This window comes from Nicotiana sylvestris, chromosome 10 (genome assembly GCF_000393655.2).
Source record: "Nicotiana sylvestris chromosome 10, ASM39365v2, whole genome shotgun sequence".
NCBI classification, from domain to species: domain Eukaryota; kingdom Viridiplantae; phylum Streptophyta; class Magnoliopsida; order Solanales; family Solanaceae; genus Nicotiana; species Nicotiana sylvestris.
This window is the reverse complement of record NC_091066.1, coordinates 131,445,315-131,517,403: the sequence shown is the minus strand read 5'-3', so window position 1 is coordinate 131,517,403 and position 72,089 is coordinate 131,445,315. Positions and strand designations below refer to the sequence as shown.

The 72,089-nt window shown below is 40.1% G+C and overlaps 3 protein-coding genes across 3 annotated transcripts; 1 reads left to right on the top strand and 2 right to left on the bottom strand.

Moving 5' to 3' along the window:
* The first annotated feature begins 27,578 nt into the window (after positions 1-27,578).
* On the top strand, positions 27,579-33,233 carry LOC104225402 (uncharacterized). Its single transcript, XM_009777181.2, has 2 exons — positions 27,579-27,742; positions 32,702-33,233. Exons 1-2 carry the CDS (start codon positions 27,579-27,581, stop codon positions 33,231-33,233), a joined length of 696 nt encoding a protein of 231 aa, XP_009775483.2.
* Positions 33,234-41,997: 8,764 nt separating this feature from the next.
* Positions 41,998-42,564, bottom strand: LOC138879965 (uncharacterized). Its single transcript, XM_070159615.1, has one exon. The coding sequence runs from the start codon at positions 42,562-42,564 to the stop codon at positions 41,998-42,000; it is 567 nt and encodes a 188-aa protein (XP_070015716.1).
* LOC138879964 (uncharacterized) lies at positions 42,565-56,239 on the bottom strand. The gene is made up of 4 exons (XM_070159614.1): positions 55,975-56,239; positions 43,534-43,754; positions 42,950-43,440; positions 42,565-42,634 (listed from the first exon to the last, which is right to left on the bottom strand). Exons 1-4 carry the CDS (start codon positions 56,237-56,239, stop codon positions 42,565-42,567), a joined length of 1,047 nt encoding a protein of 348 aa, XP_070015715.1.
* Positions 56,240-72,089: the final 15,850 nt, after the last annotated feature.

Here is a 72,089-nt window from a genome sequence, read left to right as displayed (position 1 = left end):
TGAAGATCAAAGAAGAGGTCACCAAGAAGTTCTATGCAAATGTCATTCGGGTCACTCGGTATCCCACTTGGTTAGCCAATGTAGTACATGTGCCAAAGAAGGATGGCAAGACCAGGGTGTGTGTTGATTACCGTGATCTCAACAAGACGAGCCCCAAGGACAACTTTCCACTGCCAAATATCCATATTCTGATTGACAATTGCGCCAAATATGAGATTGGGTCCTTTGTGGATTGCTATGCGGGCTATCATCAAATCCTAATGGATGAGGAAGATGTAGAGAAGACAACATTCATCATGCCATGGGGAACATACTGCTACAGGGTCATGCCTTTCGGTTTGAAAAATGCGGGGGCAACTTACATGAGGGCAATGAAAACCATATTCCATGACGTGATACACAAGGAGATCGAGGTTTATGTGGATGATGTGATCATAAAGTCTAGAAAGCAGTCTGACCATGTCAAGGATTTGAGAAAGTTCTTCCAAAGGCTTCGCAGGTACAATCTTAAGCTCAATCCTGCAAAATGCGCATTCGGTGTGCCATATGGAAAATTGTTGGGATTCATAGTCAGACCGCCGAGGTATTGAATTGGACCCGTCAAAGATTAAAGCTATCCAAGAATTGCCACCTCCAAGGAACAAGACTGAAGTGATGAGTCTATTAGGGAGGTTGAATTACATCAGCAGGTTTATTGCTCAGCTTACGACAACTTGTGAGCCTATCTTCAAACTATTGAAGAAAGATGTTGCGGTCAAGTGGACAGATGAGTGTCAAGAAGCATTTGATAAGAAAAAGGGGTATTTGTCAAACCCACCTATGTTGGTGCCACCAGAACCGGGGAGACCTTTGATTCTGTATTTGATGGTTTTGGATAATTCGTTTGGTTGCGTGTTGGGTCAGCATGATATCACTGGCAGGAAAGAGCAGGCCATTTATTATCTCAGCAAGAAGTTCACATCTTACGAGGTTAAGTACACTCACCTGGAACAGATATGTTATGCCCTAACTTGGGTGGCATAGAAGCTGAAGCATTATTTGTCATCTTACACTACTTACCTCATCTCTCGTTTGGATCCATTAAAGTATATTTTTCAGAAGCCTATGCCCACAGGGAGGCTCGCAAAGTGGTAGATTTTGCTCATAGAATTTGACATCGTCTATGTGACCCGAACTACAATGAAAGCCCAGGCATTGGCCGACCATTTGGCTGAGAACCCAGTGGATGAGGAATATGAGCCTTTGAAGACTTACTTCCTTGATGAAGAGGTAATGCACCTTGATGAGTTGGAACAAGTTGGAGAGCCAGGTTGGAAACTTTTCTTTGATGGAGCTGCTAACATGAAAGGCGTTGGGATAAGAGCTGTATTGATTTCTTAAACAGGAAATCACTACCCTATTACGGCTCAACTTCGTTTCTACTGTACTAACATCATGGCTGACTACGAGGCATGCATTTTAGGCTTGAGGTTAGCTACAGACATGGGTGTCCAGGAAGTTTTGGTCTTGGGGGACTCGGACCTTCTGGTGCACCAGATTCAAGGGGAATGGGAAACACAAGATTTGAAACTCATACTGTACCAGCAATGTTTGCATGATCTTTGTCAATGGTTTCGATCAGTAGAGTTCAGGCATATTCCAAGGATCCATAACAAAGTTTCTGATGCTTTGGCTATCTTGGCGTCAATGTTACATCATTCGGATAAGGTTTATGTTGACCCGTTGCATATTCAGGTCCATGATCAACATACTTACTGTAATGTGGTAGAAGAAGAACTTGATGGAGAGCCTTGGTTTCATGATATCAAGGAATATATCAGGATGGGGGTGTATCTGGTACAAGCCACATGTGATCAAAAGAGAACAATTCGGCGGTTGGCGAGCGAATTTTTCTTCAGCGGAGGGGTTTTGTACAAAAGGACTCCGGAACTTGGATTGTTGAGATGCATAGATGCTAGACAGGCCATAGCTATCATGACCGAAGTACATTCTGGAGTCTGTGGACCGCATATGAGTGGGTGCGTGTTGGCAAAGAAGATCCTCCGAGCAGGCTATTATTGGCTCACTATGGAGCGAGATTGTATCCGTTTCGTGCGCAAGTGTCATCAGTGCCAAGTGCACGGAGATTTGATTCATTCTCCACCATCTGAATTGCACACAATGTCTGCACCATGGCCTTTTGTTGCGGGGGCATGGATGTCATTGGGCCAATTGAGCCATTAGCATCAAATAGGCACAGGTTCATTCTAGTGGCCATCGACTATTTCACCAAGTGGGTAGAGGCTAAAACATTCAAATCTATAACTAAGAAAGCGGTGGTTGATTTTGTGCACTTAAATATCATTTGTCGGTTTAGGATACCAAAGGTGATCATTATAGACAATGGGGCTAATCTCAATAGTCATCTGATGAAAGAGCTATGTCAGCAGTTCAAGATTACACATCGCAATTCCACCCCTTACCGCCCCAAGGCAAACAGAGCAGTTGAGGCGGCCAACAAGAATATAAAGAAGATACTTCGGAAAATGGTGGAAGGTTCCAGGCAATGGCACGAGAAGCTGCCTTTTGCATTGTTGGGTTATCACACTACTGTTCATACTTTAGTAGGGGCAACTCCTTATTTGTTAGTATATGGCACTGAAGTAGTAATACCCGCAGAAGTTGAAATCCCGTCCTTTCGGATTGTCACTGAGGCCGGAATTGATGATGATGAATGGGTCAAAACCCGCATGGAGCAACTAAGTTTGATTGATGAGAAAAGATTAGCAGTAGTATATCATGGCCAGTTGTATCAACAGAGAATGGCAAGAGCATATAATAAGAAGGCGCGTCCACGAAAGTTTGAAGTGGGTCAGTTAGTATTGAAACGCATCCTTCCTCATCAGGCTGAACCAAAAGGCAAGTTCGCCCCAAATTGGCAGGGGCCGTTCATCGTAACTAGAGTGTTGTCCAATGGTGCTTTGTATTTAACAGACATAGAAGGCAAGTGTGTAGAAATGGCCATCAATTCCGATGCGGTCAAGAGATATTATGTATGATTTTCTTTGGATTAAATTGTATTTGTTTGTACTTGGCATGTTTTGAAGGTTGGAATGATGAAGGCATTTTGTTCTGCTATCTAAACACTTTATCATTTGTTACCCTTTTGAGCCTTATTTATTTCTTTTCATACCCCTCTTTTGGAATCAATAGTAAAGTTCAGAAACGCAAGCGCGAAAGATAAGTAAAGGAAAAAGAGAGGAAAAAAAGAAGAGAATATATAAAAAGAAAAAGAAGAAGAGAAAAAAGAAAAAAAACAAAACAAACAAAACAACAAAAAGAGAAAAAGGAAGAAGAAAAGAAGAGAAAGAAAAGAACGAGAAAAGAGAAAATCATAACAACAAAGTAATTTTTATGTCATGAACTACGTTCGACCTGATTCCTTTTAAGGATACGTAGGCAGCCTCACGGTTCAGTCCTATCAAAACAAAAATCCAAAAGTCCCTAAGCAAAGAAACTGGGGCAGAAGTTGTGGTTGTTGTAGGAAATCTGATTCCGAAAGTTGTAATCTTGAACCCATTTGAATTGTTTTGAGCCTTTTGATACCCTTTCTTTCTAACCCTATCCAAAAGCCCATATTATAGTCCAAAGAAAGACCTTCCGATCAGTATTCGAGAGATGCCAAGTCAAGCAAGTAAAGGTGAATCATATCAGGGGCAACACTCCGATCCAAACAAGGAAAATGTTGAAAATGAGAGAGTCTTTTTGGTGAAAACCCTCACGGCCACCATAAGGTGACGGGGGCTGAGAGAAATAAAAAATGAGAGAGTCTTATTGGTGAAAACCCTCATAGGCACCGTAAGACGAATGTAAGTTAAGAGATGAACAAATGAGAGAGGCTTGTTGGTGAAAACCCTTCAGGGCACCGCAGGTCGAACAAGGTCAAGGTTTTGGCGAAGAAGTCAGGTTATAGAAACTCCGGGGCAACACAGTATGGAAACCAAAAGTTGGTTGGTTGGACAGACTGGGCCGATTAATCTGAAATACATGTCATGGTCATTGGTGTCAATTGCTCCACTCAGATAAGTATTTTTTCTTTTTCCCCTTCAGATAGTCTTCCAATTTTGGATTTTTCTTATCCTTAACTCTGAAAGTCATTACATTTCATTTCTTTTGGGTTTATTTCTCTAAGATGTTCCCAATGTCAGTTCTGTTTAAGCAAATAAGAAGGAATTTCAAAGCTTACTCCCAACTTTAGAGGAAGTTCCATCGTTGAAATGGTTTGGTTATTTCGTGGGAAATGCAGAGGTTCAAACAGATGGGGCAGAGATGTAACACAACGATTTGGGTATAGAACACTCGGGTCATCCAATGTCATAGGGTTTGAAAGTCAGTCGGGAAGTCAAGCGATTCTTGGCCAGTTCAGAAGAAGTCAGTCAAAACAAAGCATGACAGTGGGGAGGTCATTTTCAGCAAGAATGCCACAAACTAACCACCACATTTTAAACTAATAAGATTTTTCTTTGATTGGAACAGGGGCAGGAAGTTTTTGATTGTTCGGGGAAACCCTCTGTAAGGAAAAGCAAGCACAGATAGGTTTGATGTTGATTTTCAGGACCCTCCTGAAAAATGGGACCTAGTTTAAAATTCAAAACAATCATGAGTAGCAAAATCTAGCATAAATGTAGCCTAAGAAATATAAGATGGTTTTAAAGTACGCATGTTGGAGATATGATTCAATTAGGAGTTGTCAGGACCCTCTTGAATAATGGGACCTAGCTTTAAAATTTCCATTGGATAACAAAATTTAGCGTAAGTTCTGGTGTAGGGTAATATAATTTAGCCGTAAAATAGTCACTCTTAAGATAAAACTTGACTTTTGATTTTCAGGAGCCTCCTGGATAATGAGATGTAGCTTTAATACTTTCTTACCTTCAGAAGATATAACTTAGATTTAAAACTATCGTTTAATTAAGAGTTGTCAGGACCCTCCTGGATAATGGTGTGTAGTTTTAAGATCGGCTTAGATAACAAGATGTGGCAAAAGTAATACCTTTAGGAGATATAATTTAGATTTAAAATTGTCGTTTAACTAGGAGCTGTCAGGACCCTCCTGGATAACGGGATCTAGCTTTCAAATTCTTAGTAATATTTGGTAACATGATTCAGTTTAACACTCATGGATGTGCCCAGCTACCAAACTGGGGCAGAAATTTTCTTTTTTTTCTCTATTTTTGTTTAAATCAGGCACCCACTTAGAGAACATGGAGAAGCAATTCAAGTTCAGCAGTCAGGCGCCCACCTGGAGAGCACGGGAATACATTTCAAGTTCAACAATCAGGCACCCACCTGGAGAGCACGGGAATACAATTCAAGTTCAGCAGTCAGGCGCCCACCTGGAGAGCACAGGAATACAATTCAAGTTCAGCAGAGCACGGGAATACAATTCGAGTTCAGCAGTCAGGCGCCCACCTGGAGAGCACGGGAATATAATTCAAGTTCAGCAGTCAGGCATCCACCTAGAGAAAGGGAAAACATCTCAGATTACAATTCAAGTCGGCAACAAAGGGACTTCATATAGAAAATACAAGTCAACAAGGCAGCAGGAATTACAAAATCGAGTTTGAGGACATAGATAGGATTTTTGTAATGTATAGATTATAGTTTGGTCTAGCTTCTTTTATTTTGTCATAGTGTAATAAGGAGTTCGGTAAGAAGTAGCAGCAACAGTGAAATCACAGCTTCATGGTAGTCCCATCTACCAAAACTTCCCGAACTACACTGACCTGATTCCTTTATAGCCAAGGATATGTAGGCAACCTCGGAAGCAAGGTGCGGTCAAATCTTTCAAAAATGCTTCCCACGGAGTATTCAAACGGGCAAAAATTGCTCGTATGCGCTCAATTTATCTTTGCACGAAAACTCTTCGTGTTTCCGAGCAAAGAGGGGCAGTTGTGAGCACGTGATTTTTGCCCTATATGAATTACTCCCACAAATTCAAAACAAAATAATTTTTTCAATTATTTGCAATTTTGTAGATTTTGTCGCATTTTTCGTTAATTGTTTGCATTTGTCTGCGCATGTTAACTTTGTCTAATTAATGAAAAATACAAAAATATGATGCATTTGCATTTAGGATTTAATTTTACATTTGTTAGACTAATTAGCAAATTAGTTGTTTTATAAAATGAAAAATCACAAAAATAGTTTATTTTTGCACTTTTTAATTTTAGTTTTGGAACTTAGGTAGTTTTTTCTAAATTTGGTTTTTAATTAATTGTGGTAATTATTAGTTAGAGTTTTTTAATTCAATATGGTAGGATAATTTGTATTATGATTTAATTTAGGTTTTAATTCCTAATTTTGGAAAAAAGAAAAGTATTAAAAAATAAATTTTTTTTTTGGAAAAGAAGGGAAAAGAAGGAAATTGAATATGAAGCTTGGTTTGGGCCATTTTTGGCTTAAATTTTATAGGCCCAAACGCCCGTTCAAACTGAGCCCCAAGTCCACTCTTTAACCCGGTCCAAGCCCCACTATAACCAAACATCGCCGTTTCCTTTCTTTCCATCACAGCCGTTGATCTCATGTGATCCAACGGTTGTGAACTAGGCACCAGTAAATATATTAGTGTCCGAAATGGACCCCCCAGAACCCCCTTAGTCTCTTCGTCTCCAACCAAACCCTAGAGACGCCGCCCTAGTTTCCACCGCTGGTTATCGGCGGCGCCGTTCCCAAACCGCCCCATCTTTACACCACATAACCACCACGACCCCCTTGTTCCAAATCCCCACTCTGTTTCCCTCGAATCTTGCTAGAACATCTCGAATTTTATATCCGAGTTCGAGCCCTAAAAGTTCAAAACCAATTCCTGTCGAATCTGGTGGCATGCATCGACTCAAGCCTTTGTTTTTCATGACTAAAAGGTTGATTCACTACAAAACCGTTGTTGTTCGTTTGTTCTTTATAGATAAAAAGTAATTAGCATCAGTTTCGTATGAATCAGGGCATCAAGTGTAACTTCGAGTTCGATTGGTGAGTTTCTATCTATCTTTATGTCCATTCGTGGTTTTTATTCACTTTTCATCCCTCTTCTTTTCTTCTCCTTTTCTCTGGTTTAAAATTTACTAATGTTTTCTTGTCGAGTTTTTATCAATATTATAGTTATGTTTCTGAGTATCTCCCTTTTTATGTTAGCCTCGTTAGTATAATTAGGATATTCTGATTTAATAATTTAGCTGATTCCTTGCCTGTTTGTGTTAGTTAATCAGTCAGTTAGTTTAGGTTTTGGAAATCATTTGTGTTTTCTTTTGTTACTAATTGGGTTGAGTTTATTTAGCTGTTTGGGCTCTAGGTCTGACCCATTTGCTAAAGAAGCGCAGCCCGTTAACCTAGTTAAACCGTTAGGTTAACTTGACCCATAACCCATTTGAGTTACTAGGGGGGAGGGGGTAATTAACAGAGTTTTGAGGGGTAGTTTAGGAAATTCGAGAAAGGAATCTATGAGTAACAGAATTGGGAATATTCTAGGAAGCTAGGGAGGGGGACTACCTAATAAACTGAAATTTGAACTAGGGGTAGTTAAACAAAAAGGAAAATTGGATAAGGGCTCCTAAGCTAAAATGAGAATTGGAAAAGGTTTTAGGTGCAAAATTGAATAATTACGGCTGCCCTAAATGCCTTGCCTATAAAGGCACTCTATATTGATATTCAAGGCAGACTGGAGGAGAGATGAGATCTGGATAATAAGCAACGGCTGAAAATTCCAATACAATCACTGTTCCATTGAATTTCATCTGTGATTTTTAAGGTCTTCAATTTCTGAACAAATTCTAATTCAATGGGGATTGAAGATGGTTTAATTTGGTTGTTAAAAGCTGATTTCGAGCTAAATTTGTGTTTGGGGTACTATTTTAATTTGAGTTTGAGGTTTAGAAACTAGGTTCGAATCTGCTTGGAATTGGTTTGAAGCTAGGATTGGTCTCAGCTTATTAATACTGTTGCATTGCTGCTGATTTCTGCTATTCGCTACTGATGATCCCTCATTTCTTCTTTTCCTTTCATTTCCAGGTATCTTCTAGAACTACAAAACACATGTAAAGATGTGAATCTGCACTTCAAACAGAAAATACTTTGGATACAAGTTGCTCTTTCAGTTTATTTCTTCTGTTTCTTCTGTTTTTTTTTGTATTATGATGCATGTAAATCTTAGATTATGCATGTTAGTCTCCTTGACTTGATTCTATTAGGGAATGAGCCTGAGGTTGAACATATGCATGCCAGGAGATTCTTGTGATAGAAGTAAAGTTTAAGCCACTGTTTATTGTGGTTGTTGGGATTTGCTACTGATTAAACATTAGATGTAAAATCTTGAAGAACCACTGTTAAGCATGTTGGTTGATATAGCTATTATTGCATGTATTAGCAGTCAACGCTCTACTATATTTCTTAAATTGTGAAAATGGCAGTGTTGTCTCTTTTCTTCTGCATAAATGCCTTTTAAAACCATGCTTCAGATTAGTTACTTAATTAGCATAAGCCGATTTGTTCTAATTCAACATTCATATAAGGATCTGTTGGTGTGAGGTCTTGGGTATTTCTTGATTGAGAGTTTCAAAGTCAGTCAATGCATTGTCGCTTAAATCGTCATTTAAATTTCCACCCCCTGTTAATGTGATGCTCCTTTCTCCATAAAGACAATCTGAACAAGTTGTTAATAGCTAATGGTCCAAGGTTGAATTCTCATGACAATATGTTTTCCTGCAAAGATTAACGCTAAAGTAACGAATTGGGCTATAGTACGGGCCTAGTGGTGCCGATTTTTCCCGCTGGGAATATTTCAGTTTGGACTTCATTTGAGAGCCCATTTGTGTCCTTTTGCCTAATAGCAGAATGGCTGGTTGGACGATGGGCCATTACCTGCCTGTGCTCTTCTAATATGTTCAGCTTAATGTCGTGTTCTGCTAGCATATGATTTTTAATATTGAGTTTGAAACTCTCACATTAGGATTAGAAGCTCTTTACATAGTTTAATTTAGTTATTTACCTCTTTAAAAATTAGAATCGAGGTGTGCCGTGACAAACAATATTTCAAATGCATGACCCTCAGTTAATTGATATGTTTGCTATTTAGAAATCGAGGTGCGCCATTTAGCGAATTTTCCATGGCCCTCGCAAAGTTAAAAATGCGTAGTCGCTTTAGGCGCATTATTTTAATAATTAATTTCCTTAAACTCGGGTGTGCATTTCATGTGACCCAAATCCAAATTGTAACAACGTTAAATAAAATATGTCGCGGATCGCGGGTGCATTTCATGTGGCGTGGTTCAAGGACATGTTTTAGATGACGTTGAAATCTTCCTTAAAATAATTAAAAGCGGTTTTAAAGTTAAAATGCACATAGGTTTAAAAGTGTTTTAAAAATCAGATAAATAGGCCAATAATAATAGTTGAGTGATCGTGCTAGAACCACGGAACTCAGGAATGCCTAACACCTTCTCCCGAGTTAACAGAATTTTTTACCTGGATTTCTGTGTTCGTGGACTGTAAAACAGAGTCAATCTTTCCTCGATTCGGGATTTGAAACTTTTGACTTGGGACACCCTAAATTATCCCATGTGGCAATTTTGAATCTTTAATTAAATAAATTCTTTTTCGATTGTCACTTTAATTTGGAAAAAAACTCCCTTAATACCCTTCCGGGGGTGTAGGTAAAAAGGAGGTGTGACAAGAAGTTCAAAGGCTTGCATACATCTCTCATCGAACACAAACTTGACATCTTTTTCCAATAACTTGCATAAGGGATTAACTACCTTCGAAAAGTCTTTGATAAATCTCCGATAGAACCCCGCATGCCCAAGAAAAATTCTAACTCCCTTGACAGAGGTAGGGGAGGGAGGCTTGAAATCACATTAATTTTTGCTTTGTCCACCTCGATACCATGCTTTGAAATTTTATGCCCAAGAACTATGCCCTCTTCCACCATGAAGTGGCATTTCTCCCAATTAAGAACAAGATTAGTTTTTTCACAACAAGTCAACACTCTATCAAGGTTTTTCAAACACTCATCAAATGAGTCACCCACAACACTAAAGTTGTCAATGAACACCTCCAAAATATCTTCCACCATATCGGTGAAAATGGCTATTATACACCACTGAAATGTAGCCGATGCATTATACAACCCAAAAGACATCCGAGAAAAGGAAAAGGTGTCATATGGACAAGTGAATGTGGTCTTCTCATGATCTTCCAGAGTAATCAAGATTTGGTTGTATCCAGAATACCCATCCAAGAAACAGTAGAAGGCACGCCCAGTAAGTCGGTCTAACATCTAATCAAGAAAAGGTAAGGGAAAGTGATCCTTGCGGGTCACTTTATTCAACTTGCCGTAGTCCATGCATACCCTCCAACCGGTGACGGTTCTGGTAGGAATCAACTCATTATGCGAATTTGCAACCACGGTCATGCCACCCTTCTTCGGTACACATTGCACCGGCTAAGTCCAAGAGCTTTCAGAGATGGGGTACACAACCCCGACATCCAACCACTTGATCACCTCCTTTTTCACAACTTCTTGCATTGCCTCGTTCAACCTCCTTTAATGTTCCAAGAAGGGCTTTCCATCATCTTCCAGAATAATCTTGTGCATACAGAATGCGGGGCTTATCCCCCTAATATCAACTAAAGTCCATCCAATTGCCTTTTTCTGCTTTTGAAGCACCGCCAAGATGACATCAACCTGCATGTTAGTAAGACCAGAGGAAAGAATAACTGGCAAAGTAGAACTAGGGCCTAAGAACTCATACCTGAGGTGTGGAGGCAACAACTTCAACTCCAACACCAGAGGTTCCTTAATTTAAGGCTTTGTTAGTGGAGTCTTCCTATTCTTAGTTTCCTAGGCTCATAAGAGTAAGATCCCATACCATGTAAAGCATTCACACACTCCACTCGGCCTTCATCTTCATTAACATCAAGATTCAATAATACGGCCTCTAGAGGGTCCTCCACATTGATCATTGCACTTGTATAATCAACTATCACTGTTGTGACAAGGTCCACAAAAGAGCACACCTCAGAACTGTTGGGCTGCTTCATTGACTTGCACACATGAAAGACCACTTTCTCATCACCCACCTGGAAGGTGAGTTCCCCTGCTTCCACACCAACTAAGGCCTTCCCAGTAGCAAGGAAAGATCTCCCCAATATGATTGGAGCTTCATAATCTACCTCACTATCCAAGATCGCAAAATCAGTTGTCAAGATAAATTTGTCCACCCCAACAAGGACATCATCAATAATACCCAATGGTCTCTTCATCGTTCTATCTGCTATTTGCAATCTCATGGAAGTCGGCCTCGGTTGCCCAATACCCAAAGTCTTGAAAACTGAGTAGGGCATCATGTTGATACTTTCCCCCAAATCACATAGAGCCTTAGCAAAGTTCGCACTCCCAATGGTGCAAAGAATGGTGAAAACACCAGGATCTTCAAGCTTCGAGGCCATTGAATGCACTATTGCACTAACTTGGTGGGTCATCTTTATAATTTCACAATCCATGGATTGTTTCTTTGTTACCAAGTCCTTCATGAATTTAGCATAGCACGACATTTGTTTAAGAGCCTCCACCAAAGGCACATTAATGGATAAGCTCTTCATCATGTCAATGAACTTTTTAAACCGATTCTCGTTTTTCTACTTCGCGAGCCTTTGAGAATAAGGTGGAGGTGACATTGGCAAAGGAGCCTTCGCTTTAGGCACAACTGACTCTGGCATATCTATTACGTGTTCCCTAGATGGGTTCACGTCATTTTGAATTTCCACCTCGGCATCTTGAATATCAATCCTCACTTCTTCATTCACATTCTCATCAATCACATTTTCAACCACCAAAGGAACTTCATCTTCTTGCAACTCAACTTCATCACTCAGAATTTGCTTTTGTTTGGAGGCATTCACATCACCGTCTCGTCCACTCCTTGTAGTTACCACAATAACATGATTGTTCCTACCCTTCGGGTTTACTACCGTATCACTTTCCAGAGCCCCCTTAGGGGGAGTATTCAAGGACTGTGAGATTTGGCCTAATTGCACCTCCAAATTTCTAATTGAAGTATTGTGGGAAGAAAACTGAGCATTGGAATCCGCATTATTTTTCATCATCTGTTCAAACATCATTTCAATTCTCCCCATATCATTATTGGAAGAACAGGACCTTGGGATGGAAATGGGGGTGGATTGTTCGGTTGTTGGTATATTGGGGGCCTTTGAAAGCCTTGTCCCCGTTTTCCTTGATTGCCATTTTTACAACCACCCTGATTATTGTTACCACCCCAGTTGTTGTTATTGCCATTCCAATTACCCTGATTGTTTTGATTATTATTCTGATTGCTCCAATTGGAATTTTGGTTGTTGTTCCCCTAATTACCATTGCCTTATTGTTGTTGATTTCCCCAATTGCCTTGGGGTCTCCATTGTTGTTAGTTAGAAGAATTGCCCATTTGGACTTGATAGTTGTTCACGTATTACACCTTTTCATTTTGCCCATCATAACCATCATCTTGGAATCCACCATAATCATTGTCAAATTGCTCTGAATTCCCTTGGTTCTGTTGACCTCTTTGTCTTCTTTTGTTGACTAGAATGTTGACACTCTCCATGGCATTCACTTGGTAAGGATTTTGAACTTGTTGCAACTGTGACTTTGCTAGTTGGTTCATTGTAGTTGTCAGCTCAGCTATAGCATGTCCATGATCATGTAACCCTTTGTGCAAATGAGTGACCGTGGGGTCACCCTGGGGCACATTGGCTCTACTTTGCCAAGCGGAGAAAGTGTCATCCATCTCGTCAAGAATGTCACAAGCCTCATCATAAGTCAGCTTCATGAAGTTGCCCCCAACAAGTTGGTTCACTATGTACTGGTTTGTTGTGTTAATGCCTCGGTAGAAAGTCTGTTGGATCATTGCCTCAGTCATATCATTGTTAGGGCATTCCTTTACCATTGTTCTATAGCGCTCCCAAATCTCATGTAATGGTTCGGTGGGCTCCTGCTTGAAAGCTAAGATCTCATCTTTCAATGTTTCCATATGCCCCGGTGAGAAGAACTTTGCAATGAACTTATCCGCCAACTCATCCCAAGTAGTGACAGAATGGTTGGGAAGTCGCTCAAGCCAATCCAATGCCTTCCCTCTAAGTGAAAATAGGAAGAGTCTCAACCGAAGTGCATCCTCGGACACATTAGTTTGCTTGCTCCCCCAATAGGTATCCACGAAACCCTTGAGATGTTTGTAAGCATTTTGATTGGAAGCGCCCATGAAATACCTACGCTGCTCCAGCAATGTCAGCATCACATTGGTAATTTGAAAATTGCCCGCCCGGATCCGGGGTGGGATAATTGCACTTGCATAGCCTTGGTTGGGAAGCACTCGAGGAGCTACTCTTGGAGGTGGCAGGGGAGGGTCTTGAATATTATCATTGTCCTGGTGGCCTCTCCTTTGTCCTTGAGGCACATTAGGGACCTCATCATCAACATTGTCATCTACCTCCTCCCCCGGCGGAAGATCTCCAAGAGGTGCGTTGTTTAAGTTTGCTGCCATTTTGTACCTGAAGTTGTACAAATTATTAACATAGAAGGAAAAAAGAACAATACACAAAACAATATAGATAGATAGTCAAAACCGTTAGCTCCTCGGAAACGGAGCCAAAAAGTGATTGAAGCTAACCCTGTACTAATACAAAGTAGTAATAGTGGTCGAAACAGCTTTTACCCGAGAAGGTCGGGATCGATTTCCACAAGGAGCTAGAGATTGAAGTTGCGTTTCTATCTAAATTGGAGTTGTGTAATTGTTCCTAATTGCACTTCTATTCATAATTGGTTTTGATATCACTTCTAATTTAATACTACTAAGATGCTAAATTAGGCTAAGTGAAGCTAAGAGTAAACTATTGAAGGTTGTCTAAATAGGTAAAAGGCACTAGGGAAGTGACTTTCTCCTAGGTGGCTAATTGATGGATTCTCGAGTCTAAGGCTAGATTGTCATATTTGGGGATTACGATATAACCATTGCACGATTCTACTCACTCTATGCCTCTCGGTAGTTTGAGTGATTTTGCCCTAATTGACTTTCTCAAGACCAATTGGGTATGATAATTTGTGCAAGCAATTGAGGTTTAAGTCAGATATTACTATCTCTAGATTTAACCCTTTAATTGGGGCTTCAATCTCTTGAATATGCCCCAATTCCTTATTGGACCAATTTCATAGACTTAGGCTCTCTTTCTCAAGAAGAACCAAAGTTAACTAGGCATAAACTAGTGTTTGCAACCACTAATTCAACATTAAAACCCTAAATTAGTCCAAATATCAAACACTCATAGACAATCAAGTCTTAAAACACAAGACCTATCAATTACTCACACTAGGGTTGAGCCACAACCCTAGCTAATGGGTCTAGCTACTCATGATTATAGAAGAAAACAAAGAAATAGATAAAGAAAAACCCATAAAATTTAATTACAAGATAAAACTTGAAGATTCAATGATGAAACTAAGCTAAAATTACTCAAAATAGAAAATAAATACTGTTCACGAGCGAAGCTAACCGTTAAAATACAACTGATGACCTAAAAATGGAAAAAGAAACTATTTATACTAGGCCAAAAAATCTGGACAAAAATACCCCGGCGAGGCTAGTGCGGAACGCACAAAATCGAGTGTGTCCGCACTAAGGCTCTTGGCTGAAATAATCTACTCTCTGAAGTTGGCCACCGCGGGCTATACAAAATGCACCGCAGCCGCGGTGGCTTCTATTGCAGTCCGCACAAAATGGACCGTGGACCGCACTGGACATATTCCTCCAACTTGGAAACTCTCTGATCTTGGGCTTTGTGAACCGCACAAAGTCGAGTGCGGCCATAATAAAGTTAATACGGTCCGCACAAAATACTTTGTGACCTCATTGCTTGGCTACCTGAAATGAACACTCTGTGAACCTCTTCTTTGCGGACTGCACAAAATGGTGTGCGGCCGCACTAGTCCTGTTATACTGAGCTTGGCCTTGTTCTTGGTACTTGTGCATGTTTCACTCCTTTTTGAGCTGGTTTTGACGAATTGTCACCTTGTTGACCAAACCCTGCAATCAAGTACAACATGTGAGCCTTTGGGACTATTTTGTATACATTTCTAATCAAAACTTAAGCAAGAAGGAGTGTAAAATGCATCATAATCCCTAGTTATCACTCATCTGGTCCAATACCACAGACGAGGATTTTCTTTACTCGAATGTTCTTTTCTATAGCCTTGTGGTCATCATCGTTATATTTCTTTCTTGTTTTAGGAACTGTCACTGCGGGGTCTCCAATGGTCTTCATAGGAACGAAGGGTCTATCGCAGATGATATATGATAAGTAGGGATTTTAACGAGTTTCATGCTCCTTCTTTCCTATGCTTTGATTATAAATTGTTACAAAGTAGTCCCAAAAGGCTCATAAGTTGTGCTTGATTGCAGGTTTGATCGACAAAGTGACGAAATGTCAAAGATCAGCTCAAAAGGAGTGAAACCTGCTCAAGAATCAAAGACAAAGTAAACTGAGGGCAAACAAGCCTAGTGCGGACCGCACAAAGTCGAATGCAGCCGCACTAGGTGATTTAGAGAGATGGCAAAACCAGGCTTCAGGCAACGCGGCCGCAGTATGCATTGCACGGTCCGCGGTGAAGGTTCCGCGGCCGCACTACCTTTTTGTGAGGTCCGCGGAAGATAAATTCAGAGAGATGGAAAATGCCAAAGTTCAAGCCAAGCGGTCCGCGATCATGATTGTGCAGACCGCGCCAGCTGCCTCTGCGGCCGCAGTCCATTCTTGTCGGTCTGCGGAGCCCAAGTTCAGATAACCCAGAATTGAAGTCCAAGAGCCTAGCATGGTCGCAGTCCATTTTATGCGGCCCGCGCTGAACCCGCAGGGGTATTTTTGTCCAATTTTTCTAGCCTGGTATAAATAGAACATTTTACCATTTTTAGGTCATTTGATATATCTAGAACTGAGCTGCGCTCATGAGAACCTCATCTGTAGCCATTTTTGGCATCTTAGCTTCAAATTAACGATAGATTCTTGTATTTTAATTTAGCTTTTAATTAATATGCCTTGTTCTTCATCTATTTCTCTATTTTCTCCTTCAAGCTTGAGTAGCTAAACCCATTAGCTAGGGTTGTGGCTCAACCCTAGTGTTGGTAATTGATGGGTGTTGCCATCTATTGTTAGATTGACTATGAGTGTTTGTTATTTGGGTCAATTTTATGGTTTAATCTATGAATTGGTGGTTGCAAACACTGGTTTCTGCTAAATTGACTTGGCTCTTCTTGAGAAAGAGAGCCTAAGTCTCCAAAATTGACCCAACAAGGAACTGGGATGGACTCAAGAGAATTGATAGTCCCAATTAAAGGGTTAAACCTCGAGAGAGTAATTACCCAACTTAAACCCTAGTTGCTTGAGCTAATTTGCCTACCCATTTGGTCTCGAGAGAGTCAATTGGGCAAAATCACTCTTTCTACCTAGAGGTGTGAGAGTGGGTAAAATTGTGCAAAAGTTATAGCATAAGCCCCAATTATGTCAATCGAACCTTAGTAATATCTACCCGTCAATTAGCCACCTAGGTAATGTCACGACCCTAGTGCCCTTCTTCCCATTAGATACAACTTAGCAATTATCTCGTAGCATAATCTAGTTTCAATTAATAGTTTGATAATAGTAGTTTATAATCAAAAACCCAAAAATGTATGGAAGTGACATTTGGAACAATTACACAACTCTAGTCTAGATAGATACTCGACTCCATTTCTAGCTCCCTGTGGAAATTGATCCCGACCCTCATATCGGGTAAAAGCTATTGCGACCCTCTCTTTTTAATTTTTAGTAGTGTGGAGTTGGCAGCGATCACTTTTTGGTGCCGTTGCCGGAGAGCTAACGGTTTTGGCTATCTATTTAGTTATTTTCATGTATTGTTCTTCTTTACTTCTTTGTTAATTACTTGTTTGTGTCATTACTCAGGTACCAATATGGCTTTAAACAACGCTAATGATCCTCTTAGAAACGTGATAGCGGGGGAAGAGGTAGATGATCTTGAGCAAGATAAGGTGCCTCTTGCACCTTAAGGTCAACAAAGAGGCCGGAATGCCAATGCTAATCCAAATGACAATATTCGAGAGCCTCCCCCGGTTCCTCCAAGAGTGGCTCCTAGAGTATTACCAAACCAGGGCTACGCAAGTGCTATTGTCCCACCCCGAATTCGGGCGGGCAACTTTCAGATAACCAATGTGATGTTGACCTTACTTGAGCAGCGTGGGTACTTCACGGGCGCTGCAAATCAAAATGCCTACAAATATCTCAAGGGGTTCGTAGATACATGCTGGGGGAGCAAACAGACAAATGTGTCCGAGGATGTGTTAAGATTGAGACTTTTACCGTTCTCACTTCAGGGAAAGGCATTGGATTGGCTCGAGAGACTCCCCAACCATTCCATCACAACTTGGGATGAGTTGGCGGATAATTTTATTGCCAAATTCTTCTCTCCTAGTCATATGGCGGCACTTCGAGATGAAATATTAGCCTTAAAGCAAGAGCCAACGGAACCTTTGCATGAGATTTGGGAGCGGTATAGAACGATGGTGAAGGAATGCCCAAATAATGATATGACTGAGGCCATGATCCAACAAACCTTCTATCGGGGCATAAATACTACAAATCAATGCATTGTTAACCAATTGGCCGAGGGTAATTTTATGAAGCTTTCTTATGAGGAGGAATGTGATGTACTTGATGAAATGGCGGACACTTCTTCAGCATGGCAGAATAGAGCAAATGTGCCTCAAGGTGACCCTACAGTTATCCATTTGCATAAGGAATTACATGATCACGGGCAAGCGATAGCTGAGCTTACAACTACTATGAACCAATTAGCTAAGGCGCAGTTGCAACAAGTTTAGAATCCTCGCCAAGTGAATGCCATGAAGGGTGTTAGTATGCTTGTCAACAAGAGAAGGAAAATGAGGCAACAAAATCAAGGAAATTCTAAGCAATTTGTTGATGAATATGATGGGTGTCAAATGATGGTTATGATGACCAAAGTGAGGAGGTACAATATGTCAACAACTATCAAGGCAATAGAGGCAACTCTTCAAACCAACAATGGCGACCCCTAGGAAATTGGGGCAATCAACAACAAGGTGGTGGTAATTGGAACAACAACAACCAAAACAACAATTAGGGTAATCAAAACAACAACCAAGGCAATTGGAATGGAAATAACAACAACTGGGGAAACAACAACAATCAAGGCGGGTGGAACAACAATGGAAACCAAGGCATCCGGGGGCAAAGCTTTCAAAGGCCCCCAATGTACCAACAACCGAACAATCCACTCACTTTCCCTTCTCAAGGTCCTAGTTCTTCTGGTAATGATATGAGCAAAATTGAAATGATGTTCGAGCAGATGATGAGGAGGAATGCCGATTTGGATGCACAGTTAGCTTCTCACAACACCTCTATCCGAAACTTGGAGGTGCAATTAGGCCAAATCTCTCAGTAATTGAATACTCTCCAGAAGGGTGCTCTACCAAGTGATACGGTAGTGAACCCAAAGGGTGGGAACAATCATGTTATGGCAGTCACAACAAGAAGTGGGAGAGGCGGTGATGTAAATGCCTCTAAGCAAAAGCAAGTCGTGGATGATGATGTTGAGTTGTAAGAGGACGAAGTCCCTTTGGTAGTTGAAGATGTGGTTGATGAAAATGTGAACAATGAAGTGAGGATTGATATTCAATAGGTCGAGGTGGAAAACCCAAAATGATGTGAACCCGTCTAGGGAATACATAATTGACATGCCGGAGCCGGTTGTGCCAAAAGCCAAGGCTCCTTTGCCAAGACCACCTCCACCTTATCCTCAAAGGCTCGCGAAGCAGTAGAATGATAATCAGTTTAAAAAGTTCATTGACATGATAAAGAGCTTATATATTAATATGCCTCTGGTGGAGGCACTTGAAAAAATGCCAGGTTATGCAAAATTCATGAAAGACTTGGTTACAAAGAAGCGTTCTATGGACTGTGAAACGATAAAGATGACTCACCAAGTTAGTGCTATAGTGCATTCAATGGCCCCGAAGCTTGAAGATCCCGGTGCTTTCACCATTCCTTGCACCATTGGAAGTGCGGATTTTGCCAAAGCTCTTTGTGACTTGGGAGCTAGTATCAATTTGATGCCCTACTCAGTTTTCAAAACTTTGGGTATCGGGCAACCTAGGCCAACTTCAATGAGACTTCAAATGGCGGATCGATCGATGAAGCGACCTTTGGGCATTATTGATGATGTGCTTGTCCGGGTGGACAAATTCATATTGCCGGCTGACTTTGTGATTTTGGATTGTGAGGTAGACTATGAGGTTCCTATTATCTTGGGCAGACCTTTCCTTGCAACGGGGAAGACATCGGTTGATGTTGAAACGGGTGAGCTCACTTTCCGAGTGGGAGATGAAAAGGTCATTTTCCACATTTGCAAATCTATGAAGCAACCCAATAGCACCGAGGTATGCTCATTTGTAAACCTTGTCACAGCTGTGATCGTGGATGATACCAGTGTTGTGATCAATGTAGAGGATCTCTTGAAGCAGTGCTTTTAAACATGGATGTCAATGATGATGCTAGTAGAGTGGAGTGCGTGAATGCCCTACATGGGATGGGCTCTTATTCTTATGAGTCGAGGAAATTATCTTTGGATCTTAAAAATAGGAAAACTCCACCAACAAAGCCATCAATTGAGGAGCCACCGATGTTGGAGTTGAAACCACTTCCTCCACATCTCAGGTATGAATTCTTAGGCTCAAATTTTACTTTACCAGTTATTCTTTCTTCTTGCCTTACTAACATACAAGTTGAGGCCACTTTGGTGGTGCTTCAAAAGTGGAAAAGGGCAATTGGATGGACTCTAGCTGACATTCGGGGAATAAGCCCCGCATTTTGCATGCACAAAATTATCTTGGAGGAGGATGCAAAGCCTTCCTTGTAGCATCAAAGAAGATTGAACGAGGCTATGCAAGAAGTTGTGAAAAAGGAGGTGATCAAATGGTTAGACGTCGGTGTGGTTTATCTTATTTCTGACAGTTCTTGGACTTCTCCGGTGCAATGTGTGCCGAAGAAGGGTGGTATGACTGTGGTGACCAATGACAACAATGAACTTATTCCTACTCGGATAGTCACATGTTGGAGAGTTTGCATGGACTACCGCAAGCTAAACAAGGTGACCCAAAAAGATCATTTCCCATTGCCATTCCTTAACCAAATGCTAGATCGTCTTGCGGGGCGTGCTTTCTATTACTTTTTTGGATGGTTACCCGGGGTACAATCAAATTTTAATTGCCCCGGAGGACCAAGAGAAGGCAAATTTTACATGTCCTTATGGCACATTCGCTTTCTCTCGAATGCCGTTCGGATTGTGTAATGCTCCGGCGATCTTCCAACGTTGCATGATGGATATTTTCACCGACATGGTGGAAGATATATTGGAGGTCTTCATGGATGATTTCAGCGTAGTTGGTGATTCCTTTGAAGAGAGTTTGGATAATTTGGATAGAGTGTTGGCCCGGTGTGAAGACACAAACCTCGTACTCAATTGGAAAAAATGCCATTTCATGGTTGAAGAGGGTATAGTGTTGGGTCACAAAATCTCAAAGCATGGAATTGAAGTTGACAAAGCCAAGATAGAGGTGATTTCAAGGCTTCCTCCCCCTATTTATGTCAAAGGGGTGAGGAGTTTTCTTGGGCACGCGGGTTTTTACCGGAGGTTCATAAAAGATTTTTCCAAAGTGGTACACCCTTTGTGCAAGTTGCTAGAGAAAGATGCAAAGTTTTTGTTCGATGAGAGTTGTATGCAAGCATTCGAGCTTCTCAAGCTCAAGTTGACTTCTACTCCCATCATTACCGTACCAAATTGGAGCTTGCCTTTTGAGCTCATGTGCGATGCTAGTGACGTTGCGGTTGGGGCTGTTTTGGGCCAAAGAATCAACAAGATGTTTCATCTAGTGTACTACACAAGCAAGACCATGAATGAGGCTTAAAGGAACTACACAGTCACCGAGAAAGAGTTGTTGGCTATTGTATTTTCCATGGAAAAATTCCGACCTTACCTTATGGGGGCCAAAGTTATAGTGCACACCGATCAGGCCGCCCTTAGGTATTTAATGACCAAGAAAGACTCCAAGGAGAGATTGATGAGATGGGTGTTACTTCTTCAAGAGTTTGATCTAGAAATTGTTGATCGGAAAGGTAGTGAGAATCAAGTGGCGGACCACTTGTCCCATTTGGAGGAGGAGGGGAGGACTTATGACAGCCTTGAGATAAATGATTCATTTCCCAACAAGCAACTCCTTGCGGTTTCAATGAGTGTAATGCCATGGTTTGCCGATGTTGCCAATTATCTCGTTACTGGAATAATCCCGTATGAGCTCTCTTCTAACCAAAGGAAAAAGCTCAAGCGGGATAGTTTGGATTTCTATTAGGATGAGCCATACATGTTCAAGATTTGCACGGATGGTGTGATTCGTAGATGTGTCCCGGAGGAAGAACAATTGAGTATCTTAGAGGCTTGCCATTCTTCACCCTATAGTGGCCATCATGGTGGGGTGAGGACCGCCTCGAAAGTTCTTAGTTGTGGATTCTATTGGCCCACCGAGTTCAAAGATGCGGGTGATTTGGTGAAGAAGTGTGATGAGTGCCAAAGAGCGGGCGAAATTTCAAAAAGGGATGAGATGCCTCTCAATACGATTCTAGAAGTGGATATCTTTGATGTTTGGGGCATCGATTTCATGGGTCCATTTATTAGCTCTTGTGGGAACACTTACATTTTTATGGCGGTTGATTATGTCTCGAAAAGGGTTGAAGCCGTGGCTTTTCCTAACAATGAAGCTCGGAGTGTTGTGGCATTTCATAAAAAAGAGCAGCTTCACAAGGTTTGGCACTCCTCGTGCGATTATCAGTGATGGGGGGTCTCTCTTTTGCAACAAGGCTTTTGACACGTTGCTTTCCATGTCAATCATAAGGTTTCTACCCCCTATTATCCTCAAGCTAGTGGTCAAGTGGAAGTCTCCAACAGAGAAATTAAGAGCATCTTGTCAAAAACTGTCAATGCTAATAGGATCGATTGGTCGAAAAAGTTAGATGACGCTCTATGGGCTTATCGGACGGCTTACAAAACTCCAATTGGGATGTCTCCATATCAGTTGGTGTTTGGAAAAGGTTGTCATCTTCTGGTTGAGTTAGAGCACAAGGGCATGTGGGCTTTGAGGAAATTGAATTTGGAATGGGATGTTGCTGCAAATCTTCGTGTTGAGCAACTCAATGAGATCGATGAGTTTAGATTCCATGCCTACTCAAGTTCATCCTTTTATAAGGACAAAATGAAGTACCTTCATGACAAATATGCTCGGGGTAAGGAGTTCAAGGTTAGAGATATGGTTCTCTTGTTCAATTCCCGGTTACGTCTATTTCCGGGTAAGCTCAAATCAAAGTGGAGTGGGCTATTTGAAGTTGTGTTTGTGACCCCATTCGGTGCTCTTGATCTAAGGAACAAAAATGGTGAAGTTTTCAGAGATAATGGGCACTGGGTCAAGCATTATCTTAGAAAATTTGATGACAGCCACGTGGTGGCACTTATTCATCTAAAGTGATGTGATGGTAACATGCGTCGTGCCGCGACGTTAAATCAGGCGCTTCTTGGGAGGCAACCCATGTCTTTTTCTTCTTGTTTTCTTTGTAGTTTAGGCTTGATTTTAGGACTAATTGGTTGTGAGATGTTGCAGTGATTGTGTTGATGCAGTGCAAAACATGAGGAAAAAATTGAACAGTCTATGAAGTTGCCAGTGCGGCCGCATTGCACTTTGTGCGGTCCACAGTAGTGAAGGCCAAGTGAGGTACTCTCTGAAGTTTGCCACCGCGGCCGCATTCCATTTAGTGCGGACCGCGATGGACCTCCGCGGCCACGATTTGTTTTGTACGGACCGCGGAGGTTGCCTTCTCAGACTTCTTCTGAACAAACCCAGTGCGGTCCGCGGTCTATTTTGTACGGCCGCGTTGGTAGGTAAGACTGGGTCCTGCATGTTTTTCTATAAACAGACCACAGGGGTCACCGATTACTCTTTTCGAAAAATTGACTCTCAAAGACCTAAAAGTTATTGTTCATCTTCCCTATTGACTGTGATTCTTGTTTAGAGTGATTATTTGCATTTCGTATCCACATCTGGTAACATTTCAACCATTTCTTTGTGCTTAATTTTATAATTTCGTTTTTATTTCACTGCCATTATCCTGTAACTTATTCTTTTTCCCGTATTTCTCTATTTATTAGCGTAGGTTAGCTTAAATGTAGTTTTTTTTTGTATGCCTGAGAGGTATAATGAACTGGGTAAACTGAGTAGGGACCCTAACTAGGTTTGAATTGAACTAAAATGCAAGACCAAGAACCCTAACTCAGTGCCTTGACCAAGAACCCACCGTGGACCGCAGTCATTTTTGTGCGGTCCGCGGTGCTTTGACGCGTTCCGTGGTACCACTTTGTGCGGACCGCGATGAGGATTTTTCAGGAAACTAACTTGTTGCCCAGCGCGGCCGCACTACATCTTGTGCGGTCCGCGCTAGCCCACCGCAGCCGCGATACCACTTTGTGCGGGCCGCGGTGGCTAGATTCAGAGAAGTGGTTTTATGGACCTTGCCCCAATGCGGACCGTGGTGGCTTTTATGTGGGCCGCGGTGACTCCAGTGCGGCCGCACTCCTTTTTGTACGTCCCGCGCTGCACTATTTCTGCAACTTTTGGCTTCTGTTCTGCAATTCATTTCCACATTTGTTTCACTGTCTATGCTGATACTAACAAAGCTAGATGTTTGTGCTTGCAGATAATGGTCAAACATAGAGGCAAAGGCTCGAAACAACCCGACCGAGGTGATTCCTCCCGGGGAGGGAAGCAAAGGATGGTAAAACTCACTCCCCAGGCTAGAAAAAACATAACATGAGTGTCACACCTCCTATTTACCTACACCCCTGTAAGGGAGTATAAGGGAAGTTTTTTTCAACTTTAAGTGACAATCGAAATGAGATTATTTAATTATTAAACTCAGAGTCGCCACTTGGGATAATTTATGGTGTCCCAAGTTACCGGTTCAAATCCCGAATCGAGGAAAAGATTGACTCTGTATTATAGTCTGCGAACACAGAAATCCGGGTAAGGAATTCTGTTAACTCGGGAGAAGGTGTTAGGCATTCCCGAGTTCTGTGGTTCTAGCACGGTCGCTCAACTGTTATAATTGGCCTATTATCTAATTTTAATACATGTTTTAGCCTATGGTTCAATTTTAACTTTATAACCGCTTTTATTTAATTATTTTTTAGGAGAAAGATTCAACGTCATCTAAAACACGTCTTGAACCACGTCACATAAATGCACCCGCCGTCCACGACACATTTTATCTAACATTGTTGGGATTCAGATTTGGATTACATAAATGCACACCCGAATTTGGGAATTAGGTATCATGACCATGCCACTGGAACTGTACCCATAGTCACGATATTTATTATTAATCGCGCCTAAAGCACTCTAACGGTGTTCATTATTCTCCTTAAACTTTGAGATTATTGTAAGATCATGATTATGGAACGGGCATTGTGGAAGAAATGTCACTTCTAAATAATCTATCAAGGTAATTAGTTTTTTATATAGTTACTAGAAACCTTGAAGCATTGGAATCAGTATTCGAAATTGTTCTAAAAGATCAGGTAGTAGTTTACATAGTATCGAACTTCTCAATTTTCATTGTCAAATTAATAAGATTGTTAAAAATTTGGATCTTCAAGAGAAGATTATTTCTCCTTAAAATTTCTTAACAGCTTAAGCTGTTCAACTTAGAAAGTAATACTTCTCCTTATTAAGTCACTGATTAAGAAAATTCGTCTCTTTAGCTATAGATACCAAAATAGTGAAACACAGGTCTAATTTTATTAACAATACAAATAAATTGTTGAACAAGTCAACATAAATAAATAAGTCACTCAATAAATTATACAGATACCACTAATAAATAAGTTACAAACAATAAATTTATCCATAAAGTCACTCAATTTAAACCGTGTAACAGTATAATTAAGCTCATACCGAAGAAGATTTCAACTCTTAATTTCACAAATGAACTTTTTGTTTTGATTTAACAAACAATCAGCGAAAATGAATATCACTAGAAATGAGTTAAATAGATCGGAAACTTCAACGGACCTCTCTGAAGGGAACTTCACCGAAAATCTCGTAACTCCGCGAATTCCTCAGGTCGACTTCAACGTATCTTTGGACGGAAAATTAGTGAATTTTTGTGACTTATATGATGTTTGGAAATTGGGTTTAAAGGGTATTTGAAGGTGGGATTTCTAATGGATTTTTGGGGGTAATCGTTGGTTGGTTTAAGGTGAGGTCTTGGAGATGGAGAAGGGAGATGGTTGCCCGCCATTTTTATTCTTTCTTTAGGTCTTAGGTCTTGAAAACTTAAGGGTAGGGTTTCTATAATTGGGTATTTTATATGGAAGTGGGAAGGGATGATGGCCATTGGATTAGAAGGAAATAGATGGCTAGGATTAAATCTTGCACTTAAATGGGCTAATAGATTGGAAAGAATGAGCCCTTATGACTAGTTTTTATTAAAATCGGCTTAATTAACTAAAAATCTATACATATGAAAATATTACCAAAAATATTAATTAGCCCTACTTAAGTAAAAGTAATTATCGAAATAAGACTAGCCGTTAAATTTTTTTTTTTGTATTTTTCAAGATTAAAATGACTACAAAACATTAATGAAACTATTTTTTTTTGTAATTTTCATTTTGTTGTAATAAAATAAAGTAAAAGAGTCAAAATTAGTTGAAATAACGATATTAGGCCTAAATTAAATATTTACATGCTAAAATATAAAAGATCTTGGGGAGGGTCAAAAATCACATGTCTACAATGAGGAAAGCAATCAAAGCGGCTGACAAAGCCATTGACAACTCGGGGAGTGAGTACGAGCCCTCCCAGGAGATCTCTTCGGATTCAGTCCCACTATACATCCTGTATCTGGAGAGAGCCATACATAGAGACACTCCTCCCTCTTCCCCCGATGTTCAAGCTTCAGTCAACATTTCTTCTAGGTCGTCTGAGGGCTCAGCAGCAGGTAGTGGGGATGAATACTCTACCTCTCCTACAGCTTCAATATCTGGAGAGGGTGCTAGAGGTGATGAGGGAGATGAGGAGGTAGCTGGGGGTGGTGTGCCTTAGGTTGGGGGTGTTGACTGGACTAGAAATACCGTAGTCTGGGAGGATAGATTTGTCAGCCAGGTGGCATTCCACAAGTTTAGGGAATGGTGGCCACTACGGAAGTTGATTCTTGAGAGGATTTTTATTGACAGAGACCTACTGCCCCTACACCCTAATGTGCATAGACAGTTTTGAGCTCAAGTGGGTTGGGAGCATTTTCGGGATGATTGTGTGAAGGCGAATGAGCACATGGTCAAGGAGTTCTATAGCAATGTGGCCCACATCTTGAAGGGTACTAAAGTGACCAAAGTGCGAAACAAAAATATGGTATTTACTGGGAAGGCACTAAATGTATACCTGAGGTTCAATGAAGAAGATGAGTCCCTTTACAATAAAACGTTGGCAATGGGCGAGGAGGTTCGTCCGTGGTTAGCTTCATACCTGGCAATCCTGGGTACTGTTCCAGAGTGGTTGCAAGTAGGGGCCAAAATACTTCGGAGGACCTTTAACTTTGAGGCTAGGGGGTGGTTGACTTTTGTGTGCAGTCAGCTTGACCCTACTACCCATGATCAGACTATTCCACTTGTCCGGGCTGTTCTTGTTGCATCTATTATGGCGGGATACCCTATCAATGTGGGCAATGTGATGTCCCGCATCATTTCTGTAGTGGGGGTTGAGCATGACCGGAACAACCCTTTTCCCAACACCCTCACTATGTATTTCTGGGACCTGGAGGTGGAGAAGAGACCTTTTGACATCAAGGTCACACTTGTGGTTCCGTTTTCGTGGTATAGTTTGAAGGGGTCAGACAACCCCAAGGACAAGAATTACAAGTCACCTGCTTCTGCCCCAACTGGCCAGTTTGAAGAGCCGGTTGCAATAGAGCCCTCCACTGAGCCTGCCTCCACAGTTGCTGACATGCCTCCCGGACCTTCCACTACTGCTGTTCCCTCTACTTCAGCTGGCCTGGGGATTCCATCTTCCCGGGCCCATCCTATCACTGTCCACCAGCTAAGCCAGACACTTCATATCTTGAATAACTAGATGGCGACTACTTCGTCCAAGTTGTCTACATTGACATCCACCATTGCGCCTCAGTCGGCACCACAACCAATGCAAGTGCCCCAGTCTATCGAGGATTCACTTAAGGAGATTCTTGCCAACCAGCAGAAGATCCTTGATTCTCAGGCTGCCTTAGCTAAGGCAGTGGATTCACATGGCAAGGCGTTGAAGGAGCTTGCCAGGGAGCACAAGAAGCTGCGCAAAACATGAGCTTCCAAGGAGTCTATGAAGGAGCTTAGAGAGGATGTGGACAAACTGAAGGCATACCAGCCGCCTTTAGACTTGCTATTTGAGGATCCAGCTCCAGAAGCTGTACCAGCAGTAGAGCCACGCAGGAGTAGACACAGAGGCTTCCAAAGAAGAAGAGGAAGCTCCCTAGTGCAGATGAGGTGATCATCCAGTTGGCGGAACCACCGGAGGCTTCCTCCAGTCAGCCACAGGATGTTCCTGATATTTAGCCCATCCAGGTCCAGGCCCCAGTCCCAGCAGCTGAGCAGCAAGAGACCGGGAACCAGTCTGAGGTTCCCGCGCATACAGAGGTCCTGGGGACCACTGATCATCCTATGCAGACGGACATGGCTTAGGGAGTCCTCATATTCTTCCTTTATACTTTTTTGGTGCTTATTTGTTTAGTTGGCATTGGGGACAATGCCAGCTTTTATTTGAGGGGGTGCGCCCTACATTTTTGGATGACTGTATATATTGTTACATTTTATGTCTTTTTGATTTTCTATTGGTCTGTATATAACCTTACAATTAGCTACTTTTATCGCATTTTTTTATCTTTCCTTTGGTCTGTATATAAAGTTACATTATTTTATATATTCATCCCCCGTTGTAGATTCAAATCCCCTATTATACATATTCATTCTATTTTTTTTTTTTGTAAAGAAATTTCGTTTTTAGCTTCTTAGATAAGCTCGTAGCTTTTTGTTTCGTTTTTGGCGCTTTCAATAAGCCTTTGGTTTCTTAATGCCACGGTTCTTCCAATGGTGTAGTATTGTGTGAACCGGGTGGCTTTTCCAATGGTTCTTAAGGGGTTGAGTTTGTTTTTGTTTTTATTTTTGGTAGCTTGTAGTTAAGGGTACCTCAAGCAAAGCTTCACTTGGGCCTAACACATTTGCCTTTGATCCCATGATCAAAAATAAGTTGTTGTATTTAGGATGATGAAAGTCGTGACCTTGAGACTCTTGTGTTGACCAAACAATCATCATGTGGTCTTTTAGGACTATTGTGTGCTCAATCGTGTCTAAGGTTGTTGTGGGCCCCCGACTCTATGTCTTTAGCAATCCTTGAGTTTGTGTGGTGAGAAATCGAATTGTGAGTCCAAGTCCTAAGCCAATGGTCTAGAACTTGCCCTGAATGTCTGTTAAGGCGAAATCATGAGTGAAATTTGGCTTGAGAAGTGATTATAAGCTCTCTTTGATTCAAATGATAGTTAAACAATTACATAGCCCACCAATGATATAATCCCTAGTTAAACCCTTTTGAGCCTTAAACCTTTTTCTTTCAAGAACCAATACTATAAGCCTATTCCCGTTCTAAAATATACCCTCTCTTGGCACCTGATCTTTCCTTGAGCAATGGAAAAAGTTAAGTTTGGGGGAAGAGACGAGAAAGGGAACAAAGTGGTAAAAAGTATAAAAAAAGAGAAGGCAATGAAAAAGAAAAGAAGACAAAAAGAAAGCCCAATGTGAAAAAGAATAAAAAGGGATTCAAGAAAAACAAAAGAGAAAAAGGTGTGGAAAAAGTTGAAAAAGGAGAAACGCTTTGAAGTGCATAAGAAAGAGTGACATTATGTCTCTCTAACCCCTTAAAAAGAAGTGAGATACTCAAAGAGTCAAGAGAATTGTGCCAAATGAACCAAAAGAAGTGCTTAAGGGAAGATAGAACCCAGTTAGACCAAAAACTTTTCCTACCCTGAACCAAAAGCCTTCACATTGACTCCTCAAAAGCCCTATATGATCTTGAGTTGAATGACGCTTACATTAGTGGATACTTACATGAGGGGCAAGCATATGGTACTTAGAGCCAGACTTGTGGCCTTTCCTTGAGAGAGATGTGTGAATTCTCATTAACCTCGGTTTGTGTGCTAATATTCTAAAAGATGAGGTTTGCTTAGGGAGAGTTGAAGATATGTGAGTTTGGGTTCCACAATGACCAAAGTAATTGAGAGAGTTCTTTGATGTAATGAGTCAACTCTTGATGCTCTTGTGTCACACTTGATCCATAGTTTTTCAAAGTTTAAATGTTGTTAATGATTCATTTGTATTGAGGGCAATCGTTAGTCCCAATTGATGCTTGTTGAGGTTACTTTACGATTATTGGAAATACTTGGATTTTCCCTTAAGGGGTGGGTCTTATTTTGTTTGCTTGAGGACAAGCAAAGGCTTAAGTTTGGGGGAGTTGATAAGTAGGGATTTTAACAAGTTTCATGCTCCTTCTTTCCTATGCTTTGATTATAAATTGTTACAAAATAGTCCCAAAAGGCTCATAAGTTGTGCTTGATTGCAGGTTTAATTGATAAATTGACGAAATGTCAAAGATCGGCTCAAAAGGAGTGAAACCTGGTCAAGAATCAAAGACAAAGTAAACCGAGGACAAACAAGCATACTGCGGACCGCACAAAGTCAAATGCGGCCGCACTAAGTGATTCAAAGAGATGGCAAAACCAGGCTTCAAGCAACGCGGCCGCAGTACGCATTGCGCGGTCCGCGGTGAAGGTTCCGCGGCTGCACTACCTTTTTGTGAGGTCCGTGGAAGATAGATTCAGAGAGATGGAAAATGCCAAAGTTCAAGCCATGCGGTCCGCGTCATGATCGTGCGGACCGCGCCAGCTGCCTCTGCGGCCGCGGTCTGCAGAACCCAAGTTCAGAGAGCTCAGAATTGAAGTCCAAGAGCCTAGCGCGGCCGCAGTCCATTTTATGCGGCCGCGCTGAACCCACAAGGGTATTTTTGTCCAGTTTTTCCAACCTGGTATAAATAGAACATTTTACCATTTTTAGGTCATCTGATATATCTAGAACTGAGTTGCGCTCATGGGAACCTCATCTGTAGCCATTTTGGCATCTTAGTTTCAAATTAACGATATATTCTTGTATTTTAATTTAGATTTTAATTAATATGCCTTGTTCTTCATCTATTTCTCTATTTTCTCCTTCAAGCATGAGTAGCTAAACCCATTAGCTAGGGTTGTGGCTCAACCCTAGTGTGGGTAATTGATGGGTGTTGCCATCTATTGTTAGATTGACTATGGGTGTTTGTTATTTGGGTCAATTTTATGGTTTAATCTATGAATTGGTGGTTGCAAACACTGGTTTCTGCTAAGTTGACTTGGCTCTTCTTGAGAAAGAGAGCCTAAGTCTCCAAAATTGACCCAACAAGGAATTGAGATGGACTCAAGAGAATTGATAGTCCCAATTAAAGGGTTAAACCTCGAGAGAGTAATTACCCAACTTGAACCCTAGTTGCTTGAGCTAATTTGCCTACCTATTTGGTCTCGAGAGAGTCAATTGGGCAAAATCACTCTCTCTGCCGAGAGGTGTGAGAGTGGGTAAAATTGTGCAACGGTTATATCATAAGCCCCAATTATGTCAATCAAACCTTAGTAACATATACCCGTCAATTAGCCACTTAGGTAATGTCACGGCCCTAGTGCCCTTCTTCCCATTAGATACAACTTAGCAACTATCTCATAGCATGATCTAGTTTCAATTAATAGTTTGATAATAGTAGTTTATAATCAAAAACCCAAAAATGTATGGAAGTGACATTTGGAACAATTACACAACTCTAGTCTAGATAGATACTCGACTCCATTCCTAGCTCCATGTGGAAATCGATCCCGACCCTCATATCGGGTAAAAGTTATTGCGACCCTCTCTTCCTACTTTTTAGTAGTGTGGAGTTGGCAGCGATTAATATCCCATAGCTTTGAGTCTTCAGCCATGATAAAGTCGTACATCCTTTTCTTCCACCATCCATAGTATTGGCCATTGAATCTTGGTGGTTTGTTGGTAGATTGACCTTCTTCGAAGTTTGTCAGAGCAACCAAGAGGATCCTTTCTAGGTGTTAGCCTGATAGAAAGAACCTGCTTTGATACCAATTGATAGAAGCTAAGGGTCCACCCAACTATAAAGAGAACCAGGTTCTCTATTAGTTCCCACAGAACACACGCACACTGCAGTAAGTAAATGACACAATGGAGTTTTACGTGAAAAACTCCCAACTCACGGGATTAAAAACCACGACCTACCCTTGTAGGATTTCAACTTCACTACTGAGCAAACTTTAGATTACAACCTATTGTAACCTAGGAATTAACCGCTCAATCCCTCACTAACTTGTAACAACCCTATTACAAGCCAGTTTGTAATAACTCAATTACAAAGGTTTACAACTCGACTAACGCTAGTCAAGACACAAATACAAAGGTTTATGATTTACAAAGGTTTCCTGCACAATGCTTCTAACTAAGCTAAGTAGGAATTACAAGTAAAGTACTTTAACAAAGGTGCAACACAACTAAGGACATGTAATAACTCGATACAAGGAACTGATCTGTTGTTATGTTGTTCTTTGTTCTTGATGCCCTTGAGAATCACTTGCCAAATTGATTGATCACTTGAGAAAATGCTTGATTGATTCTTGAATGTGCAAGTGTTTTGTTTTACCTTTGCTTGATGTTAATAATTCATTTGTGACATCACTTGAATGATGCAAGCAAGTTAGGTAAAGGGCATTCCCCATAGAGTTGACTACTGCAATGTTTTTGCACTTTTGCATATGCAGGCAACAACTTTATAGCTGTGGGGAGTTGACTTGTACAGTCACTATGGGAACTGGTAGCTATTTGTTCCCTCTATTGTTCCTTTGACTCTAAAGAGTTTAACCGCATCCCCGACTGGAGACTTGTTCATTTTAAGTACTTGAGGATGTGTAACAGGTTCCTTATCTGGTTCGTAACAATAAGTTTGTTAGATAATTAAAACATAATCGGGAAAGACATATAACCTATCAGGTTCACATTTGTACTCGGTTAATGGATGGGTACATATCTACCCTTGTTATAAAAGTGAGTTAGATTTGCTATTACTGATTAACAGTAAAAGCCTTTCAATAGGGATCATTTCTTAGTGGAGTTGGGATTGCATCAGGGATCGACTCTTAGACCATTTTTGTTTGCTTTAATGTTAAATGTGCTGACGCAACACATACAAGGAGAGGCGCCACGGTGTATGTTATTTGCTGATGATATAGATCTGGTTGATGAGACACGGGGCGGAATTAATGCTAAGTTGGAAGTTTGAAGACAAACGCTGGAGTCTAAAGGTTTCAAATTGAGTAGGTCAAAAACTGAGTACTTGGAGTGCAAGTCCAGTGATAAGATGCATGAAGAAGAAGTGGAAGTGAAGATTGGTACTCAAGTCATCCCTAAAAGAGATAGTTTTAAGTATCTGGGGTCTATTATTCAAGGCAACTGGGAGATTGACAAGGATGTTACTCATCCTATTGGAGTGGGGTGGATGAGATGGAGGCTCGCCTCGGGGGTTTTGTGTGATAAGAATATGCCACCTAGACTTAAGGGCAAGTTCTATAGAGTGGTGGTTAGACCGACTATGTTGTATGAAGCTGAGTGTTGGCTCGTCAAGAAGTCCCATGTCCAGAAGATAAAAGTAGGTGAAATGAGGATGTTGAGATGGATGTGTGGGCATATCAGGAAAGACAAGATTAGGAATGAAGTTATTAGGGACAAGGTAGGAGTGGCATATGTAGAGGACAAGTTGTGGGAATCGAGGCTGAGATGGTTCGGACATATGAAGAGAAGAGACATAGATGGTTCGGTGAGGAGGTGTGAGAGGTTGCCAAGGTGGGTCTGAAGAAGGGAAGGAGTAGGCCTAAGAAGTATTGGGGAGAGGTAATTAGGCAGGACATGTCATTGCTTTAGCTTGCCGAGGATATGACCCACGATAGGAAGTTGTGGAGTGTCGCGCCCCCTTTTTCCTCGCGGAGTCCGGGTTTCGACATTCATGGGGGAACAACTTGTTTCCTTTTGGGAATTAGGTATTTGAATTTGAAGAGTCACCACCAAACGGGTTAAGGTGAATTAGGGCACCTAGAGCAATTAACTCGTGTAACTAGTTTGCATTATCAGAGATTAGGGTAAGGGCTCGAAATAACCTTGAGGGGAAGGTGTTAGGCACCCCCCGCAATCCATAACGGTGGGTCCCCGCCGAACTTAAACTATGTGAATTAGTCATTTTAACAAGTAAACAGTCTTAAATATTTGCAAATAAAGGTAGTATTCACAGTTTAAATACATATATGATCAAGGAAATTTAGATAATGAAGGTAAAAGAGGTTTGGACAGCTTAAACACGCATATATGTAAAGAAAAAGGAAATTTAGATAATTTAAACACATATAGAAATTGGGAAAGGGAAGTCCTAAGTTGATTAGCCTACATGATCAATCTGTGCAATGCCCGGTAATCTTCCTCAACTAGAGAGGCTACACGTGACATTAGCGCGAAGGTCATCATATCCTTTTACTACCCATCACCCTCCCCTTGATGGTTATATAAGCGAGTTTGATTAACCACCTCTAAGCGTGCTGCTACCTGTCCCTTCCTTGTGGTCCTGGAGGAGCTTAGGACCTCTAAATTTGGGTAGTTCTAGAAAAACCTAAGGTATTTAAAAGGCAAAAATCTAGGCGATCAAACAAATAACATGTAGGACAAGCAAATATGGAAAAAGCAGTTAAAATGCTCATGTTTACCTCCGCAGGTATATAGGCAAATAAACAGCACATCTAAAACACAGATTCAGGTAATTTCTAGAAAGAATCCTAGGACATGATATCTAGGTGAATATTAACACACAGATCTTGCAACGATATTTCAAAACTCAATAGTAGGGTCCAAATTAGTTTGCCTACTGATTTTAAATTTGTAAGACTTAAGCAGTTTTTACACAATTGAAATGCGGTTTCTAGTTTTATATAAGGTCGTTAATCACCTAAGGCTTGCCTAGGCGCGGGGACTATACATAATAACAATTACAGGAACTGTTTGAGATTGTTCAACCTATGAGCATGCTGATCTAGGTAATACAGGTTATAATAGGTGCTTTATGTCAATTTGTGTTTAGAGACATGATGTCTATGTATGGGGAAGTTGTTTAAACCTTTTGTAGACAGTGATCGGAATATACATGATTCAAATAGATGCAAATAGAGTTCCTAGAAAACATGGTATCTAATGCATACAGGAGATGACTATTTTTATTAAGGCAGGATTATTAACCTAATAGCAGGATCTCTAAGTGAAAGTACTTATGCAAAATCAAAGATGGAATAGCAATATATGACATGTAGTATGTTGAATCTATAAACATGAATACCCTAAGAATAGGATGTCTAGTGCGCAAGTTTAATATGGTTTGAATTCAAATAGACACACCAGTCCTAGAACATGATTTCTAGTGCAGACTTGCATAATGTAAAGCCTAAAACATGATTTCTACCCAGCATTACCCCACAGTACCATACAGCTACCTTCTCTTTCACTAGTTATCCCAATACTTGTTTAAATAATTATTACAGACCAATGATTGAATAATTTACATAAATGAAATGTAAACTAAGCTATAGGGAGCCTGAAGCAGGCCCAAAGCAAACCTGAGAATGCCAGGCCTTCAGTAGTCTCAAATACCAAGGATTCCATAGCCAAATTCATGTCCAGGTGTGTCAGAGTTCTCTAAGGACCTCAAGGATCCAGAGAAGTGCTCACACCCAAACTTATCAATAAGGATTGAGTATGTGCAGTATGGAATGGCCAGCCCTAGTGTTCTAGAGTTCAAAGGAATCTCAAAAGGATCCCAAGGCAGTACACACACTGGAGGGGCAAAACCTATTGACTTAAGAGTAAAGTGAGAGTGATTGACATAGTTTTGAAAAGGTTTTGGTAAAACTGTATAAAGAGTACTCTTAGGAGTGAAAAGGTTTTGTGAAAATAAGATCTAGTTTGGTGGTAAAACAGTTTGAGAAAAGTATGAAAACACTTTTGAAATCAGAACACAAATCACAAAACAACCAGATTCAGAAACACTTGGCAAACAGATTTCACATAAGGAGAGAGGGGTTGGGGACACATAGAATACACCTCAGTATATAGTGGAGCACATAAGCAACGAGATGCACAGAATTCTTAAGAGTTTGTAGAATTAATAAGTTAGTTACAAGGGTAGGTGATTGATACATGGAGCAAAGATTATAGTAAAGACATGTTGAAAATACATAAACCCTGGACATGACGAAACACACAACTAGAGTTGCCTTGAGAGACTAGATGACCTAGCATAATCTCATCAGTAAAGCAAAGTAGGCAAGGACTTAACTGAATAGACTAGGCAAACACCTCACAAGCACTCATAGTTTAGACATGATAATCACATATAGAACAAAACAGGTTGAGGCATCCTAGATAAAGTAGTAGACAGGTCATTATAGATTAGACATACAAATCACAGATTGAACAGAACAAGGTTCAGACATGCTAGGTGAAACAGTAAACAGGCAATGTAGTTTAGACATGCTAATTTTTTTTCCGAATCCACTAGGCACTGTGCCTAGGGTTAATTTTTATATATATAACATAAAGTACAATAATGGAGGGGGACATAAACCTAACCTCCAACAAAAGGGTAAAAGGATATCTGATTGTCCAAACATGACAACCAGATGGATCCTGTACAATATGAAGGGTTAGACCTATAATGATGTTCCAATTACCTATCCACAAATGATAGGTAACTAGATTTACAAAAACAAGCTGAAATAACCTAGGTCAACTATACAACAAGGCACAAATGATCCTAAATCTACCAAAATAGTGAGTTGGAAGTTCATCATCCATTTACATTCAATTCTACATCTAGTGGAAGTGTAGAAGTTCCCTAGGGAATATGACAAAAAACATGTAGTATTGTGAGGGATTATCTTTAGCCTTGTTTTGACATTGAGTACAAAGAAAGCTAAGTTGAAGATATCTATCAAAAAGGTCCCATGACTTGAACTGGAGATTTGCTGATTCTTATTGTTGACAGAAGGGAGTGAGCATTGGTTTGCTTCATTTGTACAAGCAATCCTTTAATGATCAGTTGTCTTCTGATTATTGCCAAGGATGAGTTGTTATTGTTGGGAACTGGTGTAGTTATTAGGCATGGGGGATAGGTCTGAATCCCTAGGTATTTCCTGCTTTGCAACTGTTTGGATGGCATGTTATTGGAGATGTAGTTGTTGCTCTGAATCACGAGGGTGGAGGGTTTCCTGAAGGATTGTTTATTGCTGATGGACTACATATGTGTTGGCCTGCTATGGTTGAAACTGATGCAGGAAGACTGAACTGGGGGGGGGTTGCCTGCTTATGGGCCATCAGGTGAAGTGTTGTAATTGTAGAGTATGCCCAAAGATTGGGTGGCTGCAATATGTGTGTGGGGAATATGTGATAGACTCTGGTGAATTAATGTATTTTCAGTGGAATGAGCATCTTAGATGTTAATACCACACACTGAAAAGACATCAATTGGCCAAATCTATTCACTGTATATGCAAAAAGGAACAAAACTGTTAGCAATAAATGAGCCTTGGGGCTCCTTATTCTAAGAGATGTACTCTGTATCCAGGTTCTTGTGAATTCTGGATTTAGAGTGTGGGCAGTAGCTGTAGTTTGGTATGATGTGGGGGTGGTTTCTAGGTGATGATGGCATCTTGAAATGTTGCTTGGCAATTACTCTTAGGTTCTTGTATGTTCTGAGATGAATTGTCAGGATGTAACCATATTGTATTGTGGTGTCAGAGATGTTGAATTGATTGGCTATGTACATGGGACTACCTCCTAAATTTGCATGAAATTCTACATTTTCTATAACTGCTGCTGTTGTACTTTCCTTGGCACCTGATGGCAGGTTCTTGTGTGGACTGCTGAGGTTATTTCTGTGTGCCAAATATTTTAGAACACAATTGTAGGAGGATGGTGCCCGAAATTGCTGTAAGCCATTGTTAACTTCAGGTGGTCCTGAAGACATGATGGCCTGTTGCATTTGGATTTGTTGGGCATGTAGGCATTCTGTATGACCTACCCAAGGAAGTTGGTGCAACTAGAGAAGGTTGAACATCTGTGATGCTAATACCACTCCTACCAGTTGCCTCCAAGTTCTGTGACTAGGTTCTATACCTTCAAAAAGAAGCAAACATGTTAGGAGAAATGGTTTTGTCCTCATGCTCTTGTGTTTTATAAGGGCATATGGGGTTTTTGGATTATGGAATTACATATCGACCAAACAAGATTGAGACATGCTATGACATGCAATTATCACATATTGAACAAAATAGGATTAGGCATGTTAAGAAAAGCAGTAAACAAGAATAAGAATGGAAGTCACAATTGATGAACTAGGGCACATAAGGTGTAGATTTCAAAAATTAATCAGGGACATACCAGTTAGGAAGAAGAACACAGAATGTAGAGCAAAGTTTGTGTGATGGTTAGCCTTGGCTTTCAGTTGGCTAGGCCAATGAATGTCACTAGTAGCAGAGAGGAACATAGAGCTTTTAGAGTGTAAGTGTAGTGGTGAACTAATGTTCGTGTCTCAGAAGTGAGAATAGAGAAGAGTATATATACTAGTTAAGAGCAGAAATAATAAGGTAAAGGAGATCAATCACTCAGCAATTAAGGATATCACTAAATCAATTCACACGCCAAATCAGTGTAGTCTTTCCTTAATTAAATGTAATTACCCAATTGTAAACGACAAGACACTTTTATGGAAAGAAAATCAAGTGAGCAATTAGGGGTAAATAGACAGGAGTTTAATTAAGGAAACAATTAGTGAAGAATCAGTAAATATCACAGTTAATCAAATAAGGTAAGAAAACTAAATAAGGTCGCAAATAAAGGAAATAATCAAGAATCAGAACATAGGTTTTAACAGAGCAAATCAGTGAATCAAAAATTCAAAACAGTACTGATTTAAGGGAGAAAAATATAGGTTTCCACAAATAGACAAATAGGCTAAAATACAATTTCATAAACACACAGAAATCAGTCGAACCAGAAACCCTATAAAGATGAACTAGGGTGAAATATTACAAGAAATTAAATAAAACAATGTAACAAGTAATACGAACAAGCTCAGAGTTAAAGCAAACTATAAGAAACTTAGGGCTTTAGCGTAAATCAAATAGGGTCCAAACAATCTAAACACGAATCAATCAGTAACACTTAGGAACAACGATTAAACACTCAAAAATCAGAAAAGCTTTGAGAAGGTGAGTTAAGTAAACCCTAGTTTTAGAAAAAAAAACATATGAAAAACCATAAGACTTTCGTGAAGACATGTGAAATAGGTTTGATTCATCTCAGATCTGAGAAGGTCAAAGGATAAAAATTAGGGTTTTTTAAAAAGGCAACAGAGACAAGCATAGACTTAGGAATCCATGGATTTAAGATGAAAATAAGAAGTTCTTACTCAAAAATCGAGCCAAATGGCCTGAAACAGGCGAGAAAACCCCAGAGGTGTAAACAGACTAGCACTGGTTCCTCGAGAATCTCCTCAAGGACCCTGGAGATGGAGGTACCAAGCATAAGAGATGCCATTAGAGGCCTGAGGTGGTGAAGAACCACCATGAACGGCAATAGATGAGTGATGGCGGGGGAAATTAGGGTTAGAGTTAGAGAGCGTTTGAGAAACGGAGAGAAGAGTGACGACGGGGGAAGGGTGAGAATGGTTAGGGTTAGAGGGGGTATATGGTTTAATTAAGGTAAGGGGATCCTGGGTTGTTGATCAAAAATGATCAACGGCTAGGATTAGCCAAAGGGTTGGGTCGGGCAGGTAAGTTATTGGGCCTGGGTCTATTGGGCTCGTAGATTTAGGCTAAAATTGAAATTAAAAAGGTTGTTTATCAAATACCCCAAATAATTGGTTAACAATAATTTATAAAATAATTACTAATTATAAAAAATCATTTTTCCTGCATGAAAATGTTTTAAAAATAATTATTTAGTATTTAAAAATACAATGGGCTAATTTTGATTGAAATGATGCAAAAATGTATGCATGGGCTATAATTGTAAAGTTATTGCAATTATAGCCAAAATGTGTCAGTTTTGCTATTTATGAAATAATTTGGACTTAATAGGACCATAAATAGTAATATTAAATCAAGAAATATTTTAAAATCATTCGTGATGCAATTTTATAATTATTTATTAGAAATAAAATACTAGGCAAATTAATTAAAGATGTAAAAATTGTGAAAAAATACCAGTTGATGCTAACGCATGATTTTAAAGAAATATATGCATTTTAAAGCTATGTTGGGAAAATATTGGGCATCAACAGCTGCCCTTCTTCATCAGGAAAGGATGAAAGAGTTGTCGGGTAAAGATATGATGGCCAATTTTGACCGAATGAGACAATTTAAAAGATTTAGGCTGCACTCTGGCTTCTGAGATGCCTACATATCCCTGGTTTTACAGGAATCGGGCCGTGTGTAGTTTTGGGTTCATCGGCGATATATACCGATGAAGTCATCGCAAGAACGGACACAATGTTTCGGGATAGGTGAAATAACAGTTATGGTGAGAGGTCAGGTTTGAGATAATTGAAGGAACTGGAGCAAGGTTGCTACTGCTGTGATAGCGATTGCTTACTGGTCACCTGCAGATAAAGAGATGCTACAAACATGTATTTGTGCAAAAATTTAAACATGCTGTAGATTCCCTTCGTACCATGAAAGTTGTCTTCGGACGGCTGAGGATGACGTCCTTAGACCATGATGTCCTGGGCCATGAATTGTTCAGTGAGGGATTCGCAGTCCATGAAATGATGTTCTCGGGTCATGAAAATGGTGCCTCCGAATCATGACGCCTTTAAATAATGATATGAAAATTTGAGAGATCCTCAAGCCATGGCATGGTGTCTTTCGGCTATGAGGATGATGCCTTTAGACTAGGATGCCTTTGGACAGATTGGTAATATTTCAGCCCATGAGATGCAATAACATTATGTTAGCAAGACAAGGCTTAGTCTTGTGAAATGGAGGGCAGAGCTTAGCCCGCTAGAAGAGCAAATAGATAGTATCGGGATAGAGCAACATTTATGCAAGGAGGGACAATGCTTAGTCCCGTGAGAAGGCAGTGCTTAGCCTCATGCAAAATTAGAGGCAGGGCTTACCTCATGCAAGGTTAAGGACAGGGCCTAGTCCCATACAAATGGAAGGCAGTGCTTAGCCTTATGCAAATATGGAGGTAGGACTTAGCCTCATGCAAGGTTCGGGACAGGGCTTAGTCCCATGCAAATGGAAGGTAGTGCTTAGCCTTATGCTAATATGGAGGTAGGGCTTAGCCTCATGCAAGGTTCGGGGCAGGGCTTAGTCCCATGTAAATGGAAGGCAGTGCTTAGCCTTATGCGAATATGGAGGCAGGGCTTAGCCTCATGCAAGGTTCGGGACAGGGCTTAGTCCCATGAAAATGGAAGGCAGTGCTTAGCCTTATGCAAATATGGAGGCAGGACTTAGCTTTATGCAAATATGGAGGCAGCGCTTAGCCTCATGCAAGATGTGGAACATGGCTTAGTCCCATGCAAATGGAAGCCAGTGCTTAGCCTTATGCGAATATGGAGGCAGGGCTTAGCCTCATGCAGGGTTCGGGATAAGGCTTAGTCCCATGCAAATGGAAGGCAGTGCCTAGCCTTATGCAAATATGGAGGCATGGCTTAGCCTCATGCAGGGTTTGGGACAGGGCTTAGTCCCATGCAAATGGAAGACAATGCTTAGCCTTATGAAAATATGGAGACAAGGCTTAGCCTCATACAAGATGCGGGACAGGGCTTAGTCCCATGCAAAGAATGAGTAGCAAATAAGAGTAGAATATTTCTTAACTGGGGATATATTCGGTGTTCAGTAGCCTGATTGATAGTGATTTTGCTTCGTGTATATATATTGAGAATGTTATTGCTACGTCAGATGTGGCTGCGCTCAAAGAAAAATTGTAAGTTCCGTAAGGGGAGGTTGATTCGTGCCTTCGTCCCCTGGCCTTGCTCTGCTTTGTTCTGGAGGCCTTGTTTGAGTTTCCCTGGGTAATACCTGACTGTTACGGAAATAGAGATTTCAAAAATATGAAATTATTGATAAAATAGAGTTATTTTAGAAACTTAGTGAAATATCAAGTAATTTTAGATGAACTAGTGGCTGTAACACATTTCAGAGACATTGCAGCTTTCTCGTGTTAGAATTTTGAGGGTCCTCCTCAAAATTCTGCCCCAGTTTGGTAGATGATCCTTCGGCCATTTGCAAGTAACGAAACTTGTTGAACCTTCTTCGGAATTTTGAGAATCCTTCTCAAAATTCTACCCTAGTTTCTTAACTAATTTTTGATTGTCTGGCATATGCTGGCGTCGGTTGGACTTGCTCCGGAATTTTATGGGTCCTCCTCAAAACTCTGCCCCAGTTTCTGATCTTGGGGTGGAATGGAAATTTTATTGTGATATGACTGAACCCACATGGCTGCCTACGTATCCCTTCTTAAATGGGAATTAGGGTCAAGCATAGTTCAATTACATTAGATGAAGAAATGTAAGTAGTCTACATATAGTATCTCTTGAGTGCATCTGAATTGATTGGTTTTGGCCAGACTTCTCCGTCCATCTCTGCAACTATGAGTGCTCCTCCTGTTAGCACCTTGTGAACCATGTAAGGACCTTGCCAATTGGAAGAGAATTTCCCTTTGGCTTCATCTTGATGTGGGAAGATCTTCTTCAGCATTAGCTGTCCTGGTGCAAACTGTATTGGCATGACTCTTTTGTTGAAAGATATGGACATTCTAGTCTGATAAAGTTGACCATGACATACAACGTTCATCCTTCTTCCATCTATAGGGGCTAATTGTTCATAGTGGCACTTTATCCATTCTGCATCACTGAGTTCGGCTTCTTGTATGATCCTTAAAGAAGTAATTTCTACCTCGGCTGGGATGACAACTTCGGTACTATAAACCATCATGTAGGGAGTTGCCCCATTTGATGTGCGAACTATAGTGCGGTATCCCAACAAAGCAAAGGGTAACTTCTCGTGCCATTGTTTGTGGTTTTCTACTATCTTCCTTTGTATCTTCTTGATGTTTATGTTGGCGGCTTCTATGGCTCCATTCATCTAAGGTCTATAGGCTATGGAATTCTTGTGCTTGATTTTGAAAGCTTTGCAAATGGCTTTCATCAGATCACTATTGATATTGGTAGAATTATCAGTGACAATAGACTCGGGAACTCCGAATCGACAAACAATACGATCCTTGACAAAGTCTGCGATGTCTTTCTTGGTTACAGCTTTGTAGGATGCGGCCTCTACCCATTTTATGAAGTAGTCAATGGCTACCAGAACGAACCTATGCCCGTTTGAAGTGGTGGGCTCGATCGGACCAATGACATTCATTCCCCAGGCAGCGAACGACCAAGGTGAGCTTGTTGCATTGAGCTCATTCGGCGACACTTTTATCATATCGGCATGCACTTGACATTGGTAGCATTTGCGAACATACTGGACACAATCTGTCTCCACAGTCATACAAAAGTAACCGGCCTTAAGTATCTTCCTGGCCAAGACAAAACCATTCATATGCGGGTTGCATGTCCCAGTATGTATTTCCTCAAGTAGCTTAGAAGCCTCTTTTGCGTCGACACATCTTAGCAATCCCAAATCAAGAGTTCTTCTGTACAAGTTTCCTCCGCTATAGAAAAAGTGATTCGACAATCTCCGAAGTGTGTGTATCTGAGTATGGTTCGTATGCTCTGGATATTCTCCTTTTGCCAAATACTCTATGATATCGTGGAACCAAGGCTTTCCATCCGTATCTTCCTTGACATGAGCATAGTAAGCCGGTTGATTATGGATTCTCACTGGGATGGGATCAATGAAATTCTTATTTGGATGTTGTATCATGGATGACAAGGTGGACAAAGCATCGACAAACCCGTTCTGAATTCTGGGAATATGCCAAAACTCTATCTTCGTGAACCTTTTTCTCAATTCCTGCACATGGTGCAAATATGGCAATATCTTGGAATTCTTAGTGGCCCACTCTCCTTGTACCTGGTGCACGAGTAAATCTGAATCACCAATTACCAGTAACCCCTGAATATTCATGTCGATTGCTATGTTGAGCCCCAGTATGCAGGCTTCATACTCTGCCATATTGTTGGTACAGGGAAATCTGAGCTTAGAAGATACCGGATAATGTTGACATGTTTCTAATACCAAAACCACTCCAATGCCCAGTCCTTTAAAATTTGCAGCTCCATCAAAGAACAACCTCCAGCCGTCGTATACTTTAGTAATGTCTTCTCCTACGAATGACAATTCTTCATTAGGAAAATACGTTTTTAAGGGTTCATATTCTCCTCCCACTGGATTTTAAGCAAGATGATCTGCCAATGCTTATATTTTGACTGCCTTTTGAGTTACATAGACGATATCGAACTCACTTAATAGTATCTGCCATTTGGCTAACTTCCCAGTTGGCATGAGTTTCTGAAATATGTACTTCAGAGAGTCCATCCTGGATATGAGGTATGTGGTATAGGTATAGAAGTAATGCCTCAATTTTTCGGCCATCCAGGTCAAAGCATAGCAAGTGCGTTCCAGCAGAGAGTATCGTGCTTCATAATGTGTGAATTTCTTACTTAGGTAGTATATGGCTTGCTCCTTTCTCCATGTCTCATCGTGTTATCCCAGAACACATCCAAAGGCTCCGTCCAATACAGATAGATAGAGTAGCAAAGGCTGTCCGGTGGTGTGGACAAGTACTCCTTGATTTTGTCGAAAGCTTTCTAACAATCCTCGGTTCAACTTGTTTCGACATCTTTCCTCAGCATCTTGAAGATAGGCACACACATAACTGTGGACTGTGCTATGAAGCGATTGATATAGTTGAGACGTCATAGGAAGCTTATCACGTCCTTTTTGCTCTTGGGTGGCGGTAATTCCTGAATAGCCTTAACCTTGGATGGGTCTAGCTCGATCCCTCGATGACTGATAATGAATCCTAGTAACTTTCCAGAGGGAACCCCGAATGCACACTTTGTGGGATTCAGTTTTAAGTTGTACCTCCTTAACCTATCAAAGAACTTTCTTAAGTCCGCTATGTGATCCGCGGCCCTCTCGGATTTGATAATGACATCGTCCACATATACCTCTATTTCTTTGTGTATCATATCATGGAAGATGGTTGTCTTGGATCTCATGTAAGTAGCCTCAGCATTCTTTAGACCGAATGGCATAATCTTGTAGCAGTATACCCCCTATGGTGCAATAAAAGCTATTTCTCTTCATCTTTTTCATCCATCCAGATCTGGTGATAACCCGCGAAGCAATCTACAAAGGATTGGAGTTCGTGCTAGGTGCAATTGTTGATCAGGATGTGTATATTTGGCAGTGGAAAGTCGTTCTTGGGACTTGCTCTATTTAAGTTTTGATAGTCAACACATACTCTGACTTTACCGTCTTTCTTCGGAAGTGGTACCATGTTGGCTAACTAGGTTGGGTACTCAACCACTCTAAGGACTTTGGCTTAGTAACTTCCTCCTTGATTTTTAGGCTCATATCTGGTTTGAATTTTCTGAGTTTCTGCTTCGCTGGCGGACACATAGGATTAGTAGGTAACTTGTGAGCCACTATGGACGTGCTCAGACCGGTCATGTCATCATATGACCATGCGAAGATGTCCACATATTCCTTTAAGAAACGAATGTACTATTCTTTCTCTATTGGTGATAAGTGAATGCTGATACGAGTCTCCTTAAATGTCTCGGCGTCCCCCAAATTTACTGTTTCTGTTTCGTCCAGGTTGGACTTGTCGCGCCCCCTTTTTCCTTCTTTGCATCAAAAAATCGGGTTTATGACATTTTGGGTATAGAACAACTCATTCCTTTTGGGAACTATGTTTGCATTTGAAAAGTCGTCACCTAATGATTTAAGGTGCATTAGGACACCTATAAGGTTCATTTCTAAGTTTGTTTGATAACCAGAGATAGGGTAAGGGCTTGAAATTATCCTAAGAAAAGGTGTTAGGCACCCCTCAGGATCCACTAGTGTGGTTCCTGGCCAGACATTTTTTTGTGAATTTTGTACAATTAGCAGATAGACAAATATAGGCTCAAATAGTAGGGGATTTAAGTTTGAACACATAAGAGTTTGAAAAACAATTATTAAAAGGCAAATTTTGAAAAGGAATTACAGTTCTACAAATACTTGAGAATATAAAAAGGAGGGGGTCCTAGGTTTATTTATAATATGGATCGCATCAATGTGATACCCGGTATGACACTCCTTAGAAGAGGGGATACATGTGGTATTGGCGCACCAGTCATCATATCCATATCTAGCCTTCCCATCCCGTTAAGGTATTAAAGCGCGGATTGATCTCAACCTCTACTGCATTCTAATACCCGTCCCATTCCTATCAGTCCCGGAGGGATTTAGTACTACTATTCCTATAAGAGGGAGGATTTTAGGCTGACTCTTGGTTATTAAAGGTAAAACTAAAGCGACATACAAAACATGTAGGACTGCATATTAGGTGGAAACATATAAACAACTAAGAGGCTCATATATACCTCCTCAAATAAAGCACATAAATAGCATGACTTAAACACATTTAGGGTCAGAATCTAAAATACTAATGCCGGGTGTTTCAATCGTTGCAGACCAATTTATTACATAACTCAGATAACAAGTCCGAATCAGGCCTGCCTGCTGGTTGTAGTAATTACTAATTAAACAAAGGCGAGTTCAGTTTTATCAAGCAATTACCTAAGGCTTGCCTAAGTGTGTATTGGTAGTGTCCTATAAGCACGATATTTATTACTGATAAAGAAGAAAGCAGAACAGTGGTTGATTTTTTTTTAAACGGGCGATATGGATCATATAGGCATGCTTTCTAAACCGTATTGATAAAAGGAGTAGGTTGCTTAAACTGATTCATGACAGGCATGAGTCGAACTGATTTTTACTAGACTGATTTAGATCCTATACGCATGATTTCTATGAATTTTAATCCTAGGGGCATGATCTCTATTTGTGAGAAAGTAAAGCATGCAGAACTTGAATTAAAATAGAGTTGATCCATAGGCATGTTCCCTATTTGCTTGAAAGTAAAGCATGCAGAACTTGAATTAAAACAGAACATATCCTATAGGCATGTTCTCTACCCTTCTAATAGCTAAAACATACATAATTACCACATCTTTTTTCACTAGCCAACCCCAATATTTGTGACAAATTATTACAGGCCAAATACTGAATTACATCAAAAAGGTGTAAAACAAGAATGTACAACTATAGGAAGCCTATTTCTGACTTCCTCTATGAGTTATGGAATAAATCACCTCAAATGCCACTTGTTTCAAAGCCTTTCTCAGACCTGGATGTGTCAAAGTTCCCTAAGGGTCTCAAGGAACCTCAGGCAGTGCTTACACCCAGGTTTGCATGACCAGATAGAGATGGGTGCAGTGTGGAAGGGTCAGCCCTTATATGTCCAAGTTCAGAAGGAGTTCAAGGGTCCCAAGACAAGGCTCACACAAGAGGGGCAGAACCTAGGTTCTAAGAATATAGTGGAAGTGCAGAACACAGAGATTTATTTAAAACTGGATTGAGAATAGTAAGTGGTAAGGGTGATTTGAAAACAGTAGTAATAAAACTCAAACTACACAGAATCAACAGTTACACAAAGGGGTCAGGGGTTTTGGGATTACATTGCACGAAGCATATGACCCCAGAAAGAGTCGGGTTTGGTCATGTACAACAATAGATGATGCTGGCATGCCCACAAACCAGCAAGAGAACACAAACACATAGGGAAATATGTGGGTTTGGGATTCATAAGTCAGCAAATCACACAACAAGTGACTGACAGAGTGCATACATGAGGGAAAACATTAATTTAGAAGGGGAGGGAGCAGATTACAGCATGCTTAGTAATGTAACTTGATTGCATAAACATAAGCAGAAGCAGGCAAGGGTGAAGGAAACTGAAACAGCTAAAGACACATGTTGTTGTTGATGCTTGAAGATTAACTAGGACATACCAGAAGAGAAGCTAAGTGCAGAAAGGAAAAGTAGGCAAAATTTCCACAGTCTAGCCTTGGCTTTCAGCCGGCTAGACAAAGTAGTAGCACAAGTAGTAATAGAGAAAAGAGAGAAAATTTTGAGTGTAAGTTTTTGTTCTTGAACTCAATTGTTCGTGTCTTTAAAAGAAAATAGGGTGGGTATTTATAGTTTTGGAAACAGGTGAAGAATAAGGTAACAAGTAAAGTCTTAACACAAACATGGAAATAGTCATAATCAGAATCAATTAACACAAGTAATTCCCTTTAATTAAGGGATCACAGTTTAACGGGTAGTAGCAGGCTCAATTAAGGAAAGAAATCAGTTTGGTTACAGATTGATTATTGCCATATAAAGGGCAGTAAAAGCATGAAGCAAACAATTAAGTCTAAGTACAAAAATATGCTTATTTTGGGAAAAGATTCAGCAAGGTAAAACAGAGTAAAGGAAAAGAAATCAATTAATTTTAAATAGGCAAGTGAAATTAGGGGTCATAAAATAAAATCTTTTGCAATCAGCTACAAGACTAAGATCAATCAAGGAAGAAACATGATTCTACACTTCAGTATATAAATAGAGTGAACAGAAGCATCAGACATGCAAGGCCAAGCACATTGGCAAAAGAAAAAACATACAATAGTAGCAGAAATAAGCATAGGATTCAGTAATGAACAAAGTTAGATAGTCAGGGCTCACACGTATAGCCAAAGTGAAGAAGAGAGTCAAAAAAAAGTAAAGATCTCATAGTAACAGGTGAGGAAACATTTTGAGAAGTTAGGGTTTCAACAATAGTCGAGTTAAAAAGATAGTAACACTCAGAATTAAATAAGTCACATAAAGAAAAGAGAGTCTAAAACAAGGAACCTTTAATAGAGTCAAGTATACATTCAAACAAGCAGCCTCAGACCAAAGGACCTAGGGTTTTCCACAATAATCAAGTTTAAAATATGGCAAAACTCAAAATCAAATAAGTCAAACAAGAACGAAGAACTTAATCGAACAAGTACATATTTAAACAAACAGTTTCAGAACTCGGATGCGACCAAAAAAGGAATTAGGGTTTTCAATATGCTGACTCAGATAGAAGAACAATATGAGAAAAATATAGCAAAATCACAAACAACATTAAAATCAGAGAAGAGATCTTTTGAAAAACTTAAAGGAAAACCCTAATGAAGAGTCGCTTGAAAAGAAAAGTTGAAGAACTTTCGAGAAAACACTTAAGGCATTCATAGTAAGCACAGATCTATGGTAGATCTGAAAGGAAAATCAAAAGATCTTAAATATTAGGGTTTCAAAAACCCAGAAAAGGTGAGAAAAACCTTGAAAGTTACCGATCTAACCAGGAAAGTCAAGGATCTGCCTTGAAAGGCCGGAGAAAGGTCATGGATGGCCGGAGAAAGGCCATGAACAAAAGTCGAGCAAGGACTGGACCAGATCCCTTTGAGGACTGGACATGAAACCACAAAAAAAAACACCCAAGAGCCATAGGAGGCTGATACACATCTCCAATGGCCATGAGAGGCCATGGATTAGGCAGGGGTTAAGGTGGATTAGGGTGAAATTAGATGGCGGCGGCTAGGGTTCATGAGGGATTGTAGAGAGAGTTGGGAGGGAAGGGATCCAAAGGTAGTGATTGGTGAAAAATGAGGTAGGTTTAGGGGTCTTTTGGGTTTAATTATGGAAGGGCGAACGGTGGTCGTTGATCTGAATGATCAACGGCCTGGATTCAAAAGGGTAGGTAGGGAATTCGGGTTGGGTCATTTAATTGGGTTAAGGGTCAGGTTTGAAATGGAATTGGGCCGGGGAAATTGGGTTTAATTTCGGGTTAGATTTAGGCTAAAATTGAAATGTAATTGGGCTATTATTTAAATAGCCAATTTCCCCTTTTAAAATTATAAAATAGTAAATTAATTTTTGGAAATAAATTGAAAGCACTAAAATGATTTATAACATATAATTATCAATTTAAAAATACAGGACTTAATTTTATGAATATAAAATATAATTGAATCTTACAAGGGCTAATATTGCAATTATATTTAATTTAGCTTAAAAATACTAAATAATTTTTTAAAAATATACGACTAATTAACTTAGCTATATTTTAGTATAAATATAAAATTCCAACAAATGAATTACCAAAATAATAATTTTGGAAATAATTATTGGGGTTTTTATGGATAAAAGAGGGAAATAAATTGAATTTGAAAACCTTTAAAAATTATGGAAAAAATAATAAAATATTTGGATATTATTACATATGCATATACATGTTATTTTGAAGGTTTTTGCATATTGGAAATATATAAGAAAAATTTGGGTATCAACAGCTGCCCCTCTTTACCCGGGAAGGATGAAAGAGTTGTCGGGTAAAGATATGATGGCCAATTTCAACCGAGCGAAACGGTTTAAAAAAGATAGGCTGCACCCCGACTTCTGAGCTGCCTACATATCCCTGGTTTTACAGGAATCAGGTCATATGTAGTTCAGGATCTGTCGGCGGAGTATGCCGATGGAGACTTTCCAAGAACGGACCCAATATCTAAGGCGGGGTGAGTGGGCGGCTTGTGGGAATGGTTAAGTTTTGATATGGCTGCGGGAATTGGAGTGGGCCCGCTCCTACTAGGATGGTCATTGCTCGCCGGTTTACTTACAATTAGAAACGATACAAGCGTATATTACGCATAAATCTAAACATGATGCGAATTCCCGTCGGACCATGAATGTTTTCTTCGGACGATTAGGATGACGTCCTTAGACCATGACGTCCTGGGTCATGAAGCATATGATAAAGGATTCACAGGCCATGAAATGATGCTCTCGGGCTATGAGGATTGTGCATCCGAACCATGGTGCCTTTGAATAATGATATGCAAAAGATTAAAAAGGATCCTCAGGCCATTACATGGTGTTCTCGGGCTATGAAGATGGTGCCTTCGAACGATGACGACTTCTGACAATTTGGCGATCTTTCAGCCTATGAGAGGCAGTATGAGGCGATCTTTCAGCCCATGAGATGTAGTATGATGCGATCTTTCAATCCATGAGATGCAGTATAAGGCGATATTTCACCCCATAAGATGCAATATGAGGCGATATTTCAGCCTATGAGATGCAGTAGCATGATGCGGACAAGACAAAGCTTAGTCTAGTGAATTGAAGGGCAGAGCTTAGCCCATAAGAGAAATGAAATAAATGATGCTTGAGATAGTGCTTAATTTCGAAGAAAATTGGAGGTAGAGCTTAGCCTCGGAAGGCAAAAATGATAGCCTTATGCAAAGATGCAAATGCGGAGAGAGGTAGAGCTTAACCTCGGAAGGCAGAATGGTAGCCTTATGCAAGATGCAAATGCGGAGAGAGGTAGAGATTACCTCGGAAGGTATAATGGTATCCTTATGCAAGAATGCAGATGGAGACAATGTTTTGTCTTAGAAGGCAGAATGGTAGCCTTATGCATGAGTACAGATGGAGACAATGTTTAGTCTCGGAAGGCAGAATGGTAGCCTTATGCAATGCAAATGTAGATGGAGACAACGTTTAGTCTCGGAAGGAGAATGGTAGCCTTATGCAAGTTGGAAGGCAGAATAGTAGCCTTATGCAATGCAGATGCAGATGGAGGTAGAGCTTAACCTTGAAAGGCAGAATGGTAGCCTTATGCAGGGGTGCAGATGGAGACAGCGTTTAGTCTCGGAAGGTAGAATGGTAGCCTTATGCAAAAATGAAATAACTACTGATAGTAGAGTTTTCTTAGCTGATAGCAGTTTGCGATGTCGTGATTACTGAGAGCATTATGATAGACGGAACATCATTGGTGTATGTTGATAGCAAATGTTTGCAAGTGTAACGGTTCGGAGAGTCGTGTTCCTGAATAATGTTTGTCCATGAGTGTATAGTATGTTTAATGATTTTGCAATCCCGGTGCCTGTATCCAAAGAAAAATCGTGAGTTTTGTAGAGGGGGAAGTTTAGCTCGTATCCCCGCTGGCTTTGCTTGTCCTGCTCGGCTTTGATCTGGTGATATTTCACGTATCATTAGGGTAGCGTTGCTAAACAAAGAAATTTTATAATAAATATGCATGGTTTCGTAAAAATATGACATAAGTGTATAATTAAGAAATAGCTTTTAGATGAACCGGCGACTGTGACGTGGCTCGGGACATTGCAACCTCTCTAGCTATCCCCCTCAAAATTCTGCCCCAATTTGATAAGTTGACTTTTCTGACTGCTGCTCGCAGCGATTGGCTAAATTACTTCGGAATTTTGAGGGTCCTCCTCAAAATTCTGCCCCAGTTTCAACTGCGGGGCGGGGGGGAAGGGGGAACGAAAATTTTATTGCATTGTGACCAAACCCACAGGGCTGCCTACGTATCCCCTCTTAAACGGGAATCAGGTCAGGCATTCAATTTACATCATATAAGGAATGCATAAAGATTACACATAGTAACGCTTGACTGCATCTAAATTGATTGGCTTCGGCCAGACTTCTCCGTCTATTTCAGCAAGTATGAGGGCTCCTCCTGTCAAAACCCGATGAACCATGTATGGACCCTGCCAGTTGGGAGAGAACTTCCCTTTGGCTTCATTTTGATGCGGAAAATTTTTCTTTAACACCAGCTGCCCCGGTGTGAATTGTCTTGGCTTGACTCTTTTGTTGAAGGCTCTAGACATTCTATTCTGGTAGAGTTGACCATGTCAAAATGCATTCATTCTCTTTATGTTTATAAGGGTAGTTGCTCATAACGACTTTTCACCCATTCTACATCATCGAGCTCAGCTTCCTGTATGATCCTTAGGGGAGGAATTTCTACCTCAACAGGAATAATAGCCTCTATATCGTAAACCAGCATATAGGGGGTTGCCCTGGTTGATGTGCGGACTGTGGTGCGATACCCCAATAGAGCAAATGAAAACTTCTAGTGCCATTGTTTATGCTTTTCTATCAATTTCCTCAATATCTTCTTGATATTCTTGTTGGCGGATTCTACAGCTCCATTCATTTGAGGTCTGTAGGCTGTGGAATTTTTGTGTCTGATCTTGAAAGTTTCACACATAGCTTTCATCAAGTCGCCATTGAGGATAAAGCCATTATCAGTAATGATTGACTCTGGAATTCCGAATCGACAAACAATGCGATCGCGAACAAAGTCTGCCACGACTTTCTTAGTCACTGCTCTATAAGATGTTGTTTCGACTCATTTGGTGAAATAGTCGATTGCTACTATGATAAACCTGTGTCAATTGGAAGAGGCAGGCTCCACTGGTCTAATAACATCCATCCCCCAAGCAGCGAACAACCACGGTGAGCTTGTTACATTAAGTTCATTTGGAGGTACCTTTATCATGTCTGCATGTATCTGATAGCAGTGGCATTTCCGGACATACTGGATGTAGTCCGTTTCTATGGTCATCCAAAAGTAACCTGCTAGGAGTATCTTCTTTGCTAAGACAAAACCGTTCATATGGGGACTGCAGGTCCTAGGATGAATTTCCTCTAGTAGCCTGGATGCTTCCTTTGCATCGACACACCTTAACAGTCCCAAATCAGGAGTCCTCCTATATAGGATTCCTCCACTGTGAAAGAAATTTTGGAGAACCTCCGAAGTGTGCGTTTCTGAGTAGGATTTGCAAGTTCTGGGTACTCTCCTTTTGCCAAATATTCCTTGATGTCATGAAACCAGAGCTTTCCATCTGCTTCTTCTTCAACATGGGCACAGTAAGCTGACTGATCATGGATCTTTACTGGAATGGGGTCAATGAAATTTTTGTCTAGATGTTGTATCATAGATGACAGGGTAGCCAATGCATCGGCGAACTCATTCTAGACTCTAGGAACATGTTGGAACTCCGTCTTCGTGAACCTCTTTCTCAATTCCTGTACATGATGTAGATACGGGAGTATCTTGGAGTTCTTGGTTGCCCATTCTTCACGTACCTGATGTATAAGCAGGTCTGAATCTCCAATTACTAGTAGCTCTTGAACATTCATGCCAATGGCCATTTTGAGCCCTAGGATGCAAGCTTTATATTCGGCCATGTTGTTGGTACATGGGAACCTGAGTTTGGTGGACACCGGATAATGTTGACCGGTTTCTGATACTAGGACTGCTCCTATGCCAACTCCTTTGAAATTTGCTGCTCCATCGAAAAACATTCTCCAACAGTCATAGGATTCTGCAATGTCTTCTCCTATGAATGATACCTCTTCATCAGGAAAGTACATTTTTAGGGGTTCGTATTCTCCATCCACGGGATTCTCAACAAGGTGGCATGCCAGTGCTTGTCTTTTGACCGCTTTCTGAGTTACCTAAATAATGTCGAACTCACTCAACAAGATTTGCCACTTGTCTAGCTTGCCAGTGGGTATGAACTTCTGAAAGATGTACTTCAAAGGATCCATCCTTGATATGAGATATGTAATATAGGCACAGAAGTAGTGCCTCAGCTTCTGAGCTACCCAAGTCAAAGCACAACAGGTGTGTTCCAACAGAGAATACTGGGCCTCATATGGGGTGAACTTCTTACTGATATAATAGATGGCATGCTCCTTCCTCCTAGTTTCATCATGCTGCCCCAGAACGCAACCGAAAGCTCCATCCAATACTGCAAGGTAGAGTAATAAGGGTCTACCTGGCTCATGCGGGACCAAGACTGGTGGTGTTGACAAGTACTCCTTGATTCTGTCGAAGGCCTTTTGGCAGTCTCAGTCCATTTGGTAGCGGCATCCTTCTTCCATATTTTAAAGATTGGTTCACAAATAACTATAGACTGTGCTATGAATCAGCTGATGTAATTGAGCCTTCCCAAGAAACTCATCACATCCTTATTGTTCTTTGGCGGTGGCAATTCTTGAATAGCTTTGAATTTTGATGGATCCAGTTCTATTACTCGGCGACTCGCAATAAACCCAAGCAATTTTCCAGCGGGAACCCCAAATGCGCACTTCGCGGGATTCAGTTTCAGGTTGTACCTTCGCAATCTATTGAATAACTTCCTCAAATCTTCCATGTGATCAGTGGCCTTCTTGGACTTAACGATGACATCATCTACATATACCTCAATCTCCTTATGTATCATATCATGGAAAATGGTAGTCATGGCCCTTATGTAGGTGGCCCCTGCATTCTTTAGGCCGAACGGCATCATCTTGTAATAGTACATTCCCCACGGAGTAATGAAAGTCGTTTTCTCAGCATCTTCTTCATCCATCCAGATCTGATGATAACCAGCGAAACAATCTACAAAAGACTGCAGCTCATACTTGGCGCAATTGTCAATCAGGATGTGTATGTTCGGCAAAGGGAAGTCGTCTTTCGGACTGGCCTGGTTGAGATCCAGGTAGTCGACACAGACTGTGTCATTTCCTTCCTTTTTTGGTACTGGCACGATGTTGGGCTAACCATGTTGGGTATTCTACTACCCTGAGAACCTTAGATTTGACTTGCTTTGTGACTCCTTCCTTGATTTTCAAACTCATATCATGCTTGAACTTTCTGAGCTTTTATGTTACCGGTGGACATGTCAGATCGGTAGGCAGTTTGTGAGCTACAATAGACGTACTCAGACCAGTCATGTCATCATACGACCAGGCGGATATGTCCTCATACTCCTTTAGAAATTCTGTGTATTCTTTCTTCTCCGATGGCGATAAGTGAATGCTGATTCGTGTTTCCTTGTCATTTTCTGCATCTCCCAAGTTGACAATTTCGGTCTCGTCCAGGTTGGACTTAGGTTTGTTCTCAAAGTTCTCAACCTCTTTGACAATCTCGTCAGGTATGTCATCTTCCTTTGAATCAGTATCCATTTGTTGCGTTGTCTCATTGCATGTCACAGTCATTGGTTCATCAAGATAAGTAATAGTAATGTTGTATATGTAAAGTAATGAGAGAGAAATAATAATGAGTGTTGATTCATAAGAAAAGTCAAAATGCTTTGATAAATTGCATAATTGTTTTGAACATTGTCGATCTTATTGGGGGAATTGAAAGAATGCAAAAAGAAAATCATTTAGTAAATAAAACAGTGCATGATGCTTGTTTTAGCCTTGCTACCCCGAGGCTCGCCGAGCTCTGGTTGCCCTGATGGTCCAATTCTTGAGATGTGCCCCTGGATCTTGTGAAATAAAATGATGATGCCAGAGTGCACAAACTAACCTTTGGGGAGGGGAATAATAAAGCAAAAAGGTAATCAAGTCAGTAAAGATCGTAAAAAGTATTGCAATATTTAAACACATAGTGCAAGGAATGTAAAGCACGTCCTAATTTGCCTCTTTGTGCCCAAGGTAGGCCTAGCGACAAATTAATTTGGAGAACTTAGGATGCTAAATGCTTCATTTTATTGATAAAAACTAGACTAATTCCAAATTGATAAATAAACAGGAAATAAAAGTCACTAATAGCCATGGGCCTTATTACAATTTATAAAGCAAAAAGATGAACTCCTATCTATTTGGTCTCAGAAGGACCTTCCTCAGGTTGAATGCTCTCATTGATCAGATCCTCCAATTCGCGTAGGTTCACCAGTAAAAATGTCTTTGCCAGGTGCTCTCCTTCATTTCCCTCAGCGTTTTGGCAGTCGGTGACTCTCTTCCTCACTTTTCCTTCCAATTCCAGCTGACTATAATCCAGATATTCCAATTTTTCGCTAGCTTTGGCGGCCCTCTCTTTACGCTCATTGATTTGATCATTTGATGGAAGACTCCTCCACCAGTCTAGCAAGAGTGGAGGCATGCTAATCATACCGAAACTGGGGACCTCGTGCCTTATTTTCTACAAAACAAAAGGGTTAGACCCTACCCCACCAGACTCGACTATTTATCATCAACAATTAGCATAAAACATTTAGTTCTCCAAATAAATGCACAGAACGTGATGATGTCCGTTTGGGTTTAGGAAAACCCAGTGGACTTTTGGACAAGGCTATCTTAAAGAATCATTATGTGGACAACATAACTGACCCGGCTAGGTTTAACCATGATGCATGCATAATTTGAACAGAGTAAGGTTTCTATGGGGTTTTAGACTGGTACCCTTGAGCGAACAACTTAAGGGGGAAGGCACGGAACCATCAACTGCACCGCTAATCGACTGGTTTTACCGCAAATATGCTTTTCCGAATTTAGGGGGTAATGATATAGGAAGAGCACAACCACTCATTATAAGCGTTGCTATAATATTTGTTTGGCACAGTGGAGTATGATGTTGAGCATGATTATGCAATAATTAAAACATGTTGGCACGTATTTGCACATTAATAAAGTGATAAATATAGCAGTTTCATAATTTAAAGCAGCAATAAAGGAAGGAAACAAAGAAGATAGGTTAGTTTTGCTTTTGAAAAGAAATTAAATGCTTAAAGGAATTAAACAAGTAATTGCACATAAGGGAGGCACAAAATTCACAAGAACAATCTAAAGTGGTAAAAGCCTAAGATCCCCAGTAGAGTCGCCATGCTGTCGTGCCCCTTTTTTCCCTCTTTGCATTGGAAAATCGGGTTTACGACATTTTGGGTATAGGACAACTCATTCCTTTTGGAAACTGGGTTTGCATTTGAAGAGTCGTCACCTAATGATTTAAGGTGCACTAGGACACCTATAAGGTTCATTTCAAAGTTTGTTTGATAACCAGAGATAGGGTAAGGGCTTGAAATTATCCTAAGGGAAAGGTGTTAGGCACCCCTCAGGATCCACTAGTGCGGTTCCCGGCCAGACAGTTTCTTGTGAATTTTGTGAAATTAGCAGATAGACAAATATAGGCTCAAATAGTAGGGGATTTAAGTTTGAACACATAAGAGTTTGAAAAACAATTATTAAAAGGCGAATTTTGAAAAGGAGTTACAGTTCTACAAATATTTGAGAATATAAAAAGGAGGGGGATCCTAGGTTTATTTATAATATGGATCACATAAATGCGATACCCGGTATGACACTCCTCAGAAGAGGGGATACACGTGGTATTGGCGTACCGGACATCATATCCATATCTACCATTCCCACCCCGTTAAGGTATTAAAGTGTGGATTGGTCTCGACCTCTACTGCATGCTATTACCCGTCCCATTCCTATCAGTCCCGGAGGGATTTAGGACTATTATTCCTATAAGAGGGAGGATTTTAGGCTAACTCTTGGTTTTTAAAGGTAAAACTAAAACGACATACAAAACACGTAGGACTGCATATTAAAGGGGAATATATAAACAACTAAGAGGCTCATATATACCTCCTCAAATAAAGCACATAAATAGCATGACTTAAACACATTTAGGTCAGAATCTAAAATACTAAGGCCGGGTGTTTTAATCGTTGAAGCAGACCAATTTATTACATAACTCAGATAAGAAGTTCGAATCAAGCCTGTCTGCTGGTTGTAGCAGTTACTAATTAAACAAAGGCGAGTTCAATTTTATCAAGCAATTACCTAAGGCTTTCCTAAGTGTGTATTGGTAGTGTCCTATAAGCATGATATCTATTACTAATTAAGAAGGCAGCAGAACAGTGGTTGAGTTTTTTTTAAAACGGGCAATTTGGATCCTATAGGCATGCTTTCTAAACCGTATTAATAAACGGAGTAGGTTGCTTAAACTGATTCATGACAGGCATGAGTCGAACATATTTTAACTAGACTGATTTAGATCCTATAGGCATGATTTCTATTATAGCTGATTTCAATTCCTATCGGCATGGTATCTAATTGAACATGCAATGAAGTAGGCAGGATTTATTAAATCAAAATTCCTATAGGCATGATTTCTATGAATTTTAATCCTAGGGGCATGATCTCTATTTGTGTAAAAGTAAAACATGCAGAACTTGAATTAAAACAGAGAAGATCCTATAGGCATGTTCCCTATTTCCCTGAAAGTAAAGCATGCAAAACTTGAATTAGAACATAACAGATTCTATAGGCATGTTCTCTACCCTTCTAATAGCTAAAACATGCATAATTACCCCATCCCTTTTCACTAGCCAACCCCAATATTTGTTACAAATTATTACAGACCAAATACTGAATTACATCAGAAAAGTGTAAAATAAGAATTTACAACCATAGAAATCCTGATTCTGACTTCCTCTCTGAGTTATGGAATAAACCACCTCAAATGCCACTTGTTTCAAAGCCATTCTAAGACCTGGGTATGTCAAAGTTCCATAAGGGTCTCAAGGGACCCCGGGCAGTGCTTACACCCATGTTTGCATAACCAGATAGAGATGAGTGCAGTGTAGAAGGCCCAGCCCTTATGTGTCCAAGTTCAGAGGGAGCTCAAGGGTCCCAAGGCAAGGCTCACACAAGAGGGGCAGAACCTAGGTTCTAAGAATATAGTGGAAGTGCAGAACACAGAGATTTATTTAAAACTGGATTGAGAATAGTAAGTGGTAAGGGTGATTTGAAAATAGTAGTAATAAAACTCAAACTACACAGAATCAACAGTTACACAAAGGGGTCAGGGGTTTTGGGATTACATTGCACGAAGCATATGACCCCAGAAAGGGCTAGGTTTGGTCATGTACAACAATAGATGATGCCGGCATGCCCACAAACCAGCAAGAGAACACAAACACATAGGGAAATATGTGGGTTTGGGATTCATAAGTCAGCAAATCACACAACAAGTGACTGACAGAGTGCATACATGAGGGAAAACATTAATTTAGAAGGGGAGGGAGCAGATTACAGCATGCTTAGTAATGTAACTTGATTGCATAAACATAAGCAGAAGCAGGCAAGGGTGAAGGAAACTGAAATAGCTAAAGACACATGTTGTTGTTGATGCTTGAAGATTAACTAGGACATACCAGAAGAGAAGCTAAGTGCAGAAAGGAAAAGTAGGCAAAAATTCCACAGTCTAGCCTTGGCTTTCAGCCGGCTAGACAAAGTAGTAGCACAAGTAGTAATAGAGAAAAGAGAGAAAGTTTTGAGTGTAAGTTTTTGTTCTTGAACTCAATTGTTCGTGTCTTTGAAAGAAAATAGGGTGGGTATTTATAGTTTTGGAAACAGGTGAAGAATAAGGTAACAAGTAAAGTCTTAACACAAACATGGAAACAGTCATAATCAGAATCAATTAACACAAGTAATTCCCTTTAATTAAGGGATCACTATTTAACGGGTAGTAGCAGGCTCAATTAAGGAAAGAAATTAGTTTGGGGACATATTGATTATTGCCGTATAAGGGGCAGTAAAAGCATAAAGCAAACAATCAAGTCTAAGTACAAAAATATGCTTATTTTGGGAAAGGATTCAGCAAGGTAAAACATCACAGTAAAGGGAAAAAAATCAATTAATTTTAAACAGGCGAGTGAAATTAGGGGTCACAAAAGAAAATCGTTTGCAATCAGCCACAAGACTAAGATCAATCAAGGAAGAAACATGATTCTGCACTTCAGTATATAAATAGAGTGAACAGAAGCATCAGACATGCAAGGCCGAGCACATTGGCAAAAGAAATAACATACAATAGTAAAAGAAATAAGCATAGGATTCAGTAGTGAACAAAGTTAGATAGTCAGGCTCACACGTATAGCCAAAGTGAAGAAGAGAGTCAAAAAAAAAGTAAAGGTCTCACAATAACAGGTGAGGAAACCTTTTAGAAGTTAGGGTTTCAACAATAGTCGAGTTAAAAAGATAGTAAAACTCAGAATTAGATAAGTCACATAAAGAAAAGAGAGTCTGAAACAAGGAACCTTTAATCGAGTCAAGTATACATTCAAATAAGTAGTCTCAGACCAAAGGACCTAGGGTTTTCCACAATAATTGAGTTTAAAAGATGGTAAAACTCATAATCAAATAAGTCAAACAAGAACTAAGAACTTAATCTAACAAGTACACATTTAAACAAACAGTTTCAGAACTCGGATGCGACCAAAAAAGGAATTAGGGTTTTCAACATGCTGACTTAGATAGAAGAACAACATGAGCAAAACATAGCAAAATCACAAAAAACATTAAAATCGGAGAAGAGATCTTTTGAAAAACTTAAAGGAAAACCCTAATGAAGAGTCGCTTGGAAAGAAAAGTTGAAGAACTTTCGAGAAAACACTTAAGACATTCATAGTAAGCACAGATCTACCATAGATCTGAAAGAAAAATCAAAAGATCTTAAAGATTAGGGTTTCGAAAACTCAGAAAAGGTGATAAAAGCCTTGAAAGTTACCGATCTAACTAGGCAAGTCAAGGATCTGCCTTGAAAGGTCATGGATGGTCGGAGAAAGGCCATGAACAAAAGTCGAGCAAGGACTGGACCAGATCCCTTCGAGGTCTGGCCATAAAACTAAGAAAACAAACACCCAAGAGCCATAGAAGGCTGATATACATCTCTAATGGACATGAAAGGCCATGGATTAGGCAGGGGTTAAGGTGGATTAGGGTGAAATTAGATGGCGGCGGTTAGGGTTCATGAGGGATTGCAGAGAGAGTTGAGAGGGAAGGGATCCAGAGGCGCCGTTGGTGAAAAATGAGGTAGGTTTAGGGGTCTTTTGGGTTTAATTATGGAAGGGTGAATGGTGGTCGTTGATCTGAATGATCAACGGCCTGGATTCAAAAGGGTAGGTAAAGGAATCTGGGTTGGGTCATTTAATTGGCTTAGGAGTCGGGTTTGAAATGGAATTAGGCCAGGGAAATTGGGTTTAATTTGGGGTCAGATTTAGGCTAAAATTGAAATGTAATTGGGCTATTATTTAAATAATCAATTTTCCCCTTTTAAAATTATAAAAATAGTAAATTAATTTTTGGAAATAAATTGAAAGCACTAAAATGATTTATAACATATAATTATCAATTTAAAAATAAAGGACTTAATTTTATGAATATAAAATACAATTGAATCTTTAAAAGGGATAATATTGCAATTATATGCAATTTAGCTTAAAAATACTAAATAAATTTGTAAAAATATGCAAAAACTTACCTTAGCTATATTTTAGTATAAATATAAAATTCCATTAAATGAATTACCAAAATAATAATTATTGGATTTTTTATGGATAAAATAAAGAAATAAATTAATTTGAAAACCTTTAAAAATTATGAAAAAAATAATAAAACATTTGGATATGCTTACATATGCATATATATGCTATTTTGAAGGTATTTTGCATATTGAAAATATATAGGGAAAAATTGGGTATCAACAGAACTTAGGCTTATTCTCAAAGTTTTCAATCTCCCTAACAACTTCCTCAGGTATTTCATCTTCTTCATCTGAATCACTATCCTCATATTGTGTTACCTCATTACATGTCACAGTTATCGGTTCATTAGGAAAATTAATAATAACGTTGTAGAGAGAAAAAATGTGGAAGATATTAATGAATAAATAAGAGCAATGCATTTGATTAAAATTGAAAACATCCAAACAAGTACGGATCAATCAATCGAGCATTTATTTTGAAACAAGTAAGTCTTTAAAATTACTGAAAATCTTAGATGACTAGAATGGCTATAAAAATCAAATCTACCAAGCTACCCAGGGACTCGGCGGGCCCGGGATGGTGTGGCAGTCCAGTTCCTGAGAATAGCTCCCTTCTCCACGGTCTGAATAGTGAGTCCTTCTTCCTCCTCCTCCTCAATTATTGCACTGCAATCCATGTCTTCGTCCTCCAGGAATTGATTCCTCAGCCCAGCTAATGCTTCTTCTTCTGTAGTTCCCCATATTGTATCAGCTTGGTGAAAAGTTTGACCCAGATGTGGTACTGGTTGCTCGAGAGGGTAATAGGGTCAGCGCCATGGAGGCGACCAATCATCATACTCTTTCCATGTATACTAGCATCCGAGCTCGAAGGTAGTACCATGATGTTTCATCTGTATTGGCTTGGTAATACCCTGAAGATTCTTCCCAAGCCCTTTATCGAGTTCATACCCAGACCATGCCAGTATGCTTTCTATTTTGCTACTCCACCATCTGTCTTTCTCAACGGCATTGACACGTTCGATGTGATGATAGGTTTCCCCTTCTAGCCTTCCTCTGTTCCCGATAATCGGGATGGTTTGACTGGTGTAAATGGGGTTACTCCTGTCTCCGTGAATGATCACCTCCTGATAGTTCCATTCGAATTTCATGGCTTGGTGTAGTGTGGAATCCACATCCCCAACGGCGTGTATCCATGGTCGGCCCAACAGAAGATTGTATAAAGCTGATATGTCAAGCACTTGGAATTCAACGTCGAACCAAGTTGGCCCCATCTGCAGACAAAGATTAATATACCCAATCGTGGCCCTTTGAGACCTATCAAATGCTTTCACGGTCACGCTTCCTGCCCGTATTTCATGGAAACCTTTGCCCAATCTTTTCAAAGTATCCAACGGACAAATATTGAGGCTTAAACCCCCATCAATCAAGATCCTGGCAATGAATTTGTCTTCAAATTGCACCGTGATATGCAATGCTCGGTTATGATTCAACCCTTTAAGCGGTAGCTCATCCTCGTGGAAGATTATCTTATTACCTTCCAGCACCTGCCCTACCATGTTGGCCATCTCTCCGCAGGTGATATTGTTGGGTACGTAAGCTTCACTCAATACCTTCATTAGAGCGTTCTTGTATGCCTCTGAATTTTGCAACAGTGACATGATGGATATCTGAGCTGGGATTTTGTTTAAATGATCAATGACGGAATATTCCTTGCTTTTACTTTCCTTCAAAGGTCATCCGATCATGTTTCAATGATAGGCTGCTTGGTAGTGGCATCCTTACTTAGTCCTCCCAAGTGTTCAAGTGTATAGATTCTTCTGGTCCTAGCCATCCTTGTGCAGCATTAGATTCCTCCATTTTTGCCTTTCCTTTTCGCCTAGCTTCGGCAACATAATCCTAGGGTATTGCTTTTGAATTGAAAGGAGGTGTGGTTGATACTGTCACTATGAAAGGTGTGGACATTTCCACTTCAAATGGAATAGGGGTGGCCGCATGTGGAGCTACCTCTACCTCAAACAGAACTAATGCAGCTACCTCAACCTCAATTGGTGGCTGAGTCTGTACTACGATAGGAGTAAGTGTGACTGCGGGTTTAAAGTCATCGCCTTCTTGAATAAGCCTGATTGATCCCTTAGGATCTCATTCTTCATCCATCTCTATCACATGTATCCCACCACCCTTATGATCCGGGACGGGGTTGTTGCGGACATTGGGTGCAACTTCTTTTGCTTGTATGACCTTATTGTCAATTAGTGTCTGGATTTTGTCCTTCAATGTTCGACACTCGTCAATAGCGTGCCCCTTCATACCTGAATGGTATGCACAGGTTTTGTTTGGGTTGACCCATTAGGACGGGTTTTCTACTGCCACAGCAGGAATGAGAGTGATGTAACCAGCAGCTTTCAACCTTTTATACAGCTGGTCAGTGGGTTCATCAATAGCGGTGTATTGTTTGGGTGGTTTGTGGTCAAAATTGGGTCGTGGTCTTGGATAATTTTGGCGAGTTGTAGGTGACTGTAAATGAGATGGTTGGGAATTATAGGTATGATAGACAGTGACATGTTGGAAATATCTGTGAGATGAGGGTTGATATGTAGGTGGAGGTGCTTGATATGTGAGTGGAGGTGTCTGATATGTGGATGGAGGTGTTTGATATATGGGTGGAGGTTTTTGATATGTGGGTGGAGGTGTTTGATATGTAAGTGGAGATTTCGGGTCCTGAGTCACCATTACTACCCCAACATCTTTCTTCTTTGATATGCCGACTGATTGTAATGCCTTGTTTGTGGCCTGTAATGCCTCAAAGTTTGTTACCATCTCGCTTTTGATGCCTTCTTCGATTCTTTCCCTAAGTTTGATGATATCAGAGAATTTATGGTTTTCAATAACCATCAATCTTTCATAGCATTGCGGATCCTGTGCTCTGACGAAAAATTTGTTCATTTGTTCCTCGTCCAAAGATAGCCTGACTTTAGCTGCTTCCGACCTCCAACGAGTAGCATACTCATGAAACGTCTCAGTGGGCTTCTTCTTGAGGTTCTGAATGTAGAAAATATCTGGTGCATTTTCTGTGTTGAACCTGAATCAGTCCATGAAATCAGATGCCATACTCACCTAGTTGGACCATTTCTTAGGATCCTGGCTGATGTACCAGGACAAAGCATCTCCCGTAAGACTACTCATGAAAAGCTTCATCCAGATCTTTTTATCCTTTCTGACCCCGACAAGTTTGTCGTAGTAGGTCCTTAGATGAACCCTAAGATCACCTGTACCATCAAACATCTCGAACTTGGGAGGTTTGTAACCCTCCAACGATTCTACATCCGGTTGTATGCACAAGTCTTCATAGTTCAAACCTTCTATCCCTTTGCCTCCTTCGACACCCTGAACTCGACTTGTCAATTTCTTGAGTTCCTCAGCCATGTTCTTGATGAGCAAGTCCTTCTTAGCGGATTCTAGTGTATAGGAAGTTGGTTGAGTAGAGTGAGGTACAGTTTCCACATATATAGGGTTCTTTTGGTGAGTGTCAGGGACTTGGGTGTAGTGGTGGTCATTGGTTGAGTTTTGAGGATTAGGAATGGGTTGTGGTATGTTATGGAGAGTATGATAAGTAGTGGTTGGTGGATACTGGATTGGTTGATAAATTGATGGTGTTATGGTGGAGTTGCATATTGATTTGGTGCGGGAAGGTTTTATGGATACTGGTTTGGTGTACTTTGGGGAGGCGCTGGGTTTTTGGTGTTCTTTTGGTTAACATCGGCGACATTCAGGGTGAGGGATAGGTTTGCCAAGGTGTGGACCTTCTCAAGTTCTCTCTGTAGCTCTAGTATCTTTTGTTCTAATCTTAAAACAAAATCATTTGGTGCCGGAGTACTCCGTTCGTCTGAAGTTTCTGTATTTTCCATATTTTCCTTTCGAATACCACTTAAGTCCATTTTAGCTTTCCCTTTGCTCTTTGTATTACTTAGAGGAGGAGGAGGAGGTGGAGGGCCTCTAGATCTGGTGTGATACGCTGATGATGCCAGTATGTGCGAAACAACCTTAGGAAATGGGAATAAAGAATAAAGAAAAACATAAGGTAAACAAGTCAGTAAGGGTCCTGAAATGTTTGCAGTATTTAAGCACATATTGCGGGAATGTAGATTTACATCCTAATTTGGGAGCCTCGTTGTGCCGAGGTAGGCCTAGCGACAAATAAATTTGGAGAAATTCAGTGCCAATAATTTCGTTATTTCATTAATATAAAAGTAAACGACCCAAAACGACACTAAATAAAATAATGTTTCTAATGGCACTTGGCCTTATTACATTTAAAAGGAAAGCAAGTAAATCTAATCTACTTGGTCCCAGAAGGACCCTCTTTAGACCGGATGCTATTGTCGATCAACTCTCCCAGCTCGCGTAGGTTCAACAGTAGGAATGCCCTTGCCAAATGCCCTCCTTCGTTTCCTTTAGCGTCTGGAAGTCGGTGACACTCTTCCTCATTTTCCTCATTAAACTTGTACTCCAGATATTCCAGCCTTTCGCTGGATTTAACAGCTCTTTCTTTCTACTCGTTAATCATCTCCATATCGGCCTTATGTTGCGCCATATGCTCAGCTTCAAACTCTCAAACTTTTTTGCGCAGCTTGTTGTATTTCACCTCTGCTTTGGCAAAATCATCTATGACCCTATTTCCTGGACCAACCCTTGGCTCCAAGACTCCTGATAGATTATCATCTAACCATGAGGGGTAGAAGTATAAATGGCCCGCATGATATCGGTCTGGCTCGATAGTATCCTTCTCCACAATAATCTTCAAAGTCTACATATGTTTTGCTTCATTCTTATATGGGATGGCGTCACCCTGGAAATCAGCTATGAAGTGACTCATTTTAGCAACCCGTAGTATGACCTATCTCCTGCTTGCCTGTCTCATAACCCTGAGGAGAGCATAAGGGTATATCCCTCTTAACCCAATCAACACCAAATGTGGGACGTCTCTAGATCTTTGATGAACTCATCGGTGGGGAACCACTCAAACATCCACTAAACCTGGTCCTCAGTCAGCTTGTTGAAAAACTGCACCCATCCTACAATATCCTTAGGTTGAGCAAACATGTCTGGAATGTAAGTCAATCTCTTAGAGTGATGGAAGGCTATGTGGTCATTCCACGGTCTTTATGGAAACTCTTGGCAGTATTGATCCCTTTAGAGATGTTTTAACAACCAGACTTGTAATAGCAAATTGCAACCCTCAAAGAATCTGGATCCCTTCTAACAGCGTTCCAAAGCCCGATACATATCCACAATGATCATAGGGACAATAGTGTATGTCTGCCCCTCAATCCCATCCATCAGAGTTTTGGCCACCATGGCCAGCCTAGTATGGATTCTATCCCCTTGGATTGGGAATACCAGCATGCCCAAGAAGCACACAATGAACACGAAGACCCTACAATGAACACAGCCCAGGGAGGTGATTGGGAATTCATCATCAAAAATACGGTAAGAGCTACTATGACCGTATCTTTCATAGAGGAAGTCAAAAGGTATGTAGGAGTTTTTTAGTCACTCCAAATCATCATTTTTCTTCAGCCCCGTCATCTTAAGGAACCCTCTGGTGGTGCGATTTTCTGGTTCTAACAAATCAGGGATATCCCAAGGCAGCCCAGCAAATCCTCCTATTTCTTCTAGGAGAGGAGTCATTTCTATATCCAAAGTGGAACACAGCCTTTTCCTTATCCCAAAACAGAGTGGCGGTCTCGATCAACATTTTGTTTGGTTGAAGATCCAATAGTGACGGCAAATTCCCTAAGACTCTTTTCACATGATCTTGGTCGCTTGAGGGAAGGTCCCTCCACCAATCTATCAAAAGTGGAGGTATGCTACTGACAATGCCGAATCTGGGGACTTCGTGCCTCATTTTCTGCAAAACAAAAGATAGTTAGGTCCTTTCCCCCTCCAGGTTCGTCTATTTATATAGTAATGATTAGCATATTAGCATTTATTTCTCCAAATTAATGCACACAATCGTGATTACGTCCGTTGGGATTGTGGAAAACCCGATGGACTTTTGGACGATGCTTGTCTTAAAGGGTTGTTATGCGGACAACATATTAACCGGCTAGGTTTGACCATGATGCATATATAATTAATCAGAGTAAGGCTGCTATAGAAGTCTAGAATGGGTCCCTCAAACGAATAACTTGAGGGGGAAAGGCATGGAACCGTCAAACGCACCGCTGATCGATTAGTTTTATCGCAAATATGCCTTTTCGAATTTAAAGTGTGATATATATGAAGAGCGTAAACACTCATCAAGCGTTGCTATGGGATTGATTATGCACGAGTGGAATATGATGTTGAGTGATTTATGCAACAATAAATAGCATATTGTCAAGTATTTGCACATAAAAATGATAAATGCAGTACTTAAATAATTGAAAGACAGTTACGGAAAAAGAAAACAAAGAGACAAGTCAGTTTCAGGAAAATAAAGAAATCATAAATAAGCAGTTTAATTCAAATAAAGGGGAAAGGGTACCCGGGATAAAGCATGCTTAGATTAATTCACAAAAATAAGTTTGTTATGGTAAGAGCCTAAAATATCCCCAGCAGAGTCGCCAAGCTGTCGCGCCCCCTTTTTCCTCACGGAGTCCGGGTTTCGAGATTCATGGGGGAACAACTCATTTCCTTTTGGGAATTGGGTATTTGAATTTGAAGAGTCGCCGCCTAACGGATTAAGGTGCGTTAGGGTACCTAGAGCAATTAACTCATGTAACTAGTTTGCATTACCAGAGAATAGGGTAAGGGCTCGAAATAACCTTGAGAAGAAGGTGTTAGGCACCCCTCGCGGTCCACAATGGTAGGTCCCTGCCAAACTTAAACTATGTGAATTAGTCATTTTAACAAGTAAACAGTCTTAACACATATTTGCAAATAAAGGTAGTTTTCACAGTTTAAAAACATATATGATCAAGAGAATTTAGATAATAAAGGTAAAAGAGGTTTGGACAACTTAAACGCGCATATATGTAAAGAAAAAGGAAGTTTAGAAAATTTAACCACATATAAAAATTGGGAAAGGGAAGTCCTAAGTTGATTAGCCTACAGGATCAATTTATGCAATGCCCGGTAATCCTCCTTAACTAGAGGGGCTACACGTGACATTAGTGCGCAGGTCATCATATCCTTTTACTATCCATTACCCTCCCCTTGATGGTTATATAAGCAAGTTTGATTAACGACCTCTAAGCGTACTGCTACTCGTCCCTTCCTTGTGGTCCTAGAGGAGCTTAGGACCTCTAAATCTGGGCAGTTCTAGACAAACCTAAGGTATTTAAAATGCAAAAATATAGGCGACAAACAAATAACATGTAGGACAAGAAAATAGGGAAAAGCAGTTAAAAGGCTCATGTTTACCTCCGCATGTATATAGGCAAATAAATAGCACGTCTAAAACACAGATTCAGATAATTTCTATAAAGAATCCTAGGACAAGATATCTAGGTGAACATTAACACACAGATCTTGCAACAATATTTCAAAACTCAATGGCAGGGTCCAAATCAGTTTGCCTACTAATTTTAAACATGTAAGACTTAAGCAGTTTATACACAATTGAAACGTGGTTTCTAGTTTTATATAAGGACGTTAATCACCTAAGGCTTGCCTAGGCGTGGAGACTATATGTAATCACAATTACAGGAACTATTTGAATAGTTTGAGATTGTTCAACCTATGAGCATGCTGATATAGGTAATACAAGTTATAATAGGTGCTTTATATCAATTTGTGTTTAGATACATGATGTCTATGTGTGGGGAAGCTGTTTAAACCTTTTGTAGATAGTGATCGGAATAAACATGATTCAAACAAATGCAAATAGAGTTCCTAGAAAACATGGTATCTAATGCATACAGGAGATGACTATTTTTATTAAGGCAGGATTATTAAACTAATAGCATGATCTCTAAGTGAAAGTACTTATGCAAAATCAAAGCTGGAATAGCGATATATGACATGTAGTATGTTGAGGTTATAAACGTGAATACTCTAAGAACAGGATGTCTAGTGCGCAGGCTTAACATGGTTTGAATGCAAATAGACACACCAATCCTAGAACATGATTTCTAGTGCAGACTTGCATAATGTAAAGCCTAAAAAATGATTTCTACCCAGCATTACCCCATAGTACCATACAACTACCCTCTCTTTCACTAGTTATCCCAATACTTGTTTAAATAATCATTACAGACCAATGATTGAATAATTTACATAAATGAAATGTAAACTAAGATATATAGAGCCTGAAGCAGGCCCAAAGCAAACCTGGGAATGCCAGGCCTTCAGTAGTCTCAAATATCAAGGATTCCATAGCCAAATTCATGTCCAGGTGTGTCAGAGTTCCCTAAGGACCTCAAAGATCCCGAGCAGTGTTCACACCTAGACTTTTCAATAAGGATTGAGTATGTGTAGTGTGGAATGGTCAGCCCCAGTGTGCCAGTGTTCAAAGGAATCTCAAAAGGATCCCAAGGCAGTACACACATTGGAGGGGCAGAACCTATTGACTTAAGAGCAAAGTGAGAGTGCTTGACATAGTTTTGAAAAGGTTTTGGTAAAACAGTATAAAGAGGACTCTTAGGAGTGAAAAGGTTTTTTGAAAATAAGAACTAGTTTGGTGGTAAAACTGTTTGAGAAAAGTATGAAACCACTCTTGAAATCAGAACACAAATCACAGTGTCACACCTCCTTTTTACCACCCGAGAGGGTATATAAGGGAATTTTTCCAATTAAAGTGACATTATTCAAAATGAAATTATTTATTTATTTTTAGAGTCACCACTTGGAACAATTTATTTTTGGTGTCCCAAGTCACCGATTTATTTTTAAATCCCAAATCGAGAAAATTTTCGACTTTATTTAAAAGTCTGCGAACCAGAAATTCTAGATAAGGAATTTTGTTAGATATTCCGAGGTTCCATGGTTCTAGCACGGTCGCTTAGCAATTTATACTTGGCTTAAATTGTTCAACTACTCATTTTAGGGCCTATGTGCATTTATCCCTTTAACCGCTTTTAGTTGCTTGATTATTCGTAATTTTGGAAATTATCTTAAAAGGAGTCACACGTACGTGTACTCATTTCATTTGGTGCGTCAAGAATCATGACGCGCATGTGTCCACAATTAATCACGCTTTATTAGTATTAAGAAAGTTTGGTCGAAGTTGCACACGAACGCATACCTCGATTTATTTTATAAAAATCACAATTATGTTACGTGAATGTATACAAATTCACGATAATAGACTAAGTCGCGCCTAAATCAAGTTACAAATATTCATTTTTAAAATCGCAATCGTGTCACGCGAACGTGTGCATAATCACGATAATTTGATTAAATGTGCGCTTAAAAGGAAAGAAATTATGCTATCTGGCAAAAGGAAATTTTGATGTCAGGAACGAAGAACTCACTATTTACCAACTATTAGAATGAAAACAAAAGAAAGAAAAAAAAACAATAACCGCTTAGAAAAGGTAATTCAATTAGCAACTAAAAAAATTCTTAACAAGAATGTCATAAATACGCCCTTCAAAGGTGAGCAAGGGAAAATATTTGATCATCTTTACTCTCATCACAGGTTAAAGTCAAACACGAGAACCAACAAAATACAATGGCCATGAAAGCTTCCACAATCCCACAATAATATGTACATAAACTGAAAATTCAGAAATTAAAATTCTGAGATGCAAGAAAAATCTGACATCAACCTATCTACGACGTCCATTATAGCAGCAGAGGTACAACAACATTCTTCAACATGACTAATAGATTTTTCAACTTTTGAGAAGTAAAAAAAAATGACCAAAAAGGGAATGTATCACTTTCTTTGCATTTGTTGTGCATTTATATTTGACCTATCATCTCAGTGAAGATTAAGAATTAGTTATTCATTCTACTTTGAGAGATAGAAGTTTTATGAATATGACATGGTATTTCAATATTGAAAAGCAACAAGAAGTGATTTGAGTAGCATTTTGCATCACAACCTTCAATACATCAACAAAACAAAAAAATCGAGGTAGTAGATGTTTACCTCACAAGCAGAACAGGAAAGGGAAGAAGACCAAATAAAGGTCCAAAACTTTAAGATGAAGTTCAACAACTCAAATGGAGAAAAATAGCAGCAGATTCGGATTTCACAGCTCTTTTGAAAAACCCAAGAAAAAGAATTAACTTTCAGTTCTCAATTCAAAATTCCAGTTGTTCATCTCTCTTGTTTCAACCATTTCGTGTGTGCTCCTAATTTCTTTTTTGGTTTTCAGTAAAGTCGGAGATGGAGAAGGTAAGAGGAGCAGCGGCTCTTGTTGAAGAGGGGAGGTCTCGTTCTCTTTTTTCTTCTCCTTTTTCAGAGAAGGGAGCTTCTGATCTTTTCTTATCAGATGTCCCTGGGTCTAGGTCTAGGTCTAGGTTTTTTATTAAGGGATTTTTACCTATCTATACCATATATCAAACATTATTGCCAAAAATGTTCATAATTTGTTATTTACCCATGTAGTCCACACTTTTACTACAAATTATATACCAATCCAAAAATAGGTAGATTTTGCCATTAAAAAGCCCTAAAATGAAGGCACCAAATCTGATGTGATTCTGTCAAGGATTTTATTCCAATTTTGAAATGAAGGAGATCTCT

Excerpts from the sequence above, each read along its gene's own strand:
- LOC138879964 (XM_070159614.1), bottom strand. The coding sequence starts at position 56,239 with ATGCCTCCACTCTTGCTAGACTGGTGGAGGAGTCTTCCATCAAATGAT. Across the intron at positions 43,755-55,974 it reads GAGCATTCAACCTGAGGAAG|GAGAAGACATTACTAAAGTA; the intron begins GTCCTTCTGAGA and ends TGTCATTCGTAG. Across the intron at positions 43,441-43,533 it reads TGAATATTCAGGGGTTACTG|GAATTGAGAAAAAGGTTCAC; the intron begins GTAATTGGTGAT and ends CACCATGTGCAG.
- LOC104225402 (XM_009777181.2), top strand. The coding sequence starts at position 27,579 with ATGAAGGAGCTTAGAGAGGATGTGGACAAACTGAAGGCATACCAGCCG. Across the intron at positions 27,743-32,701 it reads AGCTCCCTAGTGCAGATGAG|GTCAAAAACTGAGTACTTGG; the intron begins GTGATCATCCAG and ends CAAATTGAGTAG.
- LOC138879965 (XM_070159615.1), bottom strand. The coding sequence starts at position 42,564 with ATGAATGGAGCCATAGAAGCCGCCAACATAAACATCAAGAAGATACAA.